At 39.0% G+C, this 72,089-nt stretch overlaps 1 protein-coding gene and 1 pseudogene across 3 annotated transcripts; one reads left to right on the forward strand and one right to left on the reverse strand.

The window, feature by feature from the left end:
- Nucleotides 1–3,785: 3,785 nt before the first annotated feature.
- TBX18 (T-box transcription factor 18) lies at nucleotides 3,786–33,991 on the reverse strand. Of its 3 annotated transcripts, none has more exons than XM_063724892.1 (8): nucleotides 33,256–33,991; nucleotides 31,918–32,122; nucleotides 29,625–29,726; nucleotides 26,051–26,222; nucleotides 17,288–17,455; nucleotides 13,586–13,650; nucleotides 7,826–7,920; nucleotides 3,786–6,739 (listed from the first exon to the last, which is right to left on the reverse strand). In XM_063724892.1, exons 1-8 carry the CDS (start codon nucleotides 33,545–33,547, stop codon nucleotides 6,015–6,017), a joined length of 1,824 nt encoding a protein of 607 aa, XP_063580962.1. In that variant the 5' UTR covers nucleotides 33,548–33,991; the 3' UTR covers nucleotides 3,786–6,014. The 3 variants fall into 3 exon arrangements, with proteins under 3 accessions (XP_063580962.1, XP_063580963.1, XP_009240321.1); XM_063724893.1 differs by lacking the exon at nucleotides 33,256–33,991 and adding an exon at nucleotides 32,941–33,148; XM_009242046.4 differs by lacking the exon at nucleotides 33,256–33,991 and adding an exon at nucleotides 32,791–33,139.
- LOC112134020 (U6 spliceosomal RNA) lies at nucleotides 16,074–16,172 on the forward strand (annotated as a pseudogene).
- Nucleotides 33,992–72,089: the final 38,098 nt, after the last annotated feature.

A 72,089-nucleotide genomic window follows, 5' to 3' on the forward strand; every position in this document is an offset into this window, starting at 1 on the left:
AAACCACAAAACAAACTCAGAGTTAAGGCGATAATGCATCCCTGTTGTACCCTGGCACAAAAGCAAGCATTTTGCAGTGACCATCTGGGATATGTAACATAGTAATAAGGGTGAGGGCACCAACTCATAGAAAAGCCAAGAGGCAATAATTTTTTTTTCCTGCCAACTGTGATATATTGCAGTATGAATATATATATATACACATTTTTTTTTTGCCAGCAAATCAGCTTTTACAAGATGTTTGGTTATACCAACAGTGTTCTTCACTATTGTATCCCAAATGACTAAAATGATGCCAAGGAAATAGTCAATACTTAATATTTATTAATTTAATAAATATTGAAATTGCCTACCATTTCTTATGGTAATAAAATGTTTCTGATGCTTTGGAATCATTCTGTCTTCCTTTAAGATACTGAAGGAATCATTTATTTCTCCAAGACTATTCAGGTGTGTTGGGAAGAGGGATAATTTATCAAGTACTATTAAATTTATACACCTGAAAAGCACCTTCAAAATACATTTATATTACTACTACTACTACTACTACTGCTACTAGGAATGTCAAAAGGCTGATTGAAAGAGCTCATCAAAATGCTTTGGTCCTCACACCAAAGACATAAACAACAAAATTAAAAAAAAAATAGATAAATTGGACCTCTTCAAAATTAAAAGCTTCCATGCTGCAAAAGTCATAATCAATACAACTAAAAGACAGCCCAAAGAATGGTAGAAAATATTTGCAAATCATATATCTGATAAGAAGCTTATATCTAGAATATATAAAGAATTATTACACCTCAATAATAAAAAGATAACCCGATTAAAGAACGGTCAAAGGATCTATATAGATATTTCTCCAAAGAAGATACACAAATGGCCAATAAAGCACAGAAAAATATGTTCAATGTCATGAGTCATCAGGGAAATGCAAATAAAAACAACAATGAGACATCACACCCACTAGGCTGGCTGTAATAAAAAAGACTGATAATAACAACCGTCAGTGCAGATGTGGGGAAACTAGAACCCTCACACATTGCTGGTAAGCATGCGAAATGGTGCAAGTGCTTTGGAAAACAGTCTGGTGGTTCCTCAAAAGGTGACCTCAGAACCTTCCAACTCCACTGCTATATAGCCAAGAGAAATCAAAGTGTATGTATGTCTATACAATAACTTGTACATAAATTTTTATAGCAGCATTATTCATAACAGCTAAAAAGTGTCCATCAACTAACAAAGAGATAAACAAATTGTGGTAAATTGACACAACAAAATATTATTCAGCACTAAAAAGGAATGAAATATTAATACATGTCACGACATGAATGAACCTTGAAAACATTATGCTAAGTGAAAGAAGTCAGTGCCAAAGACCACATATTGTATAGTTCCCTTGACATAGATGTCCAGAACAGGCAAATCTATAAAGACAGAAAGCAGATCAGTGGTTGTCTAGGACTTGGTGATAAGGAAGGAATGGAGGGAAAAGGAAGATGACTAATAATGGGCATGGAGTTTTTTTGCAGTGATAAAAATGTTCTAAAATTGATTGTGGTGATAGTTACACAACTCTGTGAACACATTTGAAACCATTGAATTGTTCAATTTAAATAGATGAATTATATGGCATGTTAATTGTATCTCAATATAGGTGTTATTTAGAAAAATCTCTTGGTCTTTTTATTAAGTAATTCTAGTGATGTAATTAATATGATTTAAAAATATGGACATAGGATGTGTGTGTTGATTCAGCCTTGTATAAACTCAGTGAATTGCAGAGTAATAAACTGCCTTATATTATTGTATCTGAGTCTCAGTAGGAATAAAATTATTCAAAAAGACACAAGCGTTTTCTTGAGGATTTAAATGTATTTTGAATGGACTTGGAATGATCTCCATATATTATAATAGACTGCCATACTTATTTCAAAACAAAATAATTTAATGCCATGCAATTAAGAGCATCACGAAAAGGAAATTTTATTAATGTCTTTTACTATTCACTATAAAGTAGCAAATACGTTACTAAGTATAGCTTCCTTCTAACATTAAAATACTAAAATTTATCCTATAAAACTAAAGCACAGTTCCATTTAAAGGATAAATTTCACATAATTCAACAAATTGAAAATAATACTGATAGTGTTATATTCTTTGTAAAGCCACAGATACAGTATATATATATCCAAAAATAAACAGAATATATTCCAAAAGATATAATAGTTTTATAAAACTAGTTTCCCAATATTAAGCTAAATATTTATATAATAGGACCATATGAATTGGAAACTAAAAGGAATAGTAACAATTATCATCTCAGCCATTCCTTTCACACATACCAAAACTGAGACATAAAGCAGCTAATTTTTTTTACCCAAAATCATGATTGAGAAATCCATAGTCTGAAACTAAGTTCTCTAATTCCCAAGGAAATGTTATTCTCATCATACCAAAGTTCAACGAAAAGAAAGCACATTATTTGAAAATTTATCAGCATGTAGAGGGATACTAAGTTTATATATCTGTTGAATGTTTGTATACTTGAATATATTTGTCGATTTCTAGCACTGATAATTTTTAAGGTTTGAGCTCCTAGAATGCTGTAATCATGTATGAGTACTTAACTGCTCACATATTTAAACTTACTCTCAACTTATCTGAGCATTTCTTTTTATAAAGGATGAACAATGAGATTAAAACACAACATGGTAATAATTTAATACAATTAGTTCTTAAGGGAAAGCTTAGAAAAACCTTCATGTAGATAAGCCAATAAATTTCTCATGAGGAAATAACACTGTGTTACACTTTGCAACAAAGGATTCTTTACAAACCTCTCTAATGAGAGAGCATCAGGGCAGCATCCACCACCTCTACCAAGGTTCCTGAAAGAAGTTTATGAAATGATTATTTTTAATGCTCTGCACCAGGACTTCATGGGACACTGCAGAGTTTAGTTAGGGATCTCTCTTCTTGCACCTTCTCCTTCCCATACAAATCCTCCCAGAATTGTCCTGCTACAAAAATTACTTTTTCCTCTAAGTCAAACCTCCAGCTATCTCCAAAGCTGCTGTTTATTAATTTCACACTAAGGTGTGAGTTACTGGTAGGATTAAGTCTGGAGGGGTGATGAAGAGCTATTTACATTTTAAAAGTGAGGTTCTTTTTCCTCAAAATTTTGCTAATGGATGTAAAGAGTGAGTATGATCCTTCCTTATATAGGTTACACTGTGCCCCAACCTTCTCTGGGGGCCACCAAGGATTCCTGACCCCCTACATTCCAGAAATCAAGGGTCAGCAACTGGGTGCCTCACTTGTGAAAAGCTGTTGACCTCTGGAAGGCAGCTTGTAAGGAAGCAAGTGTTAATTTTCAAAATGTGACTGGTCTTGATAGCAGCAACCTCACCCCATCACAATGTCCCTTGGAATGTTTACTAGTCAAGGGGCACAGAAGTAATCTGTCATCACTAGTCAGTGGTGCAAGCCACTCATTCTTGTAACCTTGCCTTTCTCCCCTGGACCCAAAACAAAACACACCACCCCATCCCTTTCCTCTCACATTCAAATTTTCACGTGTTCAACATTTGTCAGGGCCTTCACCTTCAATGACATGGTCAACACACCAAGAAATCATATTTAACACATGAAACATGAACAGCAGGCCCATTTCTTTCTTCCATGTATTTGAGAGGTACAGAATTTGTGTTCTGGGTATGCCATGTGTGTGCTTATTCTTGGAACAATATTTTTAGACATTAAAATGATTACCCTCCAAAATCATAAAAGGTTTTAATAACACACTTTAATATAATTTTAAGTACTTTTTAATAAAATACAGATATATAATTATCAATGTATGCATATCATTTAATTCAGCAATAAAAGGCTAGTCTCTGAAGTGACATGGTGATTAATATTTACAGTAAAACCTAAAAAAAGCATTTGTACAATATTGCTAAAATTTTACCAGAAAAAAGATTAATAAAAAATTATACTCATATTGTGGTATCATCTGAAATTATCATCAGCAAGAAGGAAAATGCTCTTGTTAATACATAAGGGTATAGAGCATTACTTTCCATGTTTTTTCAAGATGGAAAACTCTCTGTTCTTGAATTATACACCAAGCACTATGGCTGAGATGGACTCATTCTTAACCCCTTTCCCCAGATCTTTGTCAAGCTATTAATGCCATACCCAAACATCTTACATAGATCCACCTACTACAAATATTTCATGTCCCTTTATGCTAGTTTTAAATTAAAAAATTTAATACTAATTTGATGAACTGTTAAGGAATCCAAAAGGAAATTTGTTAATATGTATAAACAGAGTCACATCCTGTGCAAATTCAACAGTATATCTCCCTAAGTATCTAACAAATTGTGTTGTTTCAAAGTGAAACAGCAAATCAGGAGTTGTACCCTTTCCCCACCAAATCCAGGAATGAGTTAAAGCAACTCTTTTTAGCAGTGAGAGGAAATCATGCTCTTTTGCTTAAGATACATGAAATGTAATGAATGGGTCAATGCACAGACATGTTATTTTACTTTCTCCTCAGAAGGGGAATGTGCCTCATCATGTATTCTTAGCCTTTTTTATTTATCTCACACTGTGCTCTCAAAGTTACTTGTTTTTAACTCTTCAATCATGCATATATTATTTTAGGAATTAAAAAATTTAATACTGATTTTAATTTCTCCAGTTCTGACGTTACAAATTCTGTTGAGGTTAAAAGTTTTATAGTTCCTTTATCATAATTAGTATCTTCCTTCTTAGTCCTCCAAGAGGGTCTTTATAGTAATGGGCTTTGGCCTTTGCACTATAGCTCCCAAAAGACAGATTGCTGGAGATAACCCACTGAAATTCCTCACCGCGTTATTTAACACCAGACAGGCCTAGGAACTATCTGTTTTGGGAAAGACTCAGGCAGACATAAAGGGGAAAAGGGTTCAATGTGTAGGAATTACAAGATATAAATAAGTAGCATAAATGCATTTTTTTACTTATATACTATGGGTCAGGAAGCTTAGAGCAAGATGGAAAAAATATTCTAAATTTAAAAACAAACGATACAAAAACATAAGGTATAGTTAACAATAGTATTACTCTTGATTTAAAAGACAGACATTTCTCATTGGAACCAATGAATCTGAGGTGGATTTATTTTCCTTTTGCCATTCCACTCATATCACATATTCCTCCCCTGGTGAAAATTGGAATTTAAAAATGTTTATAGAACATTCTTTAACAGTCTATTTGATAACTAAAATAAGCAAGAAATCGAAAATACTGGAAATTTCTTCTCTACAGATGAATAAGAACCTCTTATGTGCCCAATGGAAAGTGTAAAAAAAAATCACAAGCCTCTCCTTTACCTTCCTTAAGAAAATAACAATTATTATGGGTTATGATTTTTTTATAGACCAAAGGTCATATGGTATCTGTGGTAAATAATAAGCAGGAATGAAAAAGCTGATCCTTCATGATTAAATACCTCAGAACTAACACTAAGACTTCAACTTGCTTTTGTATTTAAATTCTTACACCGTGCCCAAGAATAACAGAAATCACAAGACTCTACATGCTGGTTACTGCTGGTTATCAACACATCAAGTATGAAACCGTTTAGAGCATTTTTCTGATAAATTAAGTTATAAGTGTTCATCTGGATAGTATCATTGCCAAGTTTTAAGTTTACCACCTTGTTTTTAAAAGAGTCTGAGAACTTTGCTTAAACATACTACACGCATGCCAATACTCTGTGCAACTGGATGAAGCAGGGGAACAATAGGGGCTGTGATACTCCATGTGCTATGTATATACAGCATACATATATACCATAGATAATTACACTCTCACCATGATAAAGTCAAAAAACCCAGTGAGCTTTCTTTTTCTATTATATGTACATTTTATAAACCACAGAGAGTTTTTTTCCACATAGCTTTTAAAAAAGAAAAAGAAAATACGTTAGACAGATCCAAATGTCATTTAACTTAAAGGCTTCATCAGACCATATGTGCAGATACTTGAGATGATGACAGAGTTAAGCTTCCTAGGGTCCTAGAGTCAAAGAAACTCTGCTGACCCCCACTGCTAAGCAGGTGCACTCCTTCCACAGGGGGCAACATCTGCCGATCCGTCATGGTCCCACTCGGTGAGGACCCCAAGAAACTTCCTTGGGAAGAAACAATTTTCTCAGGACTGGCAGCCAGTTTGGGGGATGTGGAGAAGTTATATCCATATAGTGCACAGGGGCTGTGTAATCTAAAAGTATTATAGGAACCCTGATGGGTCTGGTTAGTGGCAAAGGCGTTGCTGGAGGGTGATGGCATGATATACTGGAGCTGGGGGGACATTCCCGAAATCTGCATGGATAAGCTGGTCTGTGGGCAACTGAAGGTGTCCCCGTCAGTGCCACCCATGGACATGTTCACGGAGGTGCTGCTGCTCACGCCCACATAGGAGGGAGTCCTGGGCGGGGCGAAGGTCTCACCAGCCTGGTTGGTGAGCCTGTTGTAGGTCTCTGCCAAAGACGTGCTGTATCGGTTGAGGGTGAGGCCTGAGCGGGCACAGGCAGAATAGTCAGCAGGGGCCAGACTACACAGCTGGCTGGTGTTGGGCCCCAGATGGAAGGCAGGAGAGGAGCAAGAGGAGCCAGACAAAAGGTGAGGGTGAGTGGCAGGAACGCCATTCCCAGTACCTTGGAGCAAGGTGGAGGAACTTGCATTGCCTACAAAAGAAGTTGAAATGTAAAGAATGACTCCACAGTCATCCTTTCCTTTCAATTTTGCAAATATGAGCTAGACACAGCTTGTTACAAGGCAAGGGTTGGAGGAATGCTACAGAGATGAAAAGGAGATGGTCTCAGCTTTCAAGGAATTATCTGGTTGAAAAATCTCATTTCCAATTAGAAAACAAGTTGTTGAATCACATGCTAACACAAGAGCAGAGGTCCAACAAATCAACAGTCCTGTGAAACTTAGAGAGGGTAGTTAACCCTGTGTCCAACCAATGGCAGTGATGGTGCCCCCTCTGGATCTGCTGGCAGATTGCTGTTTGCAAACTTGACAGAACTTAAGGGGAGAGGAGAATTCCAAAGGGCTGGACAGGTTGTAAAACCTTCATTGCTCTATTGATGGTGTTTTATATAGTGTCTCAAAATAATACAAAAGCCCAATCCAACCAATGATAATTATCTGAAACCCAGAATAGTAAATTCTCACTGGAATCTGGGCAGGATGGTGGTAAAAAGCCTGAATATAGGAGTGAGCTGAGAGTGTTACCTATGGAGCAGACCAGAAAGGAAGCAACATCGCTTTCCATGCAGTTCCCTCTGAGGAGAAATCAGCCCTGGGCTGCTGAGAAATATTCAGAGATGAGCCCAGGAGGGTCTGCCTGAATGTGCCTGACCTTCTCATCATTAACCCAACAGGAGAACCCTGCCCAGAGGCAATTCTGCTGAAGAAAGAAAACAAACAAGATGTGAAGAAAGGGTGGACTGGGGGCACCATCAACAATTTCTTGTGAAGAGGACCTGGCATCAGAGCACCTCTAATTTTAATACGAGATTTAAGGATGAGGTAAAGGTCATGAAATATATAAACAGCCTAAGACGTCTAAGATTTAATCTGTGACCATAAGAGCCATTTTTTCCTGATCCATCCCCATACCATGCAGAAGACAGATGGAATCTGTAGGACAATGTTGGTGATGAGGTCATTATTGTAAGTATAAATAATGACTTGTACACTTTTAGTGCCTGAGTTTCTAGGCAGGAATAGGCTGTATATATGACCCAGGAGACTTTGTGAGTTACCTTGCTTGGGAATTCCAGGGATATCTTCAAAGGTCAGAGTCCGTAGTGATGGTCGCCAGAATGCATATGATTCCACCAAGGCTTCCAAACCCATTCTAAATGGAAAGGGTCAGGATAGGGGTGGACAAAAGAAGTCTAGTTAAGAGCATTTGGAGCTTTTACCAGCAGCAAGCATCTCAAAACAACACTGGTATTGACAGTACCCCCACGTTGTCCGGTTAGGAGCTTGCCACTGGCAAGAAGAAATGCTTCAGCAATGCGCTAACAACATTCTGTTACTAGCAGCAGGAGAGAACTGAAATCACCCACCCAAGATGCCTGTTAATGTTCTCAGGAAAACTCAGCTGACCTGAGGGGTGAAAAGCTGTTCCCTTGGGCTAAGGAGCTGAGATGAAGAGAGTCCATCCTGGCTGCTGTGAGTCCAAGGCTCTGCTGTGATCTGGAACACACCCTCTCTCCTTGTCCTGTTACTTCTCCCTCTAAGTGAGGAAGGCATTGCCACAAAAGCACATTCCTAGAAAATCAGCTCTTTTCTAAGAGGCATTACTGCCCATCATTTGGTGCCTCAGCAGCCAGCTCAGGGAAGCACTCATCCAAAGAAGATTGACTTCTCTCTCAGGAGCACAATCTCTACCACACCCATTGTAGCCAGGCTGGGCTCCCACCAGTAACAGGAGGGCCATGAAGAAACGGCACTGGCCTCTCCCTGCAGTGTGTGGAAGGAGAGCAGGAAGGTGACCTCACAGGGCTATCTAGTATATAGAGTTACTATTAAATCACAAATTATTTTAAAACCCTGAAATACACTTAATGAATGGATACTTAAAGAGACAGGATAAGTTTCATATAGACTATTTACATGACATATGTATATTTTAAAACAAGGGCAACTACTCTAAATACATATATCAACCGTCTCCTACCATGAATGATTCAGAGACTTCCCCTCTGTATTCAAGTGACTAAGTCCTCTGGGTTCTGGGAATGAGGCCATTCACTCAACTAAATCATTCTCAAGACAGCCTCATCTGAGACCTCATCACTCTTCCTTCAACCACCTCAGCCGTAAGTAATTTGTTGATCTAGATAACATTACACTTTTCATGAAACCTGTAGCTCCACTGTAGAAAATACTTGCTTCCTGGGATGTCCAATAATAGACATCTCCTTTAATAGTTTGACTCAAGGTGCTACCACCTCTGGAGTCCCTGCACCCCAAGTCATAACCTGCAAATTAAGACTAGAGGAATCCACCCCAGAGAGTCACACCACATACACAATATGGTGAAAGCTCTCTAAACACCAGAGGTAAGTGATTTGTGCCGATAAAACTCTTACACTACTTGTCCATCTGTTCCAAGGCTTCACACACAGAATTTACTTCCTTAGAGTGTTCAGGGTATAGTCTCTGTTAATTGATTTCTGTACTCACTCTGGAGGAATATGCCTACCCCATCTTAGTGACAGAATGATGTAGCTATGCATGTGTGGAGGGTTGGTGTGTATACATGCACAGGCTTGTATGCACAAACACACCTCATGAGGCTGCACATAAGCCTGACTCATCTCTTAAGTCACAGGCTCTGGGGGTGCAGCTCTGAGAGCACTTCAAAGAGATGCCTGCAGCCCCAGAGGGGATAGTGCAGGATTGCCAAATAAAAGAGCGGAGCACAGAGGGGAACTGCACCTGCTCTACCTGGCCTACCCTGAGAGAGAACAGAATCTGGCTTCTGATGTAATCAATGTGCCACAGAGAGAGAATTATTTAGTGGTACGGATACTAGATTGGGGTCAGAAAGACTGCACTGGCACTGCAACTCACTAAAACTCATTGTCTGACCTTAAGTAAATTTGCTAATCTCCCTGGACTTCAGTTTCTCACAAAGAGAGGATGAGATTACAAAAGGTCTGAAACCCTTATTAATCCTAACATTGTTTCATTCTAAGAGATTTTTTTTCCAAACCAGTCATCATATCTGTGGCCAAACTACAAGCCAAATCCAAGTTCATGCCACTTGATAGTATTTTCTGTACTAGTGTATTGATTTCTGGGCAGTTTGGCAGACGTGGTCAGTTCCAAACCCCATGTTGCCTGTGGGTGTGTTTAACCCTGGACTAATGAACTCTGGGTCCTGTTAGCTGATCATCCTCTATTCAGTTTATACCAATACTGAATTTTGTGACTTTCTAGAAATACAACTATTTTAAATGCAAAAGAATGTTAAGACACAGCTTAATATAAAACAGCTTCTTATTACCACATAGATGAGTTTGAGTAATTGTAGTTTTAAATATTAAAAATACTAAAGTGATTATAGAGCAGTCTTGAGGGAAGTTTACTAAGATAATTAACAAGCAACCACTGGACTTAGAAACCGACTACAGAGATGTATCTTACTGCATTATTTGCTTTAGCAGTGTAAACTTTATTATGATTCAAATACGAATCCATAAACTAAATTCTTAGGGAGAAGTTATTGATGAATCACAAATATATAACCCTAAGCTTTAAAGAGATGCTGTGAAGGCGACATATCCGCAAGTGATCTGATTTGGAGTAATCGATATTTTTCCTGAGGCTGCTGTTTCACACTACAAGTTCCAGAAAGGATTTTAGATATTTTGCAGGAAACAGTTATAAAATATTTATTAGCTGAATCTGGACATTTTTTAAAAAGCCTTCATTTTCTCCAGTAATGGAGACCTTTCCTGCCTAGTTAAAGAAAAGATAAAAGGCACCTCCTGCAGGAGTGCAGCCAAGGTGATAATTTATACAAGATGCCTTTGAACAATTTCCACATTTTATCATCGCCCTAATTTATGCTATCAAATGGCCAAGTTTATTTAGTAAAATGGTTATGTTTTTCCTGAAGTATTTAAAGAGAAGAAATTTTTGTACCTTCCTGAGTAAAAAATTTTATAGGGTCAAACCTAAGGCCTAACTGAAGAATGAAACTATTCTCAGCACATAAATTCTCTCTCACATAGCAAATGTCTTGCAGGAGAGCTTTTAAGGGCCGAAGCTACTGATTCCTGTAAAATAGGCTGTGGAGCCATAAATAGCCAGAAAAGGATAATTTTTAATTAAGGCAAATTGTTTTATAAAGTTTAAACAATCACAAGTCTATGTTTATTTCTTGTCCTGGTCAATTTGTATATTTCATGTACAGGGTCGGGGAAATAAAAATAGAATTTGTTTTAAAAAAACACTAACAACAGCACAATAGAACCAGGGGTAATAAAGAAATATGTTAAACTTTTTCTCATAGCCTTACTCCTCTACTAATATAATTAAAAAATCATGCCCCTTCATGCCCATGCTCTCCAAACAACCGTGCCCTCCACCAAGTCTTACATATAACTTGGTCTTTTTTAAAGGAAACTAATACACAAGTTAGAAATGTTCACTTATGTAATTCAGGTGACTGAATTATCTCTTCTCCAAATGTGTCTTTTGCATTTGTCAACGGAAAATGTTACAATCAGATTTTTAAATAGAGGAATAATGATTTATAGATATTTAGCATTCCAAAGTGAGAAGTATTAGTAAATAGCTTGTCTATAATAAGCAAGAGAGTTTCAGCAAGGAAAAAAGTTGAAACTTTATTTCACTAGCAAGAAAGCCATATATAGGCTCAATGTGCTTTTCATGTACTATAATATTGTTTAAACACTTGTAACAAAATAAAAATTTTAAATTTTAACAAAATCTTAAAAGCATTAAAACATAATTCACTGTCTTCTGTATGTTCCTCCAAAATTTTTAAAGTTTTATAGTCAGGGAAGAAATAGTAACAAGCACCATGGATGTCAGGCTTACATACTCCTGAAACAGCCAAAAGGATAGAAAAATCCATATCAAAGCTAGCTTTTTGAACTCACCATATCAAACAATAGGCCTAGTATTTTATATTCAACAACACCACTGTCTTTTTCACTGACCAAATTTAAGTATCCAAATGTATTTTCATTATGCTGAATATCTAGAATTCTTCCTGAAAACTTGTCATATGCATCTATCATCTCACTTCTTGTAGAGGTTCGTTCACTATTACCTGTTCAAAATATAAAGTATTTTAAAAATATTTTAAATTTATCCCTTCAAAAATGGACTATATACAAGCATGTGACCCCTGAGTCAGTAGCAGTGAAGTCTTTGCTAGAGCAATTGATAGCTTGGATATAGTTGCTAGTTGCATATTCTTCAAGCCTGAATATTTCTCTCTTGGAATTTCAGTGTTTTAATAAATTCTTTTTCTGGTTAAGAAAAAAAACTGAAAGTAATAGAAGACTCTTAAATGGACAAATACTATTCTGCTATAACAAAAATCACAAAATAATTCCATCAGAGCATTTGCCAAGGTAGAAGAGGAGTCATCCCAAAGATTCTCTTCAGTCACCTCACTAAGTGGCCATCTCCAGTTATTAAATGATGGTTCAATTTGCATTTTAATTTTCAGAAACATCTCTGAAAAACAAGGTTAACCAGGAGCTAACAAAACAAAAGACAAGCAATTTTTTTCTCTACATTGAAACACACATTTAAAAAACAAAATAATTTCAATACAGCAGACAACTTTCATGTGATAGGAATATCTGCAAACTTTCCTACAGAGTGAAAATTTCAGAGGGAAGCCCTGCTATTAGTCTTCCTGATCTACCTGCACTAAGTTGAAGGCTACTCTACTCTCAGTGCATTTTAGCTGCATTTCAGTCCTCATGTTGCATGGTGTTTCAATGATGCCACTGCATATAAAAATGACATCACATCTCTGCAAGCACTTGAGTGTATTCTGAGAAAAGGTCTCTGTCACCCATCTTGTCCAATTAATCAACTGAAAGAACTAAGAATCTGGATTGTTTTCCCTCTAAAATTTCAAATGGAACTGTCTCTAAAATAATTGGGGATTTTCAAGGAGTATTAGAATAATTTCAGGAGTAAAGTCATAAAGATTTTTCAAACACTTCTTTTTAAAAACAAGCTGCTTTTAAAAACATTTAAGTAGAAGCCTTACTCTGAAAAGGCATTTGCAGAACTGTAGTCTATTATTACTCTCTATTACTACTTACTAACAGTTACTTTAGAAAATGTTGTACTGAACTATATTGGAGTAGAGTCATATCAATAAATTCAAAAACCCTTTGGCACATAGAGTAGGTGATCTGCTTTTTGATAAAAGTAAGAGTAGAATTCATTATTGTGGCTCTACCACTTAGTACAAACACCACAAAACATGAAACAGAAAAAATAAACAAGTGTGTGGCTGTCAGCAGAGCCAAGACAAATTTGGAAACTAAAGAACATCAGCTCTCTTGGCAATGGAGAGTAGTTTCATATTCCAGCTGGAAATATGACTTAACGAAAGACCATATCATACTCCACAGACAATATCAATAGATAGTTGCATCATCACTAAAGAAATTTTAAACCAATAGTAGAGGCAGAGAGGATATTTAATTAGGATACTGAAGCCTCTGTGCCTGTAAGGGCAGGTTTCTTCAAGGCTCCTTCAAAAACAGCATGCAGTGTACATCCTGAGAGCTTCCATTTTCAGCTCAGCAGCGCACATGAACTTTCACCTTAGGGTAGGTCACACCATTACACTACAAAAATAAGTTATCTCCGAAGCACAATGGTCCTCATCAGAAATGATTTCAATATCGTATTAGTAAATTTAGCCATTTACTTTGTAATAGAAAATTCATAATAAAATATCAAATATATTTATCATAACCAGAATGGTCTTCACTAAGACCCACCTGTTGCGCCCAGAGTCTCGGAAGCCTTTAGCAAATGGATTCCTATCTATCTTCAGGCGAGTAATCTGCAGAGTAGGAAAAAAAATTATCAAATCTTACATAAATGTCAAGCAAGATTTTTACTTGGTTGCAAAACTACAATGAGTCAAAAATTAACTGTTAGAGGACTCTATTGTATACACCTCTTTTATTCCCCAAGTATTTTAATATCCTAGCAGTAAAGCTAAGGAAAATTTCAGATATCATCTAGAACATTCATCTGCTCTAAAAAAGATACTTCACTCCTTTTCAATCTGCATTAATAGATATAAGTTAGTTTTGTTTTTTAATATTTCTGGAAAAGGAGATTCTGAATCATCTGTTGGTAACTTGCCCTGTAATTGACAATTCTCTCTGAACTGAAGTTCTTCCCTTTAACTCTGAGATGTGGTTTAATCCTGTTTCTCTCTCAATAAAGGTAATGAGGAATACCTCGTATCCAACTTCTATTTAACAGCCATTTAAATGTTGTTAAGCTCCTACACAGCTTTCTCTTCTTTAAAATTAGGTAATAATGTACACATTCCTTTAATTTTCTGTATCTGTATTTTTCTTTGTTTCTCCTTTAATATTCTTTGTGGCTTTTATCTGAAAGTTTTATTATTTTATCTGTGGAGTCCTAACCTGGTCAGAGAACTACAGTGAATGTCTAACCAGAGGTAACCACTACTTGAAGGTTCTAATGACATCAAATCTCATACTAAATGGAGTAAAAATAAATGGTGCTTTCACTTTAACTTTCTTTCAAAATAAATTGTACTGTGTTATATGGAGGTACACAACATACTATGAAATATGTATAGGTAGTGAAATGGTTCCTATATATGATGTTTTAGTTTTAACAAGAATTCTAATTTGTTGACTCATAACCAACTTTTTGCCCACTAAGACACCAAGATTTAGGGGGAAATTTTTTACAAATGGTTTAATCATCTCCATTAATAGTTTTTTTAGTTATGCCATCCTGAACTTGACACTAATAAATACCATCCCATCTGCTTATTACCAGATCTCTACTTTGCCCAGAGGAATTTACAGCCTATTTTCTAAGAGACACATCATGTTTTGGCTTCTAAATTCCTGGGCTTAATGAACTCTACAAAGTTAATGAACATACTTCTAATTGCACCATCTTGGCTAAGGACAAAAACTGTTAAATAAAAGTCATCTGCAGTCCCCCTACATTGCTTGTGCACGCCCTCCAGTCAGCCACGCAACACTTAAGACATATGTGTTCCATATGATGTTATCTTAGTATGTGGATAAAACTACATTATAAATGATATAATGAAAGGGTTTGCTAATTAAGTCATCATGTCTGCCACTCTGCCATTGAAGGAATTCTTCTTTACAGATCAATATAGCTCAATTTTCTGTTTATTTTAATAATGTTTAAAAACATTAAGCAATGTAAATGTTCATTTAAAATATTGTTTTTTAAAAAGTACAGATTTATATAATGGTGCCTTGTTAAAACAGAGACATAACACAATTGCTACTATCATCATTTTTATTACTAACATATGTATTGAGTGCATAAAATATACACTGTGCTAAGTTTTCGGCATACTACTCATTTAATTACTAGAGCAACTTATGTATAGCTATTATCTCAGTTTTGTGTTTTATTTTAAAATGAAGCTTAAGTAAGCCAGGACCACAGGCTGCAGAGCTCTTGCTATTAACCACTAATCTGCTTACAACGTTCCGATAAGTTCTTAAAAATAGTAGCCAGGAAACTAAAAAGTAAATGTCATTGCATGTTATCATTATCAATTTCTCCTCTAATCTGTCCATCATCTTAATCAACTTCTCAATGTTCACTAATTTGTGTTAATCACAACATGTGCCAAAAGCTGACTGCATTGCACTTACTGTACCACAGAGGGTGGAAGAAAATATGCAAACAGCACAGTTAATTTGTGTGTAAGAGAGAGACAAAAAGAGAGGAAGAGAGAAAGAGACGATGAATTGAGATTGTTAAAAGAATACTAAATACCTCTGCTATTTTCTCATGTATTACTTTTTCTCCCAAAAAATCGTTTTCTGTCCCTAATATATTTTAATATATTAAATATATAATTATATCTCATATAATATACTAAATATAATTATAATATATTAAGTATATTATAATTATATATTATATATTTAGTATATTATATAATATATTATTGTACAGTATATTATACTATTTATATATTTATATTGATATTTATAATTTTAATATATAATGTATTATATATTATATATAAATATATATTTAATATATTAAAATTATAAATACATTTATTTATAATTATATACATTATAAATATATTTATATATAACGTATATATACCTTATATATTTATTATATTAAATAGATTAAAATTATAAATACATTATAATTATATACTAAACATATTACATGTTATATATAATACATTAAATATGCTATATTAAATATGTTTGCTTCAGCAGCACATATACTAAAATTGAAACAATACAGAGAAGATTAGCATGGTCCTATATTATATCTATTAGCATAGATAATAAATAAATTATATTATTAGCATGGTCCTATATTATATCTATTAGCATAGATAATAAATTATATCTATTAGCATAGATAACAAATATATTATCTATGGATCTTTTAAAAATTACATTTCATGTTCCTTCCTAAAAGCTTCTAAAAGAGTGGCAACATGAGTGTGAGATGACAGGACAGCTTCGGTTGTGAGACTGATGTCTCCATACGGATAAGAGCTATTGAGCCTCTCAGCCCAAAGAACACATGGGATAGGATCCAAATCTTCTAAGAAGCTTTAAAACAACAGAAACCACAACAGAGAGATTTAAAAGCCTTAAATTTGTAATTGAAATGTATATAAATGTAAAGAGAAATGGAGACCTAAAACAATTCTGCTGACCACTGAAATTAAAAAAAAAAAAAAATCTACCACAGGCCACATTGGCTTATATTACATGGATATTTCTTATGAAAACCAGCTGGAATTCCAGCATGGATTACATATTGCCTCTGATTCAATTATCTACCTGACACACATAAACATAGCCTTAGAGAAATATATACATTTACCCATATAGAAAGGAAATATTTCACTTCTCAAACTATTTCTAACTTTGTGAAATGAGTATTCTACCATTGCTGATCTCTCAGACTATAAGCAAGTTTATCATCTTCTATCACAATTAAAGCATATCTTGAAAGAAATAGCCCTTTTGTATATGTACCAAAATGACTATACAGGATAAATGTTTCTGAACTATTTTTAGAATATATTTTAAAAATAAAGTGAGCTATCAAGTCCCATGCTCTCTTATACAATTCATTTTTAATATTCTACATGTCTATTTTTTAGGCAATAAAAATACATTCTAATTTTAATTATGATATCATAATTCAATAGCTCAAAATGGAAAGTAAACCTACACTGCCGGTCACAAGACGTGGTTTGTCTAAAGAAGTCAACATTAGAGCAGACTTACTTGGAAAATCATGGATAAAGAACTGTTATTCATACATATACACTTTGAATGTCATATATGGCAAATGCTTTATGATAATTCATAACATTTAGAGTGAGAAGGATAGCTAACTTTCTCTCTTCACCTGAAATGAAAAGTCTACAAAGATTCCAATTCTGAGAACAATACCTGCTGATTCTGATAGGCAGTGACGGTTGTGAAAACAGTTTCTGGAAAGGAGAATGCCTTTACTCCCTCTCCAGATGGAACAGGCTTGATGGGAGAAAGATCGTCTCCACAGTCTTTACGGATGACGTGCACTCGCGGTTGGTATTTGTGCATAGAATGAAGAATAATCTATATCAAAGAAGGAAAAGCCAAATTTATCAGAAGCCTCTGCCCAATCTCAACACCATGACTAAATATTTAATGTGTACAATCAATTCCAATTGGAAATAATTTCCAAGGATGCAGAGGTGTCAATTTAATAAGAAATATCAGAACTGGAGAAGGAAGGCTAAGAAGTTATTTGTAAAATGTACATAAAAATACAAAATAAAAAGCACTATTTTAGTGAAACCCTGTGTACAACCATGTGAACTTAATTCAAATTTTCTGTTGCTAAAAACACAGGAATAAATTAATAAGCATTTTATTTATAATGAGCCCAATGGAACACAGAGTCCAAACCAATAAAACTACAAATGAGACTGAAATCATCATTTAAATTGTACCACACCCATCCCCTAAAAAATAAGTATTCACAGACAAGGTTTTTTTCAGAGGAAATGTTTCCCCAATTCGTGACTACATATGTCTATTCAAGGGCAAAGGGAATTTTAAGGACATTCCAGCATCTGTTTTTTGTGTGGCTCACAAAGTCTCTGGTTTGCTGGGAGCACCCAGTGTCTGTGCCTCTGTCACAATGAGGCTTCCATTACTCAGACTGCAGAGAACAGAAAAGCTGGCCCTCTCAGATGCTGCTGGGGAAATCTGATAATATGGTTCAACTATCTTCTACTCAATGATTCCACATCTGAGAATTTATCCTAAGGAAATATTACAAATTCAGAAAAGCTTTTCATGTACAAAGACGGGCATCAGATTATTTATAACAGTAGAAAAACTATAAACCACTTACATATCCAACATGAGTAAATTAGTTAGGTGAATGAAATCCACACAATGAAATACAGCATTATTTTTTTTTTTACCATATAATGAAATAATACTTTTAAAATCTTAAATTTAAAAAATGACCTAAATTGTTTATAAGCTTGTTAAAACTACATAAAAATAGAGTAAAAATGACCCATAGAAAGATATAAACAGTGATTGCCTCTAGATGATGGAATTGTGAGTGAATTTTTTCTTCTTCTTTATATGTTCTATGCTTTCAAGGCTGATGGGGTAGGGTGAAGAAACAGCTTCATCCAGGGGGATTTTCTGTTTGCTGCTGGGATTCCATATTCAGGTACTCATTAAGGAGTTTCCTTAAGAAACCTGTATCTTTCCTGAGCTATAAGATTTGAATTCAATTTCTGAGCCATTATGAATTTATAGAAAAGAAAAGTCTTAGGGAAATGTAGTGGGTTGGCCTGCCTTGTGTTTATGACGTGGGCAGTTTAATAAGACACATTCAGAATATTTGGTCAGCCCAAACATAGATTGTCCTACATCTGGAAAGTGTGTTTGCTGCCACAAAAAGATTCTTTACTTTCTGGCAGCTCTGTGGCTAAGATTTTTTTTTTTTTTTTTTTTTTTTTTTTTTACCCTGCAGTTTTCCTTCTATCAGTGAAAGAAATGCCTAGATAGCACATGATCATGCCAACCAGACACACTAGGAGAGGAAGCATGAGTGTGAGGAAAGGACAACAGGGGAAAACAGCCCTCATAATCACCTGAGGACACACGCAAATCTGCAATCTCAAGAAAATTCTCTTTCCAGAATTCTAGAAATTCTGGAAATTTCTCTTTGCTCTATTTAAAGGGAAGAATTTTAATGACCCATTAGTGACTTATGAAATCAACATGAAGGGTTGTAACCAGAAATTTTTTAAATAAATAAAAGTACAAAATAAAGTAGAAAATAAAATGTATAACTTGCTGTTAGGTAGAAAGTTTGAAAAACACAGAAGCAACATTTAATTCTAATGGTTCGAATGATCAGCACACTCTAAACAGATTTTTAGTGAATATAGAATATTTTTATTTTCATTTCTTTTGTATATTACCTGAGTAATATGTTCACTAATCCTCATTTAAAAAGGTATAATCGGCCGAGCATGGTGGCTCACGCCTGTAATCCCAGCGCTTTGGGAGGCCGAGGTGGGTGGATCACGAGGTCAAGAGATCGAGACCATCCTGGCCAACATGGTGAAACTCTGTCTCTACTAAAAATACAAAAAATTAGCTGGGCGTGGTGGCACGTGCCTGTAGTCCCAGCTACTTGGGAAGCTGAGGCAGGAGGATAGCTTGAATCTGGGAGGCAGAGGCTGCAGTGAGCCGAGATCACGCCACTGCACTCCAGCCTGGTGACAGAGCGAGATTCTATCTCAAAAAAAAAAAAAAAAGGCATAATCTAAATCTAAGTTTATGTTCTTCGAAGCACAATATCTCAGCAGGGTTGAAAGGTATCTTGCAGACATATGGACCCAGTAGATATTCTTTTTCAGAACTATATTAGGAAAAAGGAGTCGGCAAGATGGATTCTGAGGTCTGTTTACCGCCCTCCAATTAGAGGTGCTTCGCTTCCCTGTTTGATATGCAGGGTTCTGTGTGACATTACATTAGATATATTTAAGTCTGAAAAAACTGACATTAATACTCCAATTTATAGATAGAAAACTAAGGTCTACACAAGCAAGAGACTTCTGAATCCTCAAGGCTGAACCTGGAAGCTGGGTCCCTTGGCCCATGCTCGTCCTCCCACCACCACGTTCATGTGCATTCATTATAAATTCATATTTTTTGGGCAGGCATCATCACAGGGCCAGGCCCAACAAAGGAAACACAAGAAAGGGTCTCAGCCTATAGAAGCAGTTAATTAAGCCCCACCTGGTGTCTCATTAGTTAACATACTCTTTAACACACTCTTTTAATATAAATATAAAACAGCAAATGACCAATCATATCATAGCAACCATTAATGTTAACTCTGCTTTGCCCTCTCCCTCTTTATTTAATTAATTTATCTCATTAGAAAGTGATAGTCACTTGATATTTTGGGGAGTAGGGGAGTTTAAGGGAGAACCTTTCCTCTTCTCCAAGCTAAGAAACAAAATGCCACAGGTAAGCAAACAACAAGGGACAAAACAATGACATTTATAAACTCCCAGGGAGAATTAGCATATCTTTTAGAAACAAATTTCTAAGCAGAAGAAAAATTGGAGAAAAGTTACTTTACATTAAACAAACAAAAACAAATGCATAGCCAATTTCAGAAGATTGGACTGAGCTGTAATTAAAGAAACAAAGATTCATTTGGGTTTCTTTTTACTAGTCAATGAAAAGCAGGTTCTTGTTTTATGAAGACTGTTCTCTCAAGCAGATTTCTCCATATAGTTATATATATTTTAAGGTTACTTTTCAAAATATCATTACCATATTTCAAAAAAGACCTCAAGTGGGGTATATTGGAGTAGGATACAGAAATGGCTGATGTATGTCTTTGTTTGCATGTTAAGGAGCAACTATCAATAGTAATCTGAAGATTGCTCAAGAAAAATAATATGTATTCAGTATTATCTACAAGAATTTTGTGTATCCTTGGAATGTTTTAGGGACGGAGAAACAAGCCTCAGTTCCTCTTTTTACGATAGCATTATGTGCTTTTTAACGTCTCACGTGGTCATGGGTCCAGTCAAAGCACTGCAAGGATTTCATTCCTGCAATCATTTTGTGCTAAATGAATAAAAGTCTCAGGTCCATATGGAGTTCTCAAGTCACTATGCTGCACACTTGCACAGATTTGGCAGAGTAAAAGTAGGAATTGAGGAGAGAAACAAAAGCAATTTAGACAGCAAGCTAGAAAATCACCTCTCATTTGAGTCTCCAGCTTTACTAATTAGAGATCAGTGTCAACTTCTTTTGGAATTGGGGGCTCTGGGGTGGGCAGGGGCACAGGGGATGAACTATTTGATTATTAACTACCAAACTTATAATCATGAATGCTCAATAAAATTTTGCTTATTTAATAGAGCAAATAGAACCAAGAGAACCACTGGTCATATAAACAAGAAGACCACGATGATATGATGCCCATCTCCAAAACACAAATAATTCTGTGTGATGTGTAATGTTCAATGCTCTCTGATCTGTTTAGAATGATTATTTTCTTTTGGGTTTAGCTAGTATTACAGTCACACAAGTCCATAAATACAGACTGCATTCACAGTACAGGCTAATACACATTTTTCTACTTTAAGGACACCTAGATTTGAGTCAAAAAAAAAAAGCATAATATTGTTTATTTCTCATCTGATGAGTCGAAAGAGCCTGAGATCTGACAGAAAGGTAACTGTGTCTAGTCTTACAGGATAGCTCAATAAGAAAACAGTCCCTGCTGACTGGAAATTTTCCAGATGACCTAAATTCCCATGATGTAATAAGTCAATCAAAGGACCAACAAGAAACAGATAACAAAAACCTTGCTCCCTACATTTTTTGGTAACACCACATACTGACTCCCTTTAAATGGTAGGAATCAAGGCTATAACAATGAATCACAAACTCCATAGCAAGGTAGCCTTCTTTTTGTTTTACGCATGATGCTGTATATAATGGACTCTTTACAAATATGTCCTTTCGAGTTCATCAGCTCATTTGGTTCACCCTAAGTTCTCTGATTCCAATATAACCCATGAGAAAATCAAGCCTCAGAGAATGAAAGTGACTTGCCCACAAACACAAATGTGTCATACCTCTAAGCAATTGCAAGGTCCTTCCACCAGGGAGACCTCAGCAACCTCCCCTATAACTTGCTGCTTCCACACCTGATTCTCAAGGAGAAACAGAGTGAAGGCATCAGTATCACTGAGTCCTCAGCAGCTCGGAGTACAGGTCCTCCCACAGGCCCCACTGTGGCTGTCTGGCCATGCTTCCTTCCAAAGCACCACAGCACCATGGGTACAAATCCTTCTGAGGCTTAAGGTACACCACTACCTGCTAAATGTCTTCTAATTTTTAATAAAAATGCTCATCTAAATATTTTCCTTCAGAAGGAAAATTCCAGAGGAATTGGGAAACATGTACATGATGGGAAGGAATTACCCTGCTCAAGCATACTAACTCTTCTGCATATGGGTAGCTCAAGGAGCAGTCTTCATTTCTATAAAAGCCAGCATAAAGCTCGCTATGGATTCACCAAGGATCAGGAAGAGATTAAGGTCTTCAAAACATCCAAAGATTAGCTATGGAGTGCTGGAACATTTCCACTCTGGAATTTCGCCACTATTCCTCTCCAAATAATTCATGATATTTGAACAACTGAAAAGTCACTTTGGGGAAAACCTCAATGTCACATCATCTCATGTCTCATGTGCTCCTACGTCCAGTCAAAGCACTGCAAAGATTTGATTCCTGCAATCATTTTGTGTTAAATTAATAAAGTCCCAGGTCTCTAAGGAGTTCTCAAGTCACTATGCTGCACACTTGCACAGACTTGGCAGAGTAAAACTAGGAACTGAGAAGAGAAAAAAAAAGCAATTTAGAAAGCAAGCTAGCAAATCACCTCTCATTTGAGTCAATAGCTTTACTAATTAGAGATCAGTGTTACTTCTTTTGGAATTGAGGGCTGAGGGTGGGCAGGGGCAGATGGGATGAACCTCAGCTATGTAAGGGTAGAGGGGTAAGTTCCCAAGAGGTCTCTGCATCAGCAAAGAGACTTGAATTAGAAAGTCCTACCATAACAATACTACTGTCTTCTTATACCCTGAACACAATCAACAATAGAATTAGAAACAAATTCCTAATATTTAATCTAGCCTCATTTAGGGTCATCAAGCTGAGTAAATAAACAGATTCTTTCTTCATAAAGCCTTTCCCATCTTTCCTGGCTGGAATACGGTGACACTGGCATCTGTACTTCTCTGAACTGGCAGGATGATAATCTGTGTTCATGGCTTCTTCTCTCCCCACATAGGCTAGAAATTCACAGAAAGCAGAAATCATGGCTTTTATCTTATTTTTTATTTTTTGAAGCAGAGTCTCACTCTGTCACCTGGGTTGGAGTGCAGTGGCATGATCTCAGCTCACTACAACCTCTGCCTCCCGGGTTCAAGTGATTCTCCTGCCTTAGCCTCCCAAGTAGCTGGAAGTACAGGCAAACACCACCACGCCTGGCTAATTTTTGTACTTTCAGTTGAGATGGGGTTTCATCATGTTGGCCAGGCTGGTCTCAAACTCCTGACCTCAGGTGATCCGCCTGCCTCGGCCTCCCAAAGTGCTGGGATTACAGGCGTGAGCCACCATGCCCAGGCCAAGCCACCGCGCCCAGCTTTGCATCTTTTACCACATTGGATAACATCTTCAGAAGTATGTTTTCTAAATGAATAATGGAAAAGAGCACTTTCCCTCCTACATTCTCCTCTAGTATCAAGTAACACGTACGTACATTTTTACCATTACCAAAGGCAATTCAATTGCTTCCAAATTGTACAGATACATCTCTCTCCCTGCTCCCCACATGTTAATGTACCTCTATTTATTCAACTAGTACATTCTGCTACAACCTTAAAAGAAAAATTTCAGCAGTTAGACAATATACATCTCTATATTTTGCCTATTTTCTGCTATGTTATTTCCCTAATAGTAAAATATTATAATTATTTAGGTTTAAGTAACTGAATTTCATTTGTAATCTATTATTTTGTGTTTTAAACAAATGCTATGTGACAGTTAATCTTATGTGTCAAATTGGCTATGCCACAGTACCCAGATATTTGGTCAAACACCAGTCTAGATGTTGCTGCCAGGTATTTATTAGATGAGATCAACATTTAAATCAGCAGACATTGAGAAAGGTGGACTACCCTTCATAATGTGGGTAGGCTTCATCCAATCAGTTGAAGACCATACAAGAAAACAGACTGAGATCCCTGGAGGAAGGGGGAATTCTATTACAAAACTACCTTCACTCAAGCTGCAACATCACTTCTTCCCTAGGTCTCCAGCTGGCTGTGCAGATTTCGGACTTGTCAGGACCCAAATTTTCCTGGGTAAGTTCCTTAAAATAAATTGTTCTCTCTGTCTCTGTTTTTCTCTCTTTCTTTCTCTCTCTCTCTCTACACACACACACACACACACACAAACACACACACACCCTATTTTCTGAAGAATGCTGTTTTAAATAAAGTCTATTGAAATCATAAAGTTAATATCATATAGGCTGATAAATTACTAGATCTATATCTAATATTTAGTACATTAGATATTAGAAAACCAGTAATTTGAACTGAAAGAATTAGAACTGTAAAATGATTATATTGATTTAAATTATTAAGAAGTTTATAACCTATACATGAAGGTATATAGTTTTTATCCCCACTTATCTCTTTAGAGCATATATTCTTTAAACTGTAGAACTCACAAAAAAAGGCAGTGTACTTAAGGTTTTGATAACAAGTAACACTAAAAACATTAAGTCTAAAATGTTCTATTCCAAAAAAAAGTCCTTCAATGAATGTGCTGAGCATATTTCACAGTCAGCTGCCTCAGCCACACAGAAGAAATCAGTGTTATTTCACTGAATTCCTGTGAAAAATAATTGTTACAACTTGACTGTGTTAAATTGTAAAAATAAGGAATAAAAATAAGGAAAGCCAAGAAGTAATGCACTAAAATACAGGACATGAAGTTGGGTACAGAAAAGAAATCTACTATGTTACTTTTTTATTTCCATTTTAAGTCATAAAAGGCAACAATCAAGAAACAAAAACACTGGCAGTGTGAGATCTTACTAGCTGCATCTTAAAAATCCACCTACTGCATTTGTATCTCAGTGAAATTTGTACTGGAATGTTCTCATTAAGGTCAATTTCTTAAGATATTGTTTAGCAACTTCCAAACCATATCCTGTCATCACTATATTATTAGTTTATGACAACTTGCATTTTGTTTTAAAAGATATTCTCATAAATATGCTATCTTTATATCACTCATTTGAGAAATAAACAAGTTGGTATTTCTTTTATGCATGATATATTCTTCGAAAGGAATTTTAATCCTGCCTCAATCAAAACTATCTTAAATAACAGAAACCTAATTTTAAAAATGCTGGCTTTGAACAGAAATCAGCATGTATCCAGTTACTTATTTATTAAAATAATAGTGTAGAAATCTTACCTGGGAACAATACTGCATAAAAATTACTAAGGTGTTAAAAATGACTGCATTATTGGAACGGCTGAACTTCGACTTATGTATCCTGTTTCACCAGTTTTAAGAATAAAAGGAATGATTGTTGTAACATTTTGACACATTAGATGTCATTACAAAACAACTGGGAACTTGCAGATGGAACACACAAACAGCATAAGCCTAGGCAATTACTGAGAAGCAATGAGCCTCAGCTGACAAAGCTGGATGCAGGCAGGACACAATAAATCATTACCCTTATTAACCCAACTCCAAAGTATTCATATTCACAGTATAATAATTAGCACCTCATGAGATTTCACACAAATGTTTTGCCTAACAACATCGCTGCTTCCAGTACTTTCATTCCAATAAAAATGCAGTTATCTAGTTTTAACCTATTAAATGCCTCATCGGATAATTCTGGCAACAGGCACAGTCTACGGAAATATAAACTTGATTCTGCACAGATTATGTACATACTAATCAATCAGGCAATGAACATTATGACCTTAGAAGCATCCATTTCCCTTAGTCAGGCACAGTGTAGATGTGGCTGTGCCATCTACCGATGCATTAGAGAGGCCATCTACTCACATGGCCTTGGTCATCCAGTTCATTGTTGGTGAGCTTCAGCTTGTCGAAGCTGATCACTTGTCTCATCCAAGTCTCCCCGGAGGCAGGCGAGTCTGGATGAATGTACACACGGGGTGGCACAGGCGAGTCAGCATTACCTGCCACCATCCATTTCGAGCTGTGGTAAACATACCTAGAAGGCAATGACCGACTGGTCAATGACCGTTCAGTATACTGTTTTTATCTTGGAATATCCAACTCAGTAGAATCAGACAAAATGTGTGCCTATTTTGTTTCAGGTTTAAAATAAATCAATTTCCTCTTTACACTAAAAATAAGATTTCAAGTGCTTTTCAAAACCATTCTGAGGCAGCAGTGGCCTACTGACAATTCAGACTAAGGGGCGTGTTAAGGTCTTAGTGAAAAATATGCATACTATCACCACCATAAATGCAAGCATATTCATTCTTATGAATGACACTTATTCACCCTAGACATTCCATCTCTGATATTTTCCACTTTTCTTCTGAATATTCCATTGACACAAAAAAACAAATAGCTTGTCAAGCTCACTTTTAAGTAAATCTCAAAAATACTTGAGAGTTACATTTTAAAATGCCCCGCTTCCTTCAAGATCATTTCTGATGTTAGACTATGTAAAGGCTTATGGAACAGACAGTAGAAAGGCAAGAGGAAATAGTCAGAAGTTCTAGAAACTTTTATTTTAATAGGAAAAAATGTTTTATCTGTTACCATTTGGTATTTTTTCTAATACTATGATACTATATATTGAGGACAAAGTATTCAGTTTAATTGGAAAATTTTGTATTATCATAAAATGTAGCCCCTTATTTATCTCCTATATTTCTTTCTTGATCCTTATACAAAATTCTTTCAAATCATTTTCAAATATTACTAACCAAAAAATAAATCAAACTTTGAAAATAATGGTATATCTAATTGATATTACTTTTCTAATTAGGAAACAAAACATCGTTTCTATTTCTTTACATGACAAATATATTGACTCACTAAGAATAATACATTTGAGTAACAATGCCTCAAGTGAGAAATATTAATATTTAACTATATTGAGACTACCATTTATTAATAATTTAAAATAAGCTAATTAAAAAACTAGAAACTAGTATAACAATGAAGAAAGAATTATTAAATTATATACTTACATATTTTCCTTCCATTTGTGTGTTAAGATTAGCATACAATTTAAAGCCATAATTTGCAAACAGTCTCAGAAAAGTCTACCTGTGTTATATACACATTTCTTTTTATAAGAGCATAAAATATTTTCAGAACGTCTCTGATGAGGCCCTTTGTTTCAATTCTTTGTCACATATTTCATTTTGGGCTCAATATGCCTTCTAGTCTTTCATTTCTTTTCTTGGGAAAACATATACAATCATAAAATTAGGGACACTCTTTTAGAAATCTTCCTTTAGGCCAGAGGCAGTGGCTCATGCCTGTAATCCCAGCACTTTGGGAGTCTAAGGTAGGCGGATCATGAGGTCAGGAGTTTGAGATCAGGCTGGTTAACACAGTGAAACCCCAGTCTCTACTAAAAATACAAAAAATTAGCTGGGTGTGGTGGCGAGCACCTGTAATCCCAGCTATTCGGGAGGCTGAGGCAGGAGAATGGTTTGAACCTGGGAGGTGGAGGTTGCAGTGAGCCGAGATCACGCCATTGTACTCCAGCCTGGGCAACAGAGCAAGACTCCATCTCAGAAAAAAAAAAAAGAAAGAAAGAAAAAGAAACCTTTTTCTTTTAATTGGTATGATGTAATTTCAATAAGTTCCTAATTGTGGGCTTTTGTGAATATTAATTTTACATTCTAATAAGTGACAATAATTTTTAACTTGACTAAATACCACTCAAACATTAGAAAATAAGCCAAATTTTTTCCTAATATTGCTGAAAACATTGATAAATGAAATGAAAATCTTAGAGATTCAAGAAAAATTACACTGTGGAAATGAACTGAGTTACTGCCAAAACAAATAGAGCAATATACTCTAACAAAACCTTGAAAAAGTATGCATTTTGAATAGTCAAAACTCCACACCCACTGACAGAATAAAAGCTACAAGTTACACATTCTTTGTAAAACATTCTAAATACAAATAGTACAAACAAATTTCTTCTTGGGAAGCAATATAAGTGAAAACAAATTATGTTTTACAATTTGATCTTTTAAAATCTGGCATCTTAATACTAATTTCTGAAATTTCTTTATTTCTATGAGAGTAAATTTGAATCAATTAAGTAAAATAAACCAACCAAAATGTAGGGAAGACATTGGGAAAATAAATAGGAGACAAACTTAGAAGAGAAAGGAATAATTATTAAGCTTATTAAGAATTATATTATCTTCCTCAGCACAAAACCCCATTTAGAATATGGGTTTTAAATCAAGTATATTTAAAGAATGAACTTTAATGTTTTCTAGCTTCTGTCATGTGGTAGATCATTTTAGCAAAACTCCCTAATGACTTATTTAATTACAATAATATAACTTATACACAAAACAAATAATAAGACTGTCTTTTTTATTACCCCTTTTTGTAGTATTCCATATGTCCATGTACTAATTAAAATCTGTGTACTTTTGATACCAGTAGGCTATTTCAAAAAAGTGACTCCTTAAATTGTTGAAGTGATAAAAACCAAATCTGATTTTGTTTAAAAACTTATTAAAAGCTCTGTCCCATATAACAACAAAAAGTGAGAAAGAAACGAAGACAAGCAAAATTTAAAACAGTATCTTCTAATCTTCCAAACACACAAAACTTCCTTATTTAAATGTTAATGTTTTTAGCTCTTCAGAAAAATATAAAGCATTGTCACTGAAAATTGCTGATTTGTTTTCTTGCAAAAAAAAAGAGTAAAGATTGGTTTGAAACTGAAGAACGTGTATATTTTCAAAATTTACTTGATCTTTACATAAATATGTTCTCTTTCAAAATCCAAATATTAAAAGTTTTTAAAAGTTATAACACAAACCAAAAAAACAACAGAAAGGTAAAAATTTATTACCAGTTTAGTGATGTCTTAATATCACATAAATTAGAAGATTTTTATTTTTCTTACTTGTAGAAAACCTTAAATAATTTTCTGAAATTAAAAAAAAAGGCCTACCAACATTGATGGTTTTGTATGTAACAAGATAAAGGAAATTTACATGACCAAAAGATCACAAAGAAATTATGACTTTTCATTTAATATAATTTATATCTATAAACATTACATAACATTTCCTCTCAAAATTCGAATTGAAGTGTAAGTCAATATAAAAGACACATTTAGTTTAGCAACACCAAATTATCCCCTTTTAAAAGTTCTCAGTATTTGAAAACACTTCTGTGTCTATTAAAAACAAAACAAAAATTAAGTTTCCACATTTGCTGCAAAAAAGGCACCATCTGGGCCGCTGGCACTCATGGGCGTTAAAGTATGGATGTGGAAATTCTACAGACTTCTGGAAACAAAGATCACAGTCCTCACAGATCAAACAGGCACTAGCCTGCAAAATCCTAGTGTTTTTTTTTTTTTTAATCGTTCAGTATCTAATCACTGTACCTGTATCTTTTGTTGTCCACTGGTACAATATCCATGGCAATGTAATATTGCTGGTGAGGATCTAATCCAGAGATCTTCACTCTCATTGCTGGAAACATGCGCCTATTTAAAAAGGCGAAGAGAAAGAAAGAGGGTTTGGGGTTTTTGTTTGTGACTAAGGATGGAGAGTGAATAAGCAAAGAAACGTCTTGGATCTCTATTTTTAATATGGATAAATTTACAGTATTCACTTTGCCAATGTAATTCAAGGAGTCAGGACATAGAACATATCAAAACTGAGATTTTTAAATGTAATTTTTTGCACCCTGTGTACATGTGTTCTGTGCTTACTGAAATGTCAGTATAGCTAAAAGTAAAATAATTTTACACCGAGGGAGTAATGGCACAAAAGAAAGCATCTTATTTTTTAAACAAAATCGATAAGCATATTTACTTTAGTAATACAACTAATAAAATGTAACAAATGGTAGAAATACAAACTTTGGATCTCTGAAAGTGATAAAATACATTATAATGTGAAATTTTTAAAGGGTTATAAAAAACCACAAGGAGCCAATGTGCCATGCTATAACCAAACAATATGTTCTTTATTGAGACAGGACTTCCTGTCTGCAGCATGGTAAAGGTGAAGTGCAAAAGTTGCTCTAAATTTGAAAGGTATAGTAAAACTTCTTTATTGAAAGCAGAAACTAAACACAATGTATATTTACCAAATCATTTCTTCCCCTGCCATACCATGAAAATGTTTTCTTACTTAACCACACTTAAAACTTTGCTAATTAAAACAGATGAAAATTTGCATTTATCCTGGCTTCCCAAAGATGCATATCAAAGGAGATGCTAGAGTAAATGCACCCATCCTTTTAAAAAGGCACAGCAGCAAAGAATACAACAGTAAATTATTGTATATAAAAAACAAACAGCAGTTTGATTTTTAAAAAATCATCTAATGATTTACGTTTAAGTTCCTTCCAAGGAAATCTAATTTTTGTTAATTTAACCTTGTAACAGAAATTTTAGTAGTTATTTACCAAATTGTTTTCTATAACAAAAATACCATGAAAGACTACTTCTAGAAAATAAAGTCTATTACTCCTAACTAGGTATGAGAACAGTTTAATAGCTGGCTGTTTTAGTATTATTTCAGTGCACCTGTAAGATAAAGAGTAAAGGTCTTTAACTACATTCTTTATAAGACAACTATTGCTTTGTGTTGGTGAAGACTGAATTTGGATCATTAATAAAAGCTCTGTGAAAATGTAGAAGGTAGCATATGGATTCAATAAAATATGTTTTTTTGTAATTTCTAATAAGTTTGGATACTTTTTATGCTATCCAGGTTTTTACCATGTGTACTCCCTGAAAGAGTTGTGTGTGCTTTTTAAAGTTCCGTTTAAGGAAGCTTATTATTCATAGATTTCACAGCACTAAATAAACTGAAAACTTTAAAATGCAAATATTCATGTGTCTACCTCAAATTAATATGATCTGCCCAACAAATCCATTTATTTTGCTAATCAATGGATGGGAAAATTTCACACTTTTTAAAAAATCGATGTAACTTTTTATAAAAAATTTTTAAGTATTCCTCAGCAAATTCAGGCTGTGTTGGATTCCATTTAGGACAAAAAAAAACAAACAAACAAACAAACAAAAAAAACCAGGTACTCTAAATCTATAAACAGGATGCTTTTTAAAAATCAGAGTAATTATTCTCGCACCTATACGTGATTAAACATGTATTGTGGGTGAGTCCAGTGACTTTTCCTCCTAGTCTAATATGAAATAGCAGGTCAGATCATCTTATCAAATTGCCAGGATATCTTCTGATAAAGAACCAATCTGCCTGGGAGTTTCAAATCTGAAAAAGCAAATCATAGTTTACTGGAGTAAACTGCTATTTAAAAATAAAAGAGAAAGGAAAAAAAAAAGAATTTGTTTCCTAGTTCCAGAACTGACAACTAGAGCCTAAATAAAGGGTAAATATGACCTCAAATTTATAACCGCCCTGAACGCAGAACATCAACCGCGACAGCTGTGGCATCAGTGGCGACAGTAATTTTCTCCGTGGCATTCAACCAGAGGGCAGTTGGACTGTGCACCGACTGCACTAGTGGTGGGTAGCCAAAGCTAGCCTCCAAAGTGAACCACGGTCTGGGGCCTGGTCCCGTTTGACCGAAAATGCTATCCAGAACCCCCGCCGAGCTGCAGGCCCTTCTTCCTGATTGAGCTAGAGGTGGGTGAAGACAGGGTCTGGGGTGGGGAGGGGCGTCCACGCCAGCTTGCCCTTTACCTGCCGGCCTTGGTGATGATCATCTCAGTGCCTATCTCATGAAAGCGCTTCCAGAGCTCGGCTCCCTGCAGATCCACCCGCGGGGCCTGCGGCGAGGGCAGAGGGGTCCCGGGCCGGGCCAGGGAGGGCGCAGGGGACCCCTTCGGGGAGCCTCCCGGTGACGCCAGAGGGGAAGCTCCCTGCTGGAAGCCGTCCTCACAGCCGCCTGGACAGCAAAGGACAGAGAGAGGGAACTGGTGAGGGAAACAGAGGGGAAGCCAGACGGGCCCACCGGGTGGCCGAGAAGAGGAAAACGACCAGGAGAAAAGGGGAAGCTTTGGTGCCATCAGGTCCTCCTAAAGAACAAGCCAATCGCTAGACACTGACATTCTGCCTGTCGAAGGGGCGCATTCAGAGCTCCAGTGTGGCCTGCTTTGTCCCCAAGTCCCGAGCCCGGGAGAGGCGCGCGGGCAGCGTCCACCCCACCCGCTGGGCCTCCGCAGGGCCAAGGCCCCAGCAGAAAAGGTTTCACACCGCCGCCAGGGTCTGGGACGCTTCCCCGACGGAGTCAGAGGAGCTCCCCCGTCCAGAGTCCCCAGTGCAAACTCCGACGCAACCTGCGCCTCGAAGCGCACGCAGCAAAAGCGCCCGGACTCTGGTCCCAAGAGCCTGGGCCTCCTTAAGCCATAAGCATCTGCGGCGCCTCGTTCTGGGCCTCCTTTTGGGCCGGGCCGGAGGCATCTTCTAGAAGGCTCTTCAGACCCCGCTTTCGCCAAACTCCCGGCCGCCCTGCGCTTCCAGCCCAGCAGAGAAAAGTGTGAAAAGCAAGCCCGCGGTCGCCGTCGGCCTTGGCAGAGAAATCAAGAGGAGAAGGGAAGGGAACCGCTCAACTACCCTCCGGGAAACCAAGTTTCCAAATACGCCGCCCTCTTCCTGGTTTGCACAAACGGTTTAGGGCATTCGTTCCGGTTTCAGGGTGGGTATGCCTTCGCTCCCCTCCTCCCCGCCCTGTGCTTTTAAAAGTTAGGAAACAAAAAAGAGCACCCATTGGCTGGAACCCCAAGGGAGGCAGATGCAGGAAGCACAGAGCTGCACCGCTAGGCGCAGCAAACAGCCGCCGCCGAAGGCGCGGGTCGCCGAGTGGGCGGCGGCCGCCCGCGAGGCGAGGCTGGAAGCAGCATCTGAACCGTCTGGAGGGTGACCAGGTTGCGCGGCGAGCTTTGCGACTGACACGGCCAATGCGCTAGTGGCTGAGTGGCCTTGGCCACGTAGGGACGCGGCGCGCACACACACCCACAGACTTGCAGAAGTTCAGGTTCGCGCCGGAGAGAAGTTATAGGCAGGAAGGGGCCCACTCACCCGCGACTCCGCGCTCCAGGTCTGCGCCACTCCGAGCCGGCCCAGACACCTCCCCAGCCGGCGGCGGGAGCGCAGCGCTTTCGTCTCCTTCAGAAGAACCCTTTTCGCCCGCGCCGCCGCCGCGGCTGCAGCCTCCGTCGTCCACGGCCCCCGCCGCTTCTTCGGCGCCCAGTTTTCGCCGCTTCTTCTGAAGCTGTTGCTGCTTCTCGGCGCCGATCAGCGCCTCCACCGAGAAAGCGTGCGCCTTGAGGCTTAGCATGCTGCACGGCGAGCCCCTTCGCTTCTCGGCCATCCCCCCCGCCCCGCGCCCGCCCGCCCCTCTCTCATATACACTCACGCGGGCACACGCGCGCTCTCGCTCTTCCCCCACCAAAATCTAAAAGGCTCTCGGGGCCTCCCGAGATCTGCCCCCTTCCCCACCGCGGGCAAAAAACAGATTTGGCGTTTCCGCTTTCTCGCTTGTGTTGGGATCCGAGGAACCGGCGACGCGCCGGCCAAGTCTGCTTCCCTGGGTCTCTCTCGCGCGCTCTCACTGATGCACTCCTTTGCTCCCACCCCTTCCACCTCCTCCTGCTGCTCCGAGGTCTGCCTCAACTGATGCGCCAGAGAGGACTAACATGGGTAAAAAACACTCTGTGGACACAAATTAGGGATTGTAATTGAAATTTGTTGCCTTGATCTGTCAGCACTTCCAGGCAGGAGAGCGGTGAGAAGAACTTGCTCATTAGTGTCAATAAAGCTGAGGGGGCGGAGCCCGGGACCCTGTCCATCACTCAGACGGCCGGCAAATCAGGAGGCGCCGACTCCGCGCAGCCCGCGCCCACTTCCTTACAAGGTAGCGAAAAACCAGGAGTGAAAAGCGCCGCCGTCTGGCTTGGATGTGCCAACCACACGGACGCTGAACTCTGTCTCTCTGACGTCCGTAGCTGAGTCCAGCCCCGTAGTCTCCAGCTTTCCTCACCAGGACCTGGAAAGGCGGAAGCTCCCGGGCTTTAAACTAGACGTTCAACAAGTTAGAATATCAAGAATCTTTCAAGGTTCCGTAAATTGCCGTCCCACTTCCGTATCACTTCATGTTGCTACAACTCAGAATATTGGGAAGCTGGGAAGAATTCGCAGGCCCCTCCTTTCTCATTTAAATGTTCCTGCACTCAGTCTGCGCCAGATATGGCTTAGGCTTATTTAAATTTTACTCCGCAATTTTTTTCTTAGGGGATATCAGGTTAAGAAATATGTAAATTCTTTAGGAGTGCAAAATGTTATGTTAACGCTCAGTACCTCATATTAATGTCAGAAAAAGCACGCCCTGTCCGCAGCCATCCTTTTCTTTCTAAGAGTGGTAGTTATTTTAAAACGTAGGTCATGGGATTTTCATTCTGTATGTCTTTAACGATATGGACAACTTTAAAACCCCTTAAAACTTCGCGAAATGAAATAAGTATGAAGATGCAATAAAATTCCCCATTTGAAAAACTTCTCTGTGATTTAAGTAACTTTATATTTGTCCTACTTTTGACAATTTACAATCGTTACTTCAGGCTTTTAAGGAGTCCATTGATTTATTTAAAACAAATTTAATAAAATCAGTGCTTTTTAGTTAAATGACACAAAACATATATATGTACAATTTGTTTTGTGGTTTCAACTCGACTTTTTGTTGGGATTAACAAAAATGTATATATGTTTGGTATAAATAGAGCAAATCTCTTGTGGAATAAAATTAATCGTGCATATTACTCCATCTTTTGTATAAAATACACGGCAGGCCTGGCGCGGTGGCTCACGCCTGTATTCCCAGCACTTTGAGAGGTCTACGCGGGCGGATCACGAGGTCAAGAGATCGAGACCATTCTGGCCAACATGGTGAAACCCCGTCTCTACAATACAAATAAATACAAAATAAATAAATAAATAAATAAATACAAAAAGTAGCTGGGCGTGGTGGTGCACACCTGTAGTCCCAGCTACTCGGGAGGCTGAGGCAGGAGAATCGCTTCAACTCGGGAGGCGGAGGTTGCAGTGAGCCCAGATCGCGCTACTGCACTCCAGCCTGGCGACGGAGCAAGACTCCGTCTCTGTCTCCGTCTCTCTCTCTCTCTCTCTCTCTCGCTCTATGACATATATATGAATGACATACATATGACATATATGAATGACATATATATGACATATATGAATGACATATATATGACATATATGACATATGTGTATATATATGACAAAGGATTTTTTTCCTCTCCCTCGTCCCTCTTTTAATTCAATCTCCGCAACCGTTGGCTGCCTTTTTATCTCTGACTTCTCTGGAAGCTTTCAGTAGAGTAGCATTTGGGGGTAGATTCGCCACTGAGACTGATCCTTTTATTGTAGAAGAGAACGCGCGGTTCCTGGAGGCCGGACACCACAGCGGGAGCAGGAACCTGGCAGGCGATGAGCAGAGGCACGAGCAAGCCTTCCAGCCAAACCTGGCAGCCTTGAGGTCAAAAATGATTTTCTAATATCCTTGCGGAGGAAGCCTCTTTTAGACGCCTGAGAAACAAACTCAATTGGGAGGAGGTGTTTTGCATTTTACAAAATGAAGGCTTTGCGACCGGTTTAGAGCTGTGTGGTCCCCAGTGGGTCTCCAAGCTCCGGGGTACCCTAGGTCGGTATTACATCCTTAAAAAGAAGCGCAAATCCCATTTCTGAAGCTTAGCCTAAGGCAGGCGCCGGCGGGGAGAGCTGAGAGGCCGCCTGGAGAGTTTGGGCCGGGAGTGGGAGTGGGACAAGGCGGGAGCTAACTTAGCAGGAGTAGACGCCCGAAGAAGTTCCGTTCAGCTAAGGTGCCCCGCCCCAATCCCAGGCTCTCGGGGACCCCAAGAAGGGAGCGACCCGGTGCTTCTCAGAGCGGTCCTTACAGCTTTGGAGACTCGTAGACGCTGCTGCCTAGGGGTGTAGTCGTCGGAGCCCTCAGGCCTGCTGGGGCTCAGCAGGGATAGTGGGATCACCTACCCTGGGAGAAACTGCCAGGGACAAACACTGTTTGCTGACGCAAAGCCTGTTCCGCAAAGGAGTTCTCCCTGTATATGTCCTGCAGCTCAAACTGATTTAGAAAAGGATACACAGGCCTGCAAGGCGCTCTCAGGATCATACAGCCTCACGCCCTCTTTTCCTCTGCCAGTTCTTTATGTCTTTCGCCTTCACCCTTGGCAGCAGACCCCAGAAGGCGCGGACACCCGGGGACTGGTGTCCGCATAGCAGAAAGGCTGGAAAGCAGAGTCCGTCGACATCCACGATGTTTCTAGAACGTGGCCCTTAGAAATAATTCAAGTGTGAGTAGGGCGCCGAGGACAGGACAAGGCGATTGTGCCCTAGTCCTGGTACTGGCTAAGGAGAATCATAGCAGCAGAGCCGCACCACTGCTGCCGCCGCCTCCAACTTGCTTTAAGTTCGGCTCAGGCTACTGGATTGAGCAGGACCAGCTAACCCAGGTCCCGAGGGGCAATGTGTCACAGACTGCAGCCCACTCCAACCTCGGCTCCTGGAGAAGGGGCGTCGAATCTCTCTTGGGCATGGGAGGGAAAGACATTCCGAGTTGGCTGGGCGGAGTGGCAGCCTTGAGAGTGACGAGTGACAGCAAAGCCTCGTCCTAGCAAGGACTTTTACCAACAGCGCAGCATGCCCTTGCGAGGACAGCGCCAGGCCCTCGCACTTTGCAAGTCAAGAGAGCAAAGAAAGCGGGGACAGGGCGCGTAATCGCAATGTCCGGTCGCGCGTGTGCACGTGTCTGTGTGTGCATGTGTGCGTGAGCATGTGCACCTGCTCAAGTGTAAATGTGTCTGTTGGCAGTTGGGGTCTAAGTACCTGAGAATGTGTGTCTTCTGTTGCTTTAGGAGATTAAAATGTCTTTTCCCAGTATTGAACTACATTGAGGAAACAAAACTGAAATAAACTGTCAGGCCTCTCTCAAGACCCGCCGGATTCTATGTTAAATAAAAGTCAGCCAGAGGAGAATACTGTCAGAATGAATCAGTCTTAGAGACTTGGGGATAGAGGGAAGGGCAAAAGATCCTTGAGCTCCCAGATCTGGGACAACGATATACAGTGGAATCCATGTCCTGCCAGACAGCAACACTAACTGGTGGGAGGGGGCGTGCAGGGGCGGGAGATGGACTTTTAAAAAGCATATCCGGTCTATTCTTTATTTTTCTTGGTGCAGTTTAAAATTGGACAGTTCCGAAATAGTGCTTTTTTGTTGTTGTTGTTTTAAACTCATTATCTGTCGGCTTCCACTCTGCTTTTTAGCCTGGAGCCTGTTTACATAGCATTGATACATGGCCAGTTGTGTATAGTTTGTTATTTCATCTTACCTGATTTATAAGATACTTACATTTTATTTATAAACAATTGTTTCTTTTTTAAGTTATAATTGTTAAAGCTCTATGCGTCCGGTCTTCATTCTTTCGAAAGACTGTATTTTTTTCTTTTACACTTGACAATCGCTGTATTTAACCCCTATATTTGATTTCTCAGACTCGATAAGGTAAGCCCTCAGTCTGTTCAGACAAGATTCTGTTCTTTGCCTCTGATCTCAGGGCACATCAAATGGTCTCCGAGTCTCCAAATAATCCGGACCCAGACTTCTTTGCCACACATAGAGAAGTTTATTATTAGTAAAAGATTAAGTGAGCTAGAAGCAGAAATGGGAGGGAGAATAGGGGTGGGCAAGGGCCAAATCCAAACACCAAGAGGGGTACTTATTTGGTTGCGTTCCTCTATAGTTTTATCTGGGAAGGAGCCATAGCCTAATTGGAGACCGTGAACATCAGCCTCCGCTCTGAGTCACCAGGCAGCGCCGCACAAATGGGCTAGGGCTTCCCCTTTCCGCGATTCCTGTCCCTACTCTTTCCCACTCTCTTTCTTCTCTGCACACACTCTTCTTCTCGCCTCTCCTTCTGATCTGGGTTAATGAAAGTATTTTAACTTGTACAAGTTTATAAAGGCTACGGGAGTAAATTCAGGCGTCCCAGGGCTCAACAACTGCACTCCTGCGGATTTCTCTGCCGGGTCTGGTGCTGCAGATGCAAACCCAGGCCCCCGTGAAGAAAGCGATCCGGAGCTGCAATTCCTCCCTGCTCACTCCTGTGGCTGACTTGCACACACAGACATCGCCTCCCCACTTGTTGGCAACTGTTTTCCATTCTTCTCCCAACAATTCGTCCTTCTCAATTCCGATTAGCTGAGACTGAGGCCCTCTACAAATGACCTGTGCAGCCCACGGAACAACTCCGCAGTTCTCAGGTAGAAGAATCAGAATCAGGTCTGAGCCCGCGGAGTTTCTCTTTAAGCGCTGATTTTTAAAAATCAATGATCATTTCTTATTGGGGCTCCACGGAGGTGCTCGGTTTCTGGAGTGTCAAATGAGAGTATACTCCCAGGGTAAGCTTGTCTTCATTCCTCTCTCCCTCCACCCCCCAGTTTTCCAGCTTGGAGAAAGGAAGGGGAGAAGGGGTCTTCTGGTCCACCAAGTCGAGGGACATTGAGGAAGTAATGAATCTGTGATGCGTCCAGAAGAAAATTCACCCTCTGGGAAAATGAGCTTCCGTATTCATGCATGGTGTATCTCCAGCAGTATCTGCTCTACCTCCAAACAACATTGCAATTATTTTTTTTCACCCCGTGGGTGAAAAACCGCTGCCCTATCTCCCTGATTTATTGACTCACACTCCTCCCACAAAACTACAGTGTTGAGGGATCAGTAACAGAAATGTTCAAGAAAGCCACACTTGTCTTTATCACTAATATGTGACATGTAAGATGGCTTGAAGGAGGTACTGAAATTAACACCCAGATGTAAATGAATACCCGAAGATGCCTCGCTGTACATTGCTAATACCAACATTGCAACAGATCAATTTGGACATAAAGCAAACTATTCAATAGGGAAGCTAACTAATATTCTCTGATTAGTTATAATGAGCATTTTAATAGTCTATGCTATATAAAAACATGTTTAAATTGATATTTAAAATACACAGCTTCCTATTCTTTGAATTAAATATTTAATGTTATTTTTCCTTATAGACAAAATGTTACCTTGAGTCTGCTGGTTTTACAAAATGAATTGAAAATGGAAATAAATGTTCCCGTTTAGGCCCCATTTAAGAGTCACTAGATTTAGTGTTTAGCTTTTAATAAAAATTATTGCACCCTCTAATTGGCTGTAAATTAGGTCCTATTCTCATATTTTACATCTGTAGATACCGACAGTTCTTAAACAGTGGAAATTTCATGCACATTCATATAATCTGCTGAAAGTATAAACAATGAAAAACGTGGCTGGAATTTATTCACATTTTTGTACTGACAGATGAGGCATTTCAGTTTCAGCTGAATGAAAGGATTTTTAATGGATTAATTTAAAGCCAGCACTGGAATTATGCAAAAAGAAATATGCTATTGAAAAATTAAAAAATAGTATTAGCATTAGGAATGAACCCTGCATTTAAACACATGAGCAAAAGTTTGACAAGAAGTTATGACTTTTCAGCATGACTTTTGGTTTGGTTTTGTCTTCACTTTAAATTGTGTAAACTCTTCTGTCCTTTAAAAAGTGTATCATAAACAATTAAGAAAAAATGAAAAAAATGAAAGAGCATAGGGTTTTTTCCCACTTCAATATAGAATTCTTAAAATTTATTTCAAATACAATAATCATACTGGAATATATTTCCAAGCTGAATTTTCAGAAATAGTCAAATGAGAATCCTCAAGTAAAAGGCTAAAGAGTAGTCATAACGAGAGGAACTCTACCAAAACACTTACATGTTTTGGAATTTCCAAATTCAGTCACATGAAAAAAAGGGAATGAAAACAAAAAAAAAAAACTATCGCAGGCCATGCATAACAGGTGATGTAAATTTAGAATAACTAGCATTTCTAGAAAGTCTTGTGCTTTTTAATGTTCACCTCTAGTCTTCAGTGTGGGTTCCTTCTCAAATTACATAAAATGTACTTTAAGAAGCACTCACTACCTGCTACAGATGTCCAGGAAAACTGAATTATGGAAGTCGGAAACATATGGCAGTTGCCTATTGCACAAGGAAGGTACATATGAAAGTTATAAATTTCTTTAAGTCAGCATTGTAAACGCATTTTATAGGGTTCACAGTATGTATTGCATCTGTAGATTTAATTTTTGAAATATATGTTTTTTGAGATATTTGTGGTTTGAGATTCTAAGATAAAGAACTCATCTTGTTGTATTTTAAAAAATCAAGAAAAAAACCCTAACAAATAAAAATAAATATGTGGAGTGGCAAACATTTTTCTTTTGTTTCTCAGCTTGTTATATTGAAAAGGACATCAGGCCATCTATTGGCAAATAATTACTCACAACACGGGAGGTACCCGTCAGCAGGGCGTGCTGTATATTGAGTTCCCTATACAAAGAAGCACATATATCAACTGAGGAAAGCCAGCTTGGGGCTGATATAAAAACCATCAGATTAAGATCTGGACCATGCAAATGTCAAAAACACACCAATTAAACTTACTTTTGAGAAAAAATCCCAAGTGCTTGCTGATTTATTTTCCATCAAAATATTCAATTTAATTATTTCATTTAACACGTTTGAAACCACATTTTGATTGCAATAATAATGTAATACTACATATTCAGTATTATTAGTGGATATCAAGTACTATCAACTACCAAGACATCTTCCCTTCACCTTCAAAGTGATTAAAAAATAATCACTCTAATTTTCTACCTGTAGCACCCTGTTATCTTTAAATTTACATTTAGTTTTGTAGATTTTAAGAGTCAGAGCTCTCTTGTTTCAGTTTATTTGGAGAAATGTTTGAAGCAAGTTATCTAAATGGTCTTGGTCAAAAATGGGTTCAAACAAATACCCTGAAAGTAGGCAGGTGCCTACAGGTAAGTTCGCTGTGAGTTCGCTTCAAGAAAACCATCTTTAGATTTCCATCGTGGAGGCATAGGGAAACACGCAAGATTGGTCTCCACTTTATTGTAGAAGAATGAAATGGATTTGCGGGGAGAATAATGTAAAATTACAGCAGATGTTCCCTACCCAGGCAGAAGTTTTATTTGGTTGTGTTTTGAATTTCCCCTTTGCGATCAATCGAGTGGTCGCCAGTATTGGTTTTCTCTTCTTTCCCAGTTCCTGCCTTGCCCAGGGCTCCCCCTGGCCAGGCTTTGGATCACTCGGTCTCTGTGAGACAGTGAGGAATCGAGCGTTTCATATTATGGGTTTCCAGAAAGATGAGGGAGACGAATGAGGCGCAGAAAAACCTATCAGCTTCTTTTCCATCTGCCTACGGAAAGGTGGAAACAAGGAGAGCGCTGCAGAAATTTCTGATATTTTTATGTTCCAAGTTTTTGTTGCTTCTTGAGCTCGTGTCCGGCCCTGTCCAGGCCATTCCACGTCCCCTTGTTTCCACTTAAAATTAGAACTTTGTAAGGGGGCCCCAACCTGACTCCATCCGAGAGTAAGCTTAGTTCGGGATTATTAATTTTTTACGTAGCATTTATTACTTGATATTATTTAATAACAAAACTCTCAATAAAGTAAAAAGAAAGAAGTCAGTCCAGTTTCCGGGGACACCCTAAAATCCCTGGGGGCGGTTCCCACTGGTAAAATACTAAGGAATTCGTATTTCCGATGAAGTTCCACACCTGAAATTAAAATCCAGTCTGGGTTTCTGAAGCTCATATTGTTTTGGGCAATACCTGCGTTTTCTTTCATTTAGTTTTCGTTCTTTCTGGTTTTGGTCCTTTTTTTTTTTTTTTACATTGCCGAAGACAATCTGATTTACAGTTTGACTGAGAGTTGCATTTCTGTTTAGAAGGTGAAACGTCTAAATCGCTTAGCCAAATTATTCCCCGACGGCTCCAATATTGTGCCAGAGTCCCAGAGTCAGTTATTTTTATGTCTGACTGTATTTCACATGTGCAGGGTGATAAATAAAATCCGTCTCAAGCTACAAACTATCTGAGTGTGATGAGGTACAATCGACAAAAATTAACCCAGCCAAAGTATTGGGGTTCAAGCGAGCGACTGGACCATAAATCAGCGTCGCGGTGGCGTCGGGAAGCTGAGCGTTCGGAGGCGCACTCAGCTGCCTCTGGGTTCGCCCAGTCCGAGAGAGCGGGGCTCCGCCGCGGGAGCCCGGGCAGGAATCGGACTTCGCCAGGGGTTCGGAGTCTTCTGGGGAAAGGGCGTGTTGGGAGAGAAAGGCAAGCCCACGCAGGAGCGACCGCCTAATTAATTCATCATCGAGAATTCTCCAGTTGGGGGTGTGTGTGTGTGTGTGTGTGTGTGTGTGTGTGTGTAAAATCAAAAAAGACTTGGGAGCCAAACTTGGGTGGGGAGCACTGAGGAAGGCGAAACAATTCCCAACTTCTCTGGATCCCAGAGGAGTCCCTCTGATTGCTTAAGTCACTAGAAAAGGACATTCGTCTCAGCGATTAACAATGATACCCTTTTTAAGAGAGCTCAAAGAAGGCGCCTAGGGAAGCTCTACAACCCGGCTTCTTGGAGTTCTGAGGCCGCCTGCGCATTCACTTTCCAGTGTAAGCCCCCGCTCCGGAATCCGGGCCCCAGCCCAGCCCGCGCCCCCTTCCCTGGAAAGACCTGGCCGGCCGCGCCCCCGAACCCCTGAGGCGTGGGTGTCAGGCTAAGCAGGGCTCGTCCGACCGGTCGCTTCCAGCTCTCTCCACCTGTTGGAAAGCCCAGGCCCAAGAGCCGCGCCAGCGGCGGCGGCACGTCACTCGGCGGCCACGGGGAGTCAGGGACCGCGGAATGCGGGTTTCTGTTGATAAGTACAGCCCTCTCCGTGCTAAGTGCACAGTAAGTGCGAAGAATAAATACATCATCTCCCGGGCGGCTGTCTCGAAAAGGCCTCTCAGCCCCCTGCGTTTCAGAGCCCGTCAAGGGTTATAGCTTAGTGCCGGCGACGGCGCCGCGCCTGCGCCTCCGAGCGCCGGCCGAGAAGGGCACGCAGCCACGGCCACCACACGCCACTAGCCCCGCAAGGCGCCCGACGCCTCTAAGGGGAACTCGTAATGCTCACCAAAAGCCTCAGAAACCCCGGAACCTATAAGACCGCACCACCGCGCAAACAGTGTCCCGGGCTGCGCTCCCGCACTGCACCGGCAGCCTATGAGGTGAGGCCAACCCGGAGACTGCGCGCGGCGGGCGTGCGTGCGTGCGCCCGCCAGCAGATTCGCCTCGGGCGGTAGGTGTGGAGTACCCGGGCAGCTCCGGCGGGAATGGTGTTGGGGAGAAGGAGCTGTCATTCATTGTCTTCTAGATATCTGAATAAAGAATTGCTTTTTAAAAATGGGTTCAGAGCCAAGTGAGTGAAAACTTAAAAGTCCCCGCGAGGAGCTCTAGTTCCCGGGCGGCGCGGCCCCGGCTTTCTCGTCGGTAGCGCTCTGGCCTTGGGCGCCCGCCGCTTTGGCTAGGTACAGTGGCGGCGTCCCGGGGAGCCTGGGCCTCCTTGCGGCTCCGAGCCTCTGCGGCGCCCGCGCCCCGACTCTCCGGTCCAGGCTGTCTCCGGGCCCGGCTGTCTCCGGTCCCTCACTGACTTCGCCAGCTGCACCACCCACCGCCTTCTCCCGCAGACGTAAACCCGAATACGCCCCGGCCTTGGGCCTCGGCCTCGCCCGGGCCGGCGGCCAGCCTGGCTCTACAGGATTCGGGGGCGGAGTAGGCCGGCAGAGCTCAGCTCGCGACGTGGATCCACATTTTTATTTCGTGACCCTGACCGCGTCCCGGCCATAACTTCCTCTGCGTTACAACGGGGATAATAATCCCCGGCCGGCCTGCCGGATGGTGGCGGGATAATATATCCCGGTGGGGGAAGGACCGGGCTTGGCAGAGACACTTAACTGTCCCACTGTGTGGCTGTTCACAATCCGCCCAGATTTAGGGGTGGGGTGGGGTGGGGAGTATTCGGGCCCCGGCCTGCGCCCCCTCTCCAGACCCCGCAGAAAGGGGTTCATGGGCAATTAGGTTCCGCTGGACTCCCCGGGCAGCGGGCGGGTGAGCGCCGCCGGGCACCGGGCGGGGGGCACGTGGCGCCCTCTGGGGACCGTCCGCCGCACTGCCTGGCGTCCTACCTGGGGAGGCGCAGCCTAGCCCGGCACCTCCCGCCGCCTCAGGCTCGGAGGAACTCTGTACCTGGCTCCGCGCTGACCCCTCCACCTGGCTGAAGGCAGCAGCCCTGGGAGACTCTGGCACTCTGGGCCGGAGCAGGAGCTGTGCCCCATGGCATCCCAGACTGAAAGGGAAGCCCTGTCTGTTGCTCTTTGCTGCGGATTCGAGGGAGGCCGTCTCGAGTCGCTCAGAAGCGACCTAAAGAAGGCACTGGCCTCTGTGTGCCGAACCTCTGCGAGATAGACTCTAAGTCTGCCAACCGTATACAAAAATATGAAGCCATCTGGAAAAGCGAGCAACCACATGGATGGAGGGAAACAATTAAAAATAAAAGGTAATTAGGAGGAGGAACCTGAAAGGAATATTAACGTAAAGGTTTTTTGCGCTTGAGTGTGAGGTAACCCCAGATTTTATTTTATGAATGAAGAGGTCTGTCTAAACTTCAGAATTTTAATGGAACAAACGAACCAACTGACAAACAAAAATGCCAAGTATCCTCAAGCCCTGACCAGCTAAGGGATATTTCCCAGTCAAGTTCCCAAGACCCGTTACCGTTATCATCGATCCGTATAGTGGTTGATGAATGAGCAACTCCTCCACTGCATTTCCATTTAAAATCCCAGGAAACTCCACCTATAACTTTCTTTGACTTCTCTCATTAGTGAAGTTATTTTTGCCCCCTCTTTTTTTTTTTTTTTTTTGTTTAGAAAGGCACATTTCACAAGTTTATCAGTAAATCAACTGTTTCAAACTGCCCCCATCTTGAATGATAGCTGACCAAAAAAAAAAAAAAAAAAAAAGCAAAGTAAAGGCATATAGGGTGGTGATCTAAAGTGCTTACGGACTCTCAGTTGCATGGTTATTTCTAAGACTTCATTTTTTACAAAATGAAACATTTTGGGGCAGTTACAATTACATTAGTACATGTTGTGGAAATAAGCTTGCATTTAGGGAAAAATTATTAGAAACAGCTGTGATGTTAATGATTCAAAACCCGAAGTACTCAGTATGCTCAGTATCTACTTTTCATCATATTTTTTTGTGTGCATCCACATAATGCATACTCTCTGTGTGTAATACAAGACACTTGTTTAATAAAGCAAACGATTGTCTGTGTCAGGGAGATTTGGTCCTCTCTCCCTCTCCCAATCCATGTGCAGAACAGATCAAAGACCCGAATTACCTCTGTCTTTCCAAAGGCAACCAGATGGTGTCTTGATTTTTCTTCAGAATTTTTTTAGCAATAGAATTCAAAGGATTAAAGAATCTGTGTGATGCTACAGATGAAAGCCCTACCCAGGTAAATTACTTTTCTTTTTAATGTCATGCATACCTTACCTTATTCCACTAAGGTTTTGAGAAGTCTCTGGAGAATACATATAATAAATATGTAAATGGTGAGTAAATGAATAAAACCGAGTAAAACTGAAATCACAATCCAGAGTCAAGATTAGAAGAAAATAAGAACTCTGATATGCATGGAAAATACTAGATAGTTGTTAAAGAGGAATTTTAAATTTGTCTCAGAGTTTCCTAGCAGCAAAAGTAAAAAGCAAAACATGACCCTATCAAAAGACAAGAAGAAATCATATCAGTTACTTACAGAAAGCAATATATTCCCTAAGGTGGTGGTGATGATGATGATGATGATGATGATGACGACGATATGATATTTGCTGCAGTAGCAATAGTATGTTTAACATGCTGCTCTGTTTGGGAAACCAACTGTCCCTGCCTCACCTCAACATACACAGCTGTTCTTCCTGGGCTATTTTTACTTTGTCACATATAGATTAAAGCTGCTTCTCTATAGAGAGGCAGTTTGCTGTCTGAATTTTGGAATCAGACAGACCTGGATTGAGTGCCAACTTCCTGCTCTGCTGTAACCCTTGGCAAGGCACTTCATCTCTCTCTCTCTCTCACTCTCTCTCTCTGAGACCCCGTATTTTTATTAAAATGGAGAAAATCTATGCTATTAGCTGAAAGAGAGACTATTCTATAGCCTGACATGTCAGAAACTTTTTATAAGTATTAGGCTATTATTGTTGTTTTAATTGTCATCAATGTACCACAAATGTTCGTTTCCTTCCTCCTTTTCCACAATTTCATAGCATTCAAGGGTACTTCTTCTTTTGGTCCTCAGAGCAAAGGAGAATGCTAAAATTTGAGCTCCAAGACCTGTCAGTACAGATGAGCAAGATCTCTGAGCTCCCTCACCCTCCCTGCTTGTCTGTAGTGGTTAAAGAGTGGAGCCAGTTTCTGGGAGAGAGCAGTGAGTGCTGGTAAGATGTGCATTAGATCAGCAAGTACAGTAGTGGGCCAGTCCCTGACTGCTCTCTATAGCAGCCCCACTCCTAGTCACCCGTGGGGATGGCAGCTGGCTGAATCACCTTAATATTGGGATAAGTCATGGCATGAATTAGTTCCAAAAGGAAGTAAGTATATCCAAAAGAAGGTAAAGAATATTATTTTGGAGTGGGAGGTTTTGCATGTCACTACAGAAAGTCAATATTCTTTTAAAGTATTCAGTACTGGGGATTTGGGGGAGCCTAAAAAAGGTCACACTCTCTTCCCCCAGTCCTTCCTCATCCTGCCACTTCCTGTGTAGTGCTTTTAAACTGAGTACTTGCTAAGACCCAGCAGTGGTGCCAGGTTTTATGGAGATGAGTTCTGTGTTCTGGGTCTATCACCTAAGACTATCCAGGCAATTGGCCTCTAGAGAGGTCTTCTGTTTTTGTTCCTCTTCTGTCTTCCATTCTTTCACCTGCTAAGCATCCACTAAACTCTTACCCTTCTCTTTCTGCAAAAACTTGTGGGTTGATAATAGATTAACTATCAATCCAGTGTATCTAAGACTCTATATTATATTTCCCAAGGTTAGCTGTATCTTAGAAAAGTATGGAGAAGTATATGTGCATATTTGATGTATTCTAGTAGATTGTAAGCTTCCTAAGGTCAGAAATGTCATGATGTTTATGTACTGATTGGCCAAATCTAGAACAGCAGATAATTTGTTTCAGCTTGATGCAGCCCCATGACTAAACTTCCAAGAAGCCACATGACATAGCAGGGAGGACAAGGACTTGGAGTCAGAAGAGGGTGCCCAAGGCTTGTTGGCTCTGTCACTGGCTCTATGAATTTGAGTAACTACTCAACATCCTGAGCTTCTACCTGAAGTATTTAGACAAGATCATCCCGATGGTGACACATAGCACCAACATTTTATCGTCCTGAATCAACTTTATAGCTGAGAGTGACTTCATCTTTCTCTGAATTAACTGCCATGGCATTTTCTGTCTTCCTCTTTTAAGGGATATAGCACTCCTACCTTGTATTATAGTGATTGCAGACTATTTCTTATCTTCTCTGTTAGGCATAAGCCCCATGAGTTCAGGACAGGTGTCGACATCAGTGTTTCCAAAAGAGCTAGCCCTGTGTTTTGTACAACTGTGTTCAATAAGTAGTTTTGAGTGAATAAAATCTGACTCTTTATTTATAACATACACTAATTTGATATAAAAAGAGGGCAATGGCTGGGCACAGTGGCTGTCACCTGTAATCCCAGCACTTTGAGAGCCTGAGGCCAGGAAGATTGCTTGAGCCCAGGAGTTGGAGATCAGCCTGGGCTACATAGTGAGACCCTGTCTCTGTTTTTTCAAAAAATAGCTGGTTGTGGTGGCATGCATTTGTAGTTTCAACTACTCGGAAGGCTGAGGTGGGAGGATCGCTTGAGCCGAGGAAGTTGAGGCTGCAGTGAATCATGATTGCACCAATGCACTTCATCCTGCATGACAGAGAAAGACCCTGCTTCAAAAAAATAAAAATAATTAGAGAGCAAGCTAACACTCTCCCATTGTTCGGCAGAGACAGCTAGACTTTGGGGGCACTGGTACACATAGGCTCCTTCTCTGTCAAGTATTACTGTCTTGTCTTCATGTCAGCCAGGGTATATACAGTCATGCTTGTGCTTGTTATTTTTGTTTGAAGGGTACAGGCCGAATGGTCTAGAACAATTATTCACCTCTTTCCCTTAGCTAATGTATAGAATGTGGCAGAAAAGAAGGAGGCTTTATGATGGCAGAAATGAGAAAGACACATGGAGAGAAGTTTTTTCTCATCTGATGAAGATAGGCAGTGGGTATTGAGTTGTGTCTTCCTAGTCCCCAGTATGGGCAGACAGAGAGGCCTGCCTATTCGTGTGGCATGGTTTCCTTGGCCATATTTGCCAACTCTGTAAAACTCTCCCAGGGAAATGGAGATTTAAAAAAAAAGAAGTGAGAAGACAGCTCTACTCTGTTTGAAATATATGTCTCTAGATTCCTCTTCTGTAATGGATTCCAGAATAACCAGCAGACTGCTCTTTAGATCTTTAGAGTAATCCTGCTAAGAGAGTTTTTTTTTTTTTTTTTTTTACTCCTTCTACCAGTGAGGTCTTTGGGACTGCAGCCCTGCCTCCGTCAGACCCTTATACTCACCTTAAACTGAAGTTCCCCCAAACAGCCTTTTATGCTGTAGCCAACCCAGAGCCTCAGCCTAGGCCAGCTGGCCCAGAATTCACACACTTTTTCCCTAGAATATTGGTGCTTCTGGAGCTTCTGCTGCTACTGCTGAATGCCACCAAGTGGCTGAACTTTGCTGTTGCCTCTGTTACTGATGCCATCTCCATGGTCAAACCAATTTCCCATTGCTGAGCCTGGGTACAAGCTTGGATCTTGCATGTTGGAGGCATTGCTAAAGTGGTCCAGTTTTTGCTGCCTTTCCCTCCTGCTCTGGGTTCTCCTGCTTCTCCCTTCCCAGCCCCATCCCCACACAGCAGTGAAAGTCCTTTTCAGTGAGCTAACGCACTCTGGCTATTCTTGCTGAAGATCTTTCCTTGACTGCCAGGTCCAAGGGTGTGGTGGGGTATGATGTGAAATAGTACTTCCTTTGTACCTCTCCTTGTAGCTGTAGGAATGTCCATGTATTGACACATGGAAGCTGATCTCTGTTCCCCTTCAGGCCAGTTAGGTTTCCTTGAGCTCAATTGGATGTATGTTTATTCCCATCCATGTATCATCTAAATCTTTGTATGGTAGATTTTCAGTACATTTATCTTGTAAATCTTAGGATTATTTATTTTAGAAGCTATCAACATTCTAGCAGTTATTTATTAGTCATCAAAATTGATGCTAACCACAATATAACACAATCCCTGAATAACTGTGGAATAACTCAATAGTTTTCTTCTCACTTAAGAGCTGAGTGAATCAGGTGGCTCTTCTGCACATCCTTCTTTCAATTGGTGACTCAGGGACCCGGAAGTTAACTCCTTTTTGTGGCTATGCCATTTGGAACTTGACTTCCATGTTTGCAGTGGAAAGGGAGGAAAGAATATAGAGAAAGTGCACCTGTTCTTAATTACCTCAGCCTGGAAGTGACATTGTAACTTCTGTTCACATTCTACTGGCAAGACATCATCCCCAAAGCCCCATGTACCTGCAGAAGAATCTGGAGAAATGTAGCATTCTTTGTGCCCAGGAAAAAGGAAATAAAACAATTTGATGACTACCTAGCTTTCTGTCTGTCATAAGTTTTAAAGGGAAACTTTTCTCTTTTCTGTGCTGGAGAAACACCAAGGACAGTATGCCCCTGGACTCAAATGACAGAGAAAGTAGAATCTACTGTTGAATCAGGTGTAAAAACTAGGTGGAGTGCTATAGGCCTTTATTTGGCTTTGCACTTATGGAACTGATTCAAGGACAAAGTTCTCTTTGAGGTCGGGAGAAATATATTTCATGGAATTGAAACAAGGTGCCCGCAGGAAGATGAGGATGTGAAGAACTAAGGGATACCCACTTATTGTGGTAACAGCCATATCAGTGTTAAAAGCCCCCAAGCCATTCTATTACAGATTTCCATAGTCTTTTTATTACCAAAGTAGTTCCCAGTGACTTGAAACTTGGGAAAGTTTTGCCAACAAGCTGTAGTGATATTCCAAAATCCAGGATTTGATCACCTCTTTTCTGGTCTTTTACTTTTAGTCCTAATACATGCTATCAGCACTCAACCTTCAAACTCTGTCTTGGTTAACACTTTATTTGTATCTTTAATGATTTAACAGATGTCAAATCTTGTTATTGATTTGACAAGGGCTGACATTGCGCTAACGTCTTTGCTCAGGTGTGGTTAATTTATGAGAGGATAACTGACCACTGATGTTATTTTCATGTGCTTTGATGGAAGTTTTAGTGTCCCAACTACCCTGTGGAAGGAGCTTTATACTTCTAAAGTGGTTGCAGTGTTCTTGTTAAGTTTTTTTTTTCCATTACAGTCTTGCATTTTACCTTCTCACCAAACAATATATTGTAATACCATTTAGGTTAGTTGGTTCAACACCAGTACCATCAAATTTTCCAGATGATAAGTACAGCAGAGAAGAAAACTAGAAATCTTTCTATTCTAGGAGAGAAAATGGACATTGCAAGCTAATCTGTATTGGGTCAAAGAGACTAGAAAAACATCTGTGTTGTCTGTTTTTAGAACAATTGCATTTATTGTTTAAAATAGCTTAACATTATTCTTATTTCTGAACTTGTATAGGAGTCTTAGAAGTCCTCCAGAATCTTATAAATTGCTTGATTGGCTAATGTTCACTGGCCGTATTGAAAGCACCTAAGGAAGCCTGTAGCCAAATAAAATAATTTAATGTAGATCCACCGAGTGACAGGAGATACATGTTACAAACTGTACTGACTACAGAGAAGATGTGGCCTTGGCCTTCAGGAGTTTATAGCCAAGTAAACTGTATGGTAAATAAAAAATCAATTAACTCTACTAATAAAGCAAGGAAAGCATAGTCAGAGGCAAACCAATGATAATACCTAAAGGAAATGTAGGTAAAAATATTTGGCTAATATTCTTTTAGGGAAAAATGTCAAAAAGTGTCCAAGTAGGAGTCAGGACAAAGCAAACCATAAGAATTGAGAGGTTGTTTCTGGTACAGATTCTTTCACTTACTACCTGTATGACTTTGGGTAAGTTCTTTAACTTTTATGAGCCTCCATTTCCTCAAATGAAAAATGAAGAGCATAATGTGGGCCCTGGCAAATGCATTAACTGACTGTGCAGGTTGGATGAGACTATATATTTGAAAGTGCTTTAGGATGGTAAAGTGCCACATAAAGTAAAGGCAAGCAGAGGCCTTACTTTTGTACTTCCTCATGTCATTCTCTCCTCTCTGCTTTCTCCTTTCCCCCCTCCACACATAAACTGCTGTGACCCTTCATTTCAGCACATGGAAGAAGCCAACAGGAAGCAACACATTTTAGGGAGGTGGGATGGGGGTGAGAATTTTTTGATATGCTATTTGGCATCCTGAATATATGTAAAAACAGTAATTTTGGTGAATAATTTTTCCATCAAACATTTGCTTCCATGCTGCTGAAAACATTTGCTTTGTGAATGAAGACATAATTTAACTATGAGAGGAGGTAGCCCTTGGTGGTGGTTCTAGATCAGTTGTCTGAAAATCAATTTGCCAAATTACCAATTGCAGGGTAACCATCCAGGAAATACATTTTACCAGAAAGAAGAGAGCTTTAAAAGGCTTCTCACTAGCAGAAGTAGAGGCAAGGATGGGGCATATGCCACTGGGAAAAGAGAAGGCTGTAAACTGTACTTAAAGGAAAGCTTGTCTGCTCATGTTTTAAGTGTTACATCCTGGAAAAGTGCTTCAGCATCTGAAATGTGAATCACATGGGAAATTGACATTGAACTGAACAGACCTATGAAATCATCTGTGAAAACTACTGATGTAGTTTCACTAAATCTACTACTGATTAGTTTCACTAAAACTAACATTTTGAAAAAAGTCAATAACAATTCAGTGAATTAGTTATTTAACAACTTGGTCAGACCAGCTTTTTTCACGTGTGTGTTTGTATGTGTGTGTGTGTGTTATGGAAGGGGGAATACTGCAGGGGTGTCATTTAGGCGGTGGAAATTTTTAAAGCTGGGTAGGAGAGTCATAATTTTCTACAGTTTATGCAATTTGGGGAAGGATCTAGAATGGTGTTGAAGGTAAGAGATAGGAGTGGAGGCAAATGCTGGGGAATGTATCCCATAGAACTCAGGTGTGCGAGACCCATCCCAGGAGCACTGAAGTCTGGATATAAAGAAGCCAATCAGATTTCAGAAGTACCCACAGTAGGTTTAGAGCTCTGATGAGGAATGGCTATGGAACCCCCAGGTGGTCAGAGATGTGGATTGGTGGCATCAATGCCAGCATCTGAAGAGTTAAGAACCTGACTAATACTGGTCCAGAAGTCAGAAACCCCATGTTCTGGCCCCAGATCCTCCCTTAAATTGGCTTAGACCCATGCTTCTCAAACTCTCTGTCAAGGACTAATTTAAAAAATTTCCAATTCTTTTTCGACTGATACATGGTCCTAGTATACATGACTTACACACAGCTTGTGCCACATACGATTTACCGAGAGAATTAGATTACACTCAGATTGGTATGTACTCTATTCAACGAGGTAAGTATACTGATCATGAGCTTAGATGTTACAGAAATGTAAAATTTCTGTGAATTTTTAAGTGTTTATTCTCAACTTTTGATCTTACCTCTTTATGCACTAGTAACAAACCGTTTGTAGACTATCACTGGAGATGATCTCTAAGGTATTTTCTACTCTGACAGTAAAATGCTGATGTGGGAGGGGCATTTATCTTTCAAATACAGAAATGCTTCCTTTATGTATTGTTGGAGAGTGAGACTGAGACTGTGTATTAGGGAATTTCTCCGAGAATGGAAGCTTGAAACACTGGGTAAGAGGATGCTGATGGTCTTGCACCTTTTATTCCTCCTTCTTCCTTAGTATCAGAACCCGTAATCTTTAGCTGAATTCATAACTCCTGGAATAGAAATTACATTTCTCAGATTCCTTGCAGTTGCTGCAGTCATGCGCTAAATTCTGGACAATAGGATGTAAGCAGAAGTGCTTTTTTCAGTGGGCTGGTTCAGGTTCTTGACTTCACCACACAAAATTTGAGAGCAAGTCCAAAGTGAAGTTTATTGCAAAGTGAAAATACACTCTGATAGTTTGGTCACAGCAGACTGTTCTAGAATAAGACAATACCATCTGGCACTGAGGAAACTTCCTTTATGGGAATCTTGCATGATTATTTATAAAGGGATGGGAATGGGCATTGTTGTTAAGCATATTGTGGGTGGTCTCCTGGATGTGCATGTGATATTGCTGTACATACTAGTACATATATGACATGTCTCATTAACATTTTAATTCTCCACCCAAGGGTGTGTTTTTTATTATTATAGTGAACATAGGTCAGCCCAAGGAGACTAATCATGGGTTTCTGTATTTGCGTGAATATGAGGATTTCCCTTCTGCTCTTTTACTCCCTTGTTGCAGGATGTTCTAGCCACAAACTCAGGGTGCAATTTGTTCACTGTTGAGCAGTTTGCTCTCTCCATCATTATGGCAAGTTTGTGCCCCTTTAAGGGAGGCTATGATCACCCTAAGCTACCTCAGTGTGACAACTTATGGGAAGCCTCCTGAAAGGAAAATAACTGGAAAGCGGACATAATTCCTTTATATGTTTAGCTGTCTCGGGAATGGAGGCCATGTAAAGCACAGCAACAAGATAGATGGAGCCTTGATGCCTTCCACCACAGCCCAGCGTATATGTGGGAAAGGTGAATTTAAAGCTACATTTAGAATTTTAAGTGTTTCATTTATGAATTTTGTCTTTGTGGGCACTTTGGAGTATTAAAGTGTTTCATTTGTTTATTTGGGTGTTTTTAAGCAGAGTAATGTTGTGACTTTAAATATTAAATCTTAAATATTAGGGAAGTAAGTCAGGCAGCACTGTGAAAGATATATTAGATGGAGAAAAGAATGGAAAAGCAGGTAGTAATATATTGCAGTCTATTATATACTACAGTCTACTACAGCATAGATGAGCACATGACACAAGGCATCGGCCGTGAGGAAGGGAGATGCATGTGAGACATGTTTTTACAGGAACAAAGAGACTTGGGTATTGGCCAGGTATGGGCGATAAAGGAAAGTGAGGAGTCAGATAGTTTCAATGTAGATGATGGTACTTTTAACTGATATTGGACTCAAAAAGCAAATAAAGTTTAGGGAGAAAGGTGATTTTAGTAACTTGGGGAATGCTGAGATAATGCCCATTAAACATGAAGGTTTAATGGTCATACAAATGTTTTGTAAATTTCTATAATCTGCTCCTGAGGGCATGTTTTTCTTTTTTCCCATAGTGTCCCAATAAATGGTGTTAATGACAAAATAATTTACGAATTGAAAGTTCTCAGGAGGAGATGGGACTTGGAAGTCAGTGATATATGTATAATGCTGTGAGAGCTGGTGAAATGAACAATCATGAGCAGAGGTAAAAAGAGAATTTAGGAACCTTAGGAAATCTCCTTTAGGAATAAAGAGGAAGACTAGGGAGAGGATGTTTCAGAAGGGGTGACCAGACAAAAATGTGTTCAAGAAAACAGAGTTTCAAGAATGAGATGTTGGTGAGTTATATTAAATGCCACCAAAGAGGCAAATTTCATAGAAACTAAGGTCAATGACTTTGGAATTAAGAGTTTGACAGTGATCATTGAGAGAGCAATTTCTATAGAGTGGTGATTCTTACACTTTAGAATCATCTGGAGGGCTTGTTTAACACAGAATACTGGACCACACCCACCCTCCATCCTCCTATTCTGATTCAGTAAGCCTGGGAAATTTGCATTGTTAACAAGTTACCAGGTAATCCTGCTGTTGCTGATCCAGGATAATACTTGAAGAATCACTGCTATAGAGCACCAAGGATAGAAAAGTTGTTGGACAAAAAAAAAAAAAAAAAGAAGAAGGTAAGAAAAGCCCACTCAACTCACTAATTAAGACTTCATCACCTACTCGTGATGCAAGCAACAGAATAGATTTTCCTTAAATATTCAGAGCTGAAGAACTTTTGCCAAGACATACAACTTCTTTTAATTTCTGTTTTCTGTTCTGTATAAATAGGGGTAATAATAAAACTTGCCTCTACTCATTGCTCTTAGGAGTAAAAGAAATAATATTCCAGGGATATGATAGCATTCACTTCAGTGTTTGGTTCTCAAATAATTGTGGAATCTGAGCATATACATTATTTATCCAAAGATGAAATAGCCTTTACACAGATTAATGTATTTGGTTTTAATAACTGCCTATAGAAACTTTCTGCAGCCCTCCAAAAGGTGTCTTTATAATTAGCACTCTAATGCCATCTGTAAATTAAAAATTCAGCAAATACAAAAGGCATGATGACTGTTTTCAGAGACAATGGAATTTTATAGTACATGCCACAAAACGTTTTCCTTCTTTCTTTTTTAACGTGCTGTTTAAAAAATTCTGTCTCCTGAAATATTATCCTCTGGTATTTTAAATAAACATTTTAATTAATTGCTTATCATTTAGTTTGTTAATGTGATGAGTGAATATAAATCACTAAAACATGTTTGAGGAAAGACTATGAAAATCTATTTAATAAAAAAGTGAATGTTCGCTAAAGAATTTAACTGGATGCCAAAATAAACTGTCAATATTTTTCATTAAACAAAACAGTATATATTTAAAAACAAAACAGTATATATCTAAGTCATACTAGGTTTAAATAATTAAACTCCACAAGGATAGGTAAATAAACCAGGATTTTGAAAAGTTGAATTTAAATAATTTTAACAAATATTCTAATCCAGTAACTATCTTTAGCCAGGCAGTGGTTATTGAATGCGTTTTTTTGTTTGTTTGTTTGTTTTTGAGACGGAGTCTCACTCTGTCGCCCAGGCTGGAGTGCAGTGGCGCGATCTCGGTTCACTGCAAGCTCCGCCTCCCAGGTTCACGCCATTCTCCTGCCTCAGCCTCCTGAGTAGCTGGGACTACAGGAACCCACCACCATGCCTGGCTATTTTTTTTGTTGTTTTTTCAGTAGAGAGGCGGTTTCACTGTGTTAGCCATGATGGTCTCGATTTCCTGACCTCGTGAGCCACCCGCCTCTGCCTCCCAAAGTGCTGGGATTACAGACGTGAGCCACCGCGCCTGGCCTGAGTGCTTTTTTTTATGGTTATAGAACAATAATATTTTAAAGTGTTCCTGAATTTTGAGAGAGGGAAAATATTATCTATGATAACATTGGTTTTATATAATTTTCTGAGGGTTTAAATTAGATAATATAAACAATACTTGGAACAGAGTACACATCGTAATAATAACAACAATAGTAAATATAATAGCTACTACTATTTTTGTCGGAAATTGCAGCCAAATCATTACTCTATTAGCCCAGTTTAATCACTAGTACATCACCATATAGTAGATATTATCCCTAGACTCATTTTATAGGTGAGGTAATTAAGCCTTAAAAAGTGAAGTAGCATCCTAAGCAACACAGCTAATATGTATCCAACACACCTAATTTTAATTCTAAGGGTTTAATTACAAAACATGCTGAAGTTAACCTGAATACAGAAAATATGTCTAAATGGAGATTGTGATCATGTGGAGAGTTACCAAAACATGCCAAATAAAATTCTACACATATTTTCCCACATTTTTGCAATTGCGAATTGTGCTGCTATAAATATGCATGTGCAAGTATCTTTTTCATATAAAGACTTCTTTTCCTCTGGGTAGATACCCAATAGTGGGATTGCTGGATCAAATGACAGTTCTGCTTTTAGGCCTTTAAGGAATCTCCACACCATTTTCCATAGTAGGCATACTAGTTTACATTCCCCCCAGCAGTGTAGAGGTGTTCCCTGTTCACATCCATGCCCATATCTATTATTTTTTGATTTTTTGATTATGGCCATTCTTGCAGGAGTAAGGTGGTATCACATTGTGGTTTTGATTTGCATTTCCCTTATCATTAGTAATGTTGAGTATTTTTCGTATGTTTGTTGGCCATTTGTGTATCTTCTTTTGAAGATGTCTATTTATGTCCTTAGCCCACTTTGTGATATGATTGTTTGATTTTTTTCTTGCTAATTTGTTTGAGTTCATTGTAGATTCTGGGTATTAGTCCCTTGTCACAACTGCAAAAATGTGGAATCAACCCAAATGCCCATCGATCAACAAGTGGATAAAGAAACTGTGTACATGTATATACGATGGAATACTACTCAGCCATAAAAAGGAATGAATTAATGGTATTCACAGCAACCTAGATGGGATTGGAGACTATTATTCTAAGTGAAGTAACTCAGGAATGGAAAACCAAGCATCATATATTCTCACTCATAAGTGGGACCTAAACTATGAGGAGACAAAGACATAAGAATGATACAGTAGACTTGGGGACTCATGGGGAAAGGGTGGGAAAAGGGGGAGGGATAAAAGACTACAAATAGGGTTCAGTGTACACTGCTTGGGTGATGGGTGCACCAAAATCTCACAAATCACCACTAAAGAACTTACTCATGTAGCCAAATACCACCTGTTCCCCAAAAAACGTATGGAAGTAAAAATAAAATTCTACACATATTTTTCAAATAATATTTCCGATAAAGGTCTTGTATTTAAAATACATAAAAAACTCTTACAACTGAATAATAAAAAGACAACCCAATTTAAAACTGGGCAAAAGATCTGAATAGACATTTCTCCAAAGAGGATATACAAATAGCCCATAATAACATGAAAAGATGTTTGACATCATTAGCCACTAGGAAAATGTAAATCAAAACTGCAATGACATTACACTTCACACCACTAGGATGGCTATGATAAAAAAGTCAGATAATAACAAGTACTAGTGAGGATGTGGTGAAATTGGAACTCTCATGCAATGCTAGTGGGAGTATAAAAGAGGGTGTGACCGTGTTAGAAAACAGTCTGGCAGTTCCTTAAATGATTAAACATAGAGTTGTCATATGAGTCCACAAGTCCACTTCTAAATATATACCCAAAAGAGATGAAAACGTGTGTTCACCCAGAAACAAATGTAAAATTTACAGCAGTATTATTCATAATAGGCAAAGGGTAGAAACAACCCAAATACCAACTGATGAATGGATGCATAAATGTGATATATCCACACAATGGAATATTATTTGGCCATAAAAATGAATAAAGTACTGAGACATGCTACAACATTGATAAGACTTGAAAACCATTATGCTAAGAGAAAGGAGCCAGTCACAAAATACCATATATTACATGCTTCTATTCTTATGCAATGTCCAGAACAGGCATATCTATAGAAACAGAAAGCAGATTAGTAGTTACCTAGGGTTGGAAGAGGTTGAGGGAGGGTGGGGAGAGATGATAGCTAAGACATACAGGGTTTCTTCTTGGGGTGGTTAAAATGTTCTAAAATTGACTGTAATGATACTCACATGTATCTGTGAATATGTTAAAAACATTAAATTCACTTTAGATGAGTAAATTGTATGATATGTGAAATATATCTCAGTAAAACTGTTTTAAAAATAAAATGTGTGTGCATGCACGTGTGTGTGTGCACGCACACGTTGGGGCAGAGGGGTGTTTGTGTGCATACTTAAAAATATGATTAATGAAGAGGAATGGGTCCAGATGGTACCAGACACTTCATAGCAACATAATTAAAACATGAAATTGTGTTAACAAAATAGTTTTTTTACATATAAAGCGTGTTTTTAAGATTCTTAATTTTTCATTTTAAGGCATTATCTACTAACTTTCAACATTGGGTAGAGGGGAAATTAGTTCTCTCTCACACCTCTTCTTTCTCTCCGTCATCACTCACTTGCAGACTTCTCATCTCCCCTCCTCTGAATATAGTTACATCACAATTTTACTTAGATCTATATTAGTATTTACATTATTATGACTATGTAAATGGTATTGCAGGTGAGCTTGTTTGATACCTAAATGTCAAATCCTCTTTTCAATATATTCAGACACATTACACTTTCTACTAGGTTTGCATCCCAGAGTCTTTTGACCTATTCCAATCTGTCCCAGTTACTCTCTGAGCACAGTTCTGGTTCTGGGATCTAAGGGAGTCCTGGGGAGTTTCTTTTTCTCTCTCTGTTCTTGGATTTCTGTTATCTGGACTCAGTGTTTTCTATTTCTTGGTGTACTATTTGATTTGGTGGAGTACCTCTTTCCATAGCTTCTTGATAAAGCACACATACAGAGTAAAAATGTTCAGAGCTTGAATGTTTTAAAATGTATTCGTTTTACTCCTGCATTTGACTAAAAGTTTTGCTGATATCGAATTTCAGGTGAAAATCAATTTTCCTCCAAATGTATTATATCAGTTTTTAAAGTCATTAAATCCATTATTTGTATCAATTTTCCTCTAGCTTCCATGTTCCTGTAGATAAATCTGATTTTCTGATTCTTGATTCTTTGGATGTAACTTGTTATTTCCTACTGGAAATCCTATAATTTCTTTCTTCCCAGTGTTTTAAAATTTCATGGTGACGTATCTTGCTGTAGATCTTTTTAAATTTTATTATGCTGAACATTAGGCCATTTTCAATCTAGAATCTCAAGTCCTTCAGCTACAAAAAATTTTCTGAAATTACCTTGTAGATTTTCCCATTAGCATTGTATCTTTTTTTTTTCTAAAACTTCTTTTGTTGGACCTCCTGAACTGAACTTTTATGTATTTTTTTAATATACTTTTTCTTTCATATTTTACCTACTCCTTATGCTCTACATTCTTGGAAATTTCTTCAAATTTACTTCCATTCCTTCCATATAGTTTTCATTTCTGCTATCATATTTTACTTGTGAAGGGTTCTTCCCTTTTTCCCTGAATGTTTCTTTAAAAAATCCTTCTGTTTTGCCTTACAAATGCACCATCTTTTATCTCTTATTTTACTGTAGACTGATAACTTTCATATTTCAAGATTAGATCATGTAACATTGCAGAAAAGAGACTGATATAAATTACTCTAGAAGATATATGACTAAATTGAAGTTTCAACTGAAACTTTCTATAAATAATAAGCAGTACATTTTCACTTACCTTGTCTTCTCTGCAGCTATTAATATATTTTTAAAGTTTTCACCTCACTATACTGTTTATTCTAAGATGCTCTTCTTCTAGATTTACTTTGGTTAACATGTTTTATAACAGAGACTTTCCCTGGATGTCTGGGTACGATCCAGCAACTAGGTATAGTCTCATAGGACCTGAAGAAACTCTGGCTTCTGGGGTGGCTGTGTAAAGGGGCTAAGTAGTACACCCAGAAGTGCTGGGAAACTAAAGCCTCTTGTGGAAGTCTTTGACCAATAGATAGGAAACAGAGATGAGTCAGCACATAAATTGCTCACTTCCCCCATTTCCTCCCAACAACACACTCTTCCAAATTACTATGATTATATGTGGTCTCCCTGAAGAAATACCATGTGACCAATTATTGAGCCTGTGATTTCCTGAGGAGTTACGGTGAATTGACAATGCATTTGCTTTCCTTTTTTTTTCCGCCTCAGTTTTCCCTTTCTGTTGTTTCACTGGGGTTGTATTATCCAAAAAAGTGGCAGCATATAAGCTTTGCTTCAGGATCTGTTTTCTAGAGTAAACCTCCTCATAAGTTAATGTTCATAAAAATTACCTGAGTAATTCAATGAAGTACAGATTCTGATTCAATACTCGGGCTGGGGACTGAGAGTCTCTGTTTCTAACAAGCTCCCAAGTGATGCCAATGCAGCTGGTCTGTGGATCACATTTTGAGTTACAAAGCTGTAGGAAACATAGTGTAAGGCAATTGGTATAGAAGTGTCATGGTACTAACCCCTGGTGTGCTTTACTATATTAATATGCTTTAATATGTTGTTAAAGCTGTTATATATGGTTAATTTGGCTGAGGTACAGGTGAGTGACAGAGCATTAGAACATGATATCTCCTGTACTTGAACATTATCTGAGAAAACAATAATTATAAGGATTGCAGTGTTGATGGCTGCTTCTGACATCAACAGAAGCCTTGCAAAAAAAAAAAAATATGGGCTTAAGACAGCTGACTGATAACCTATGTCATGCTGTGAGAGTCAGAGGACCTTATGGCAATTTTAACAAAACTTTCATCTCCTGCAACTGCATGACTGACTGGACTGAAATTCAGTCTCTCAATCTGTTTATAAGATGGCAAGTCTGTAAAAAAAACTAAATGTGCAGCCTCAATAGTTCCTCTGTGTCTAAATGAGAGTTCTGATAAGGAAAAGAGTTCTGAGAACTGGGGTACAAACACTTGGGTGAATATGCCTGAGAGCCATTAACCCCAAGGAGGTCAAGGAGAATGTGTAACCCTTTGCCAGGCCTTGGAGAGTATGTGATTACTTCGAGTAAGTTGATGCCTCACACGATGATGTTCATTGTTATTAAGATCTTTCCCCACCATATTTCATTGCTTCCAGACAATAACCGGGGTTAGGTCCCAGCACAGCCTAAGCAGGGAAGTACAAGACTGATGCAGAAGAAACAATTACATACCAACAGAATTGTAGAAACAGGATGTATGTATATATACATATATATGAATATGAATATGAATATATATATATATAAATGAATACACACACACACCAGCAGGAACATGGGATTACATGCAGGATGGGATCTTGAGGGGGTTAACTGGGGTGAGGTGTAGCATACAGGTTGAGTAAGAGAGAATTCATAGGGATTTCACACAATTCAGTGTTCTAACGAGTATGTCTATAGCTAGTCTTAATAATTTGTTGAGATAACTCCTTGAAACTTGGATACGCAGTGGCCTACAGTAAGTAAGGTAGTAATGCCAGAACTTTTTTTGGCATAGTATTGAAGAAGGTCAGAAGGCTCAGTGTGGTGGAAATCTTAGAACTGAATTAGCACCTGAGACCCCTGACTATGTCCCTGAGAGTCAAGAGGGAAAAATCCACTCTCTAAAGCAGTAAGCACTGGTGAAGGGAACCTCCAACATCTTTGAGACCTTTGGCTGTGGTTGTCCTCTGAAGGTCACAGAACTTGGATCCCAATATCAATGGGGATGGTGTTATTATATAACAACTGAGGCTGGTAGCAGCATTAGTTATCAGAGGTAAAAGGAACATGATTACTATAATGGGCAGTAAGACAAGAGTGGCAGTCAGTGAGCCTTGACCACAGACCTATGGTGATGGCTAATAGATTATAAATTTCTTAGGACCAAGATAGAGGGGAAGTTGACTTGAGTGTTGCTTGATTTGTATAACAAAAATAATTGATATCTAAAAAGCAGACAGCTGACATCAGTTGTAGCCATGGAAAAATCATTACCTTACCTGGTTCCCAGACCGGGTATAGTTCACAGCACCAGAGTCTAGTGAAAAAGAGACTATTCCTCTTGGAAAAACAACCTGAAGTGCCAACTCAGATACCTATGATAAATATATACAGGTCTTTTCCTCAAAGACCCCGTGACCAGGGTAATTTTACTCTGGGAAAAATGGAACATCTAGACTTTTTGAAGACTGCAAGATATGGCGGCTAAGGTGACACTTATAAACAGGAGATCTGAACCATGCTGGTTCTCTGGATAGAGTGGAGATTTATGACGTTTAGATACTATATGGACTTTTAGTCCAAGGTTTTCTCATTGTGGGTCCACGCAGTTCACAGATCTACCCCATGGTTATACTTCAAATATATGCTTAGAAGATGATAGACTCCTCACAATGAAGGACCAATTACAAGCTCCTAGGGCTAACCTCCACTCTCTTGACCAGGATAAGTGTACCAAAAGCATACAGCATCCTGAGGGGTATTGAAATGAGCACTGCTATCAAACACTTAGAAGATATAAAGTGGTCTCCATCATGTCTCCATTAAATTTACCTACCAGACCTCTGCAAAAACCAGATGGATCATGGTTGATGAAAGAGGGCTACTGGAAATGTAGCGTGTGTGTGTGTGTGTGTGTGTGTGTATGTGTGTTTGTGTGTGTGTTAGTGGTGGTGGGTATTGGTAGCTTCATTTTCAGCTACTACGGCATCAAGACACTTGGTATGCAGCTATTAATTTGGGGAATGCTTTCCTTTGATCTCCAGCAGTAGGAAGAGATAAAAGCAATTTCCTTTACATAGCAAAGACAGCATTTCATCTTCCCTACTTCCTTTCACAGATATCAGACCTGAACTGCACTCTCTCACTGTTTATTCCCGTTCCTCTTCCTTTTATCCGCCACAGGCATTTTCCTTAATAAATAAATTGAACAAATAATACCATCTTGGAGTGGTAGAAAGTATTTCTTGAATGATGATACAAATTAATATAAGGTATAAGTAGGATTTATCCATTCCCAGTAGTCCATTTATGGAATTTCTGTTTCCCTGACCTGCGTCTTTAGGGTCTGCTGAGTTACAGTTCCTGGGTCACAGATGGAAGTGACTTCTAGGAGACAAAGTCAGATCTACTGACCTGAAAGCTGTAATTATTACCTGGCCATTCTGTATTAAGCATAACTAGGCCAACAAAGCCAGGCATAGTGAATCTTGATTATCATTAGGACCTTGGGTTGTGACTACAAATTTGGGGGCATGGAATAATTATGTCTGATAGCCAAAGGACTCACTGGGTTGTCTACTGGTGTGCTTCTGTGGCCAGTGATAAGGGGTAGTGGGCAATTCCATCAACCATAGCAGTATAATTGAAGGCTTTGACTTCTCAGGAATGATTGTCTAATTCCACTAAGTCAGCACAATGCCAGCCAAGGATGAGGGAAGTCTAGAATGAGGTAGAGTAGGGACCTAACTACTAATTATGCCTACAGGAGTAACTGCAGCATTAAGGATCAAAGTTTAGCTCAGCATTAAGGATTAAGCACCCACTGTAATGGCCAGTGAAATCTCCTAAAGAGACCAATTCTACTGGTCTCTTTACCACTGGTGATTATACCTGATGTGCTACTTAGAACATTTTAGGTATTCAATAAATGCTTGTTGAAGAACAAAAAACATAAAATCAGCAAATTGCTTCTACTCATGATGGGAGCCCCTAAATAGGCTTTCCTAACAGCTTTCCTGTTCTTAGTGTAAATTATATGCTGTACTTCTAATAGTAAATCATTAATTTAGGGTTTTGCTATAAATCACTCTCATGACCTTCACTTGTGTAAGTTTTCCAAAATTCTGATCACTAGAGAAATTGTTTGATCACTGATGTTCCAACTTGAAGCTTTGACAAATCAAATATATTAGAATGTAAATGCTGTCTGAACATCTTTTGTCTCCTCCAGATCTTCTCTAAGTTGGAGAGAGCCTGGGCTGTTTTTGATGCTTGCGGGGTATTAGATAATAAACATTACATGGAGTTAAAATAACTGTAGTATATTTTAAATGTTTACAAGCAATAAAATAATGTTTTTACCTCTCAAAGTAAAACTTATTATAATTATTATAATTCCCTTTTTACCATAGGCTGTCAAAAGTCTGAATATGAGGCCCATCATGAATGTGGGACTGGGACAAATGGATCTCAATGTTCCACTCCACTGAGCTTGACCCTGCTCAACTCAACAGACTTTTAACTTGTTGGCACTTTAAAGCATTTTTCAATGACTCTTTTATGCTTCTGAGAAATAGTTCTGCACTTCCATAAAGTGCATCTGGAAATATTGGTACATTTTGCATAATAGCTTTCATATTTCAAAATTAGATCTGATAACTTACTCTATGGAAGAATGAGAAAAACAGAAGCTCAGCTAGAAGAAATTATATAACATGCAGTTTAGGTTGATACACATAAAACTATGCATAGGTAATAAGTGATATCATACCACTTGAGGGGATATTTTTGGAAATAAATACTATTCCTTGTATTAAGTTTAAATAAATGTTACATACATAGGTAGCAGAAAAAGTATTTATCAGTGGGAGCTTTTTAAGTGTGGGTTGGTGATATGGTTTGGCTGTGTCCCCACCCGAATCTCATCTTGAATTCCCATATGTTGTGGTAGGGACCCAGTGGGAGGTAATTGAATTATGGGGGAAGTCTTTCCTGTGCTGTTCTCATGATAGTGAATAAGTCTCAAGAGATCTGATGGTTTTAAAAATGGGAGCTTCCCTGCACAAGCTCTCTCTCTCTCTCTTTGCCTGCTGCCATCCACGTAAGATGTGACTTGCTCCTCCTTGCCTTCTGCCATGATTGTGAGGCCTTCTCAGTCATGTGGAACTGTATGTCCATTAAACCTCTTTCTTTTGTAAATTGCCCAGCCTTGGGCAGTTGGTGTAAATCATCCTTGGAATCTTCTGGAACTAAATTGTTTTGCAATAATCTTTGAGTGTGCCCAAGATCACAAAATTGAGTAATATAGATATGGGGACCACAGGCACAGAATCTTGTTGTAGACATGGGATCAGGATATGGCAAGGGTATGTATCTTTCTTGTGAGTATAAACAGTTGAATGTCCTTCTGGCTGTCAGATTTCGAATCCTACCAAATACTATTTGAAGAGCAGAATATTGTGGCAGGCACTGTGCTATGAATGTTGATTTAAGACTCCTCAAGAGTGGTTATTCTTTCTCATTTATCACTCTATCCATAATGCTGAAGACACAATTAGGAGCTTGACAATTATTGATGGCATGTTTTAAAATGAATATGCTACTACATTTGATCCTCACACTGACCCCATGAGATATGTATTATAAACAATTCTACAGATGAGAAGCTGAGGTCAAGTACCTAGTAAGTAGTAGATTTACTAGCTACTGAATCTTAACTTGTAGGCAGATTCAATTTGGGATCAATTATGCTGAGACGTCTAGAGGGCAGAGTATTATGGCACAGACATTTGGAATTTGCTTGATGGGCTTTATTTGCACATTAAAAAGCACATTACATAGCCAAGTGATATAAACACTCATTTGGGGTCAGAACGATGACTAAGTGGGTAGCTCTGATCCTAAGTGTTCATGATATTGTTATTCCATAGTATATATTCTATATGAGCCTCTGGGAGAGGCATGTATATATTGTTTTTAACTTGAATGCCTGTTCTGTTTTCCTAGAAACCTGAGCCAATACTTTCCTGAGTAACTGGAAAGTGTTTAAATTGTATTTTACTTGTTTTTCTGTCTTTTTTCCCATTTAGAACCATATATTCAAGACCAAAGATCATATCTCATAATGAGGAGCAGCATGATAAGATGGAAGCAGCTGAATGAATAAAACTGAGATGAAATAATTTGTCCAAAATTGTACATTTGGTAAGTGGTGGAGCATAGATAAGAATCTACGTTAGTGTATTTCAAAAGCTGATAATGTTCCCACTTCCTTCCCTGATGTCCCTGAACAATGATAAAAGATCTAACTATGTGAAGTCGTTTGGTCCTAACATATAGTTGGATCCTTTCTGCTCTGGTAGAGACATATATCTGAATTTATTGATGTCTCATATTTTTATACTTTGAACCTGGGAAAAACAAATCAGGCAGGGGAAACAGGTATAAAAGAGTAACCAACATATTATTAGCTGCTGTGCACAGATGTTTAAACAGTTAATTATTTATGTTAATTGTGCTGTAATTCTTTCCTGTATGTGGTGCATGCAGATCTTGGTTGTAGCTTTGATTGCAGCAGGTTCTTCTATGTGGTGAAATCAGGCCTGTGTGGCTTGAGAATTAATATAAGATCTAACCTAAATATGCAACTGACCTAACTGCCATGACAGAACTTTCTCACTGGGCACATGACAGACATAGTTCTGTGGAGCCTGGTAAAATGATGCTTTAAGCTGGGAATAAAAAGTGGCATCACCTAAAGGGACCCTTAACAGATGAAGCTGGTGTGAGGCTCCAGCAGTACCCCAGGGCCTCAGGGAACACACTATGTCCTACAAGTTAATCAATAATTCTGCTGTTGATAACTCTTCTGACCTTCTGTGGACACATCTGTGGAGATGGTATGTGCCAAGAAGTCCACCTGGAATCAACTGAAGGCCAATGTTTCAGTCTGGGTGTGGAGTGGTAAGCAAAGAGACTGGTCCTTGCTGGGTGGTCTGGAGTAGGATGTTGTTCCAGTTCAAAAGAATGAGTTGGAAAATTGCCTACATACACATTCATGAAACAGTCTAATGTGTTCTGGAGGAAATTTCTCATAAAGTGCTGCATTCTAAGGATCTGGTATACAATCCAAGCATCACACTAGAACATTTAAATTTATTTTATTATTTATTCCTTTATTTAGCAAGTATTTATGGACTACCAAACATGTGTCAGGCACTATCCTAAACCACTGAGGCTCAAAGATGAATGCAACACAGTTTTTGCCCTCAAGGAGCTCTCAGTTGAAGAGGGAGACAGATATATTAAAATGTGGTTATAAAATAAGTGCAATATTATTGGCAGTTTTTAAATTGCAGAGGATATTGCTGGAGCACCAAGAAAGGACAACTAAACTAGTGTGGTGTGTAGATGAAGTTTCAGGGAAGTGTCCTGGTCAAGGTAGCTCTTGTGTTGGGTCTGAAAATAGATGCTGTAGTGTATCTGGCAAAATATAGGGAAAAAAACAATCCACATAGAGGAACTTGGAGAAGCAAAGCACCAAACAGCAATGTGCCGCTTTTGAGAATGTCATGAATTTTCTTGTTGATGGAGTGCAGTCAAGACGAACATAATGTGTCCAGAATGTAATCTTCCCTGGCCAAAAGCATACCCAGGTTGTTCTCTTTCTCGAACTCTTCAAAAAAAAGAAAAGAAAAGAAAAGAAAAACAAAACAAAACAAAACCAAAAAACTCTACAAAAAATGAAAGAGTCCTAATTTGGTGTGATTTGCAACTATTCATAATTTGAGTAATAAATCACAGTTCAAGTGATGAAATTTCCATGTGTAATAATCGTGACAACAGAATCACTCTCTGCTCTGTTTCTGGATAAAGAAGCTTAAGGCTGGAAAGAGGCACCTGCTTTCTGCAGGGAGAAGACTGCCAAATTAAGCAGAAATGTAATCAGGAGCACTACCCTGGCATCTTTTTAATGGAGACACTAATCTCTGCCTTCCCTTCTGGTTTGTGCAATTGTTTTTGATTGACTCTTTTGGTCTGTGGGACAAGAACAGTTTCAGAGGTTTCCATTCAGTTTTCTCCACTATGATAGCTCTTACTCCATAGGCTAAGGACTCAATGTAGGGTAACTCTATCTGCCTAGTATGTCAATTCCAGTTATAAAATAGGGAACTGAGGAAATGACCACTTGGTCCATAGACCTTATAAGCTAGATTTTAACCAGAACTCCATTTATTATCAGGCATCTGAAAGTTCCCTCTCTAAAAGGGGGCTATGATGATGCTTTGGGTCTCTGGGAATCAGTGTCAACTCAGACCTTGTGTCTTGATATGTCTGGGTATTCCTCTTTTCCCAGTGTTTCCAGTCACCCAAGTATATGGACATATGTCTCTTTGGGGAAGGACTGGGGAAATCATTACGGTATATGTTTATTGCAGTGTTGCAGTGTTCTTCTTCTAGGGACCCCTTGAAGTCAAGGGGTTTTGGATCTACAAATTGGCTCAACTCCAGAAACTGAGCAAGAGACTGTAACTTTTAATTAGGGCGACTGTCCTCAGCTTTGTTTTCTTCCATTCTTCCCTTTTTTCTTGTTGTAGAGGTTATATAGCACACTTTCTGGCTACTGGTCTGTTGTATAACTTGAAGATGCCATGTCCTAATAACCATCTTCACAATTCACTGTGGGGCAAGACTCTTAGCTACCTCAACAACCTTGCAAGGGATTATGGTAATTGCACCTTCCTGGCTTCTGGTGGTTAAATACACCTGCCTAGCCTCTATTACTTTCAGGCCCCATCATCATCATGAATATTAATGATGACTGCCTTCCCTAAAGTTAGCCCTAGCCTTTTGAGGAGAGGTACCATGTACTTCTCAGTGATGCTCATACTACTCCCACCCATGCATTTTTAATGGCCTTAGTGAATGGTATGCTCTCCAGGCTTTATGTAGAACATAATCATGTAGTCTTACAATATATCCATTCCAGCACACACTCTTCCCTCAGCCTCTACTATAAGCCAAGGCAACTCAGGAATTTCCACTTTTCTCAGCATTTGCCGTAACTTTTTTCGAGCATCAAAGAGCTACTCTAGCAGTGAGTTTGTTGTATTACCTGGAGTCTTTGCCAGAGTACTAAATATAATTCACCAAGAAAGTGTCCTCAAGCCAGTAAATTTTTGATTATTTAATCTTACATTCTGGATCCCTTGATATAGTACTTTTTACCAATCTGGGTCTAATTACAAACCAGAAACTACAATATAATATGAACAAAGGGTTTTAAAAGTAAAGAATTATTAAACTATGGTACAGGAATAACTATAAAGATATAAAAGTGACCCTAAAGTGATTCCTAGGACTGAGGAAACATATCCAAGGAAGGAACATCTTGGAAAGAAGGTGTCCTCTCAAGGCCAGGGTTCAAACCTCAGTGGAGTAGGTATGGTTGCAACTGGATGGCTGAGATGTTTGCTGGTTTTTTTGGGCCAAAGTTGGTCTGCTTTTGTCAGGTGGCAGAAAACAACCTTTTGGGGTATAGGTGAACTGGGGCTGGTGGGTGAGCATGGAGAAGGGTTTAGGGCGCCATTGCCAGTGCAAGTTCTGGGGTGCACCAGTGTTGACAGCAGGAAGACTGCAGTGAGGTGGTCACTGGAAGGGCTGCAAAATCATCAAGGGAAACTGTTCAGCTTCCATGTGCACTCTTGTATACACATGAGAATGTCCATGCAGTAACGAAACAACTCCATACTTCTTTCTAACAAGACAGACCTATCCTTTTCGTAGGTGAAGAAGTTCTCTCGTACTGTTACCCAAAATGAGATGACACACAGTTCCAACAGTCTCAGGAAACACTGCAGAACCGTTTTCAGAGTAATCCATCCAGGTGTCCCATCCAGTAGTTTAGGGTGTCCCAACTAGGGTTCTTAGCATAACAGACTTGCCTTGGGTGAAAGTTGAAGTGTCTCTGGAGCTCTGAGACTCAATTATCGAAGCTCTAGGGTGTTGCTCAGCTGTGTCTACTCTTCCACTTCAGAGATAAGGGCATCTTTTTAAGCTACCAAAGTGTTGTCCTGATTCTCACGGTTAGGTTTTAACTGTCTGTTAATGACTTACAGTTACTCATCATCCACCTATAGGGCATCAAAACAACTTAGCCACCTCTATTTTTTTTTGTATATTTTCTTTGTATTTATATTTTCCAAAATATTTTTCATGTAGTTTTATCATTTTATGGCTGAATTTGGAGGTAATTAGAACCTTTCTATGTTGAGCTTTCAATATATGATCATGGCATATCTCTATTTATGAACGAATTTAAAAAAATATATTTCAATATAACTTTATAGAACAATGAGAGACATTATAGAACAATATATTTCGTAATATTGAAGTTCTAGTCCATGAACATAACTCTCCATTAACTTATTTATGTATTTATTTTATTTTACTTTATTTTTTGAGACAAGTTCTTGCTCTGTCACCCAGACTGGAGTGCAATGGCATAATCATGGCTCACGGCAGTCTCCACCTCTTGGGCTCAAAGGATCCTCCCACCTCAGTCCTCTGAATGGCTGGGACTACAGGTACGTGCCACCACACCCGGCTAATTTTTGCATTTTTTGCAGAGGTGAGGTTTCTCCATGTTGCCCAGGCTGGTCTAGAACTCCTGGGTCCAAGCAATCCACCCTCCTTGGCCTCCCAAAGTGCTGGGATTGCAGGTGTGAACCTTCATGATCAGCTCAGTTGTTGCTTTTTAACAGTGATATTAAGAATCAGAATCAGATGGCAGTATGAGGTAAGTAGTTTATTTAACATTTGGAGTCAGATATACCTGGGTCTGAATCTTAGTGTACTTAACAATAAGATTGAGTTAATAATAGTGTTTATCTCAGAAAGATCTGTGATAAGGACCAAGTAAGATAATGTACATAAAGCTCTTAGCACAAAACATAACACATCACCCTCAATAGATTTTCCCTGTAAAACAATTCAACAGTTAATTAAAGACTAGAACCATTTCACAACTATAAAGATCAAAGAAATGAGGGACTGGAAACAAGAAAGATAAGCAGGGAGTCAGAATATTTCATTTGTTAAATTCTGTTTCTTGGTGGTTTCATTTTGAAGATGGATAGTTCATTGTCTTTTGCTCTAAAAGACAGTTCTTTTATCTCAGCAACTGAATTCTAAGGGAGGTAGCAGTGAACAAGCTTATTAAAATCTCCATAATAAGGGAGCTTACATTCTAGTGGGGTATGGCTGTGTGCTCCCTCATTTCTGCAGAAACCTCTTTGCATCAGAGGAGCTCTCTGCAAAGATTAGTTCAGCTGGAGCAGGAAGGCTGTGGTGGGTTTCTACAAGGGTAGGAGAGAGAAACATCATTCTTTGCAATACCTCTTGGGTTCTTTATCAGAATTTTCTTCCTTCTCATAAACAGTGTAGTGGTTAAAAATGTAAGCCCTGCCCAGATTTGCATTTGCTTTCGCCCACCAAAATGCTTTTGTATGTCCTGGGTAAATTACTGTACTAGGCTTCGTCCGTCTCTCCAAATCTATTCTCCAGTCTTCTCCACCCTGCTCTGCAGCCTGGAGGCTGGCCTCTAGGGACTGCATTGCCAAGTTCTCTTTACCTCTGGTTTACAGTTGGGTTCAA

This window comes from Pongo abelii, chromosome 5 (assembly GCF_028885655.2).
Source record: "Pongo abelii isolate AG06213 chromosome 5, NHGRI_mPonAbe1-v2.0_pri, whole genome shotgun sequence".
NCBI lineage: Eukaryota > Metazoa > Chordata > Mammalia > Primates > Hominidae > Pongo > Pongo abelii.

Excerpts from the sequence above, each read along its gene's own strand:
- TBX18 (XM_063724892.1), bottom strand. The coding sequence starts at position 33,547 with ATGGCCGAGAAGCGAAGGGGCTCGCCGTGCAGCATGCTAAGCCTCAAG. Across the intron at positions 32,123-33,255 it reads CCTGGAGCGCGGAGTCGCGG|GCGGCTGTGAGGACGGCTTC; the intron begins GTGAGTGGGCCC and ends TTTGCTGTCCAG. Across the intron at positions 17,456-26,050 it reads AACTGGATGACCAAGGCCAT|ATTATTCTTCATTCTATGCA; the intron begins GTGAGTAGATGG and ends TCTTTGATATAG.